The sequence below is a fragment of the Amphiura filiformis genome, chromosome 17 (genome assembly GCF_039555335.1).
Source record: "Amphiura filiformis chromosome 17, Afil_fr2py, whole genome shotgun sequence".
In the NCBI taxonomy this organism is placed as follows: domain Eukaryota; kingdom Metazoa; phylum Echinodermata; class Ophiuroidea; order Amphilepidida; family Amphiuridae; genus Amphiura; species Amphiura filiformis.
In genome coordinates this window covers 2927797-2999885 of record NC_092644.1, presented here as the reverse complement: position 1 = coordinate 2999885, position 72089 = coordinate 2927797, and the positions used below count along the sequence as shown (strand labels likewise).

Genomic DNA, 72089 nt, shown 5'->3' with positions numbered 1-72089 from the left:
GCCTTCTCGTAATCTATAAAAGCTACGCAGAGCGGAATGTTATACTCCTGGCATTTCTCCTTTAGTTGGTTGATGGTGTAGATGTGATCTATGGTTGAAAAGCCTTTCCTGAAGCCTGCCTGTTCCCTTGGTTGATTTCCGTCTAGGATGATTTCAAGTCGGTTTGTTAGTAACCTTGTATCAAGCTTGTACAGGTTTGAGAGGAGACTGATGGGTCTATAGTTCTTTAGGTCTCGCTTGTCCCCCTTCTTGTGCAAAATAATCATAGTGGCTTCTTTCCACTGATGTGACACTCTCCCTTTTTGCATACATGTTGTATACAGCTTTGCTAGTTCTTTGGTTATGATGTCCCCTCCTTCTTTGATTGTGTCGATGAGCACATTGTCCGGTCCAGGGTAGGCCTACTTTATTCTCTTCATTTGGTTTACAGCATGCTGTACCTCCCAATTTGTAACATTGGGTATTTCTTCTTGTGGTTCTCCTGGTTCATCTGTTTCTGTGTCACTGGCATATAATTGTTCATAGAATTCTTCTATCCTTTTCAGAATTTCATCTTGGTCTGTGATTTCTCGCCCATTACTATCGAGGAGGCTTGTAATTTTCTGTTTCCCCTGCGCTAGTTTCTTATAGGTTTTCTTCAGACTTTTGTTTTCCTCAATTGTGGATTTGATCATCTTGGTGTTATACCGTAAACGTTCGCCTAATGGCGCTATGGAGTTCATGGAAATGAGAGAGCGCCATCCCTGTAAAAGCCGACTATTATCACTGATCATTAAGGGTACGTGTAGTTAAAGGGTGAAACCTATCGACACATACACTTATGAACAAGATCGAACAAACTTGTTCATGATAATGCGGTAATCATTCACCTGATACGTTGTGGCCCAGTGAGCAGAGCATTAGACTATAGTGCGAGGATAAAGAGAACTTGTAGAGAAGATTGATGGTTCGAATCTCATGCAGTAATTTCTGACAGATTATGATGTCTGTCAATGTTTTTTTCTGATTTGAGGAAATTGTATTCTCTATTTTCTTGATTTTATCTTTAACATTGTTTATATAATTTTATTATTTTATCTTGTATGTGTCTTTTTTCATGATTCTTTGTTTTTGTCGTTTCATTTTAGAGTAACTCAATCCATTCAATCAAATGTTGTAATGAACCTATTTGATTGTATAGGCATTTGTTATGTGTGTGAGACGAACTGTTGCGTGTGACAAGTCTTTCAATTCGCGCGAGTGTCCTTGCCTATGCATCAGTGGTCATAAGAGGCATATCATTTTATTCGAAAGGGGGGGGGTCCCAAATATACGGGGGTCATAAAGTCTTGGAAAGAATAATAGGGGGGTCATAAAATGTTTTATAACCAAAATGTAGAGAGTCACACGATGACCACAGAAAGTGTGTTATTTTATTCAAAAAGACTGATTTCAATACAATTTTGGGGTTTGGGATCATAAAATTTTGTTGCCGAAATAGGGGGTGCGCAATTTAATTGACGCAGACTTTTTGTAAATTTGGGACCCCCCTTCCGAAAAAAAGTAATAGCCCTCTAAGAGGATTCAAAAGATACCCTCTGCCAGGGCCTGCCCCAATAATCCCTAGCTATATTTGTTTGAAACTGTTCCACGGAGGATGTATCATAATAGGCTCAGTCTTCAAATGATATAAATAAAATTTGAATGAGTGAACGAACAAAATCATACAACGACCAACTGAATAGAGGCTGTGCATATGACGTATCATCCCGTAAATATGGCGGACTACTCAAATGCATTCAACAAAAGCATGATTGCATCTAGTTAGTCTCACATACATAACAAAATGCACTACGATCAAATAGGTTGATGACAACATTTGATTGAATGGACTGCACTGCGCCATGATTACGGGGAAGAAACCGGTTCAAATCCTTTGTTTAGAGCCAATCGATAAACGCAAGGCCTCTATAGCTATCATTGAATACTGGCTAGGATTCCACAACACAATGAGAACATGTTGTAAGGCGCTTTGGAAGGCACACAATACCCAAATGGCTTTCCATATTATGTGCACTCAACAACTATTCAGTATCGAAGCCCGGTATCGAAGTTACGTAATGAGGGTGTTTATAGTGAGCCAGATTATGCGGTATTTAGCTGGACTGCCACGCAGTCTATATTTGTTTATGTTTTACTAACCATTGCAAATCTAGACTACGCGGTAGTTTAGCTAAATAACGGAAAGATTGTCTCACTATAAACACGCTCAATGTTACTATGTCAACGGGATCACGCGCTTAAGTAATGAACCACGATCGAAACAACCAGTACACAAAAAAGGCATACCAAAATAGCGTGATCGTAATGATCGCCATACAAACAGTGCTTGGTTCCGATACCATCACGGAGTTACGTAACTACTTCGTGGTCTGATAGTTATATGATCAATGGTCTGGGTCTGATCTACTTGGGTTCGATCCTTTTAAGAAAAGAAAAAATAGCTGATCATTTATAATGCATAAATGAATAAAGTGATGTAGTTACACAATTTGAAACATTGAGGCCGTTCTATTTTTCAAAGGTCATTTAACTGTTAAATGTAGTGGAATATATCACGCATTGATAGGTAGCAGGTGGAGCAAATTTTGTCAGCGGTTTTTGTTGCCGTTTGTTCGCAGTGCCTATTTATCTAAAAAAAATAAGAAAATTAAAAAAATTCACAATATTCGTTCGTAAAATGGGGACAAAATCCAAAAACATTTCTTGACCCTTCTTCACATAAAAGTGGGGGCAGAAATCAAGATTCGAACAAGTACCATTCACCATTCAAGGCGCACCCTCTACCGACTGAGCTAACGGGTCAGACAATAGAAGGGTGTAATTTTGATTTGAAGAATATTTAAAAAAATATGAAGAAATTACAATGTTATAAAAAGATTTACCAACATGAGTTAGGTATAACGTATGAATCGATTTACAAATTAAGTCCAATGGCACTTTGAGAAAGAATACCCGAAGAAACCCCAAAACATTTGCTGCTCTAGCAACTAACCTAGTGACCTAAAGTATTGGGTCAAGTCACGATATTTTTTTCTGAGGCATTATGTCCAGGTTGCTCAATTTAACATACACGCATCCTTAATGCTGTTGAGATTTTACAAGGATGGCGCTCTCACATTTCTAAGAATCCAAAAGCGCCATTAGGCGAACGTTTACGGTAGCTCCGTATATCTTCTCGTAGCTTTTTCCTGATTGTCTTGCAGGTTTCTGTATATTCAACCCGCTGCATGTTTGTTCCCTCTGCTTTCATCGATCTTCTCTTCTCCATGAGTGTTCTGGTCGAATCTGATACCTTGGTCTCTCGAGTCTTCGGTTTCTTTCCTGCAATATCCATGGCCAGTTTTTGTGTTGTTTCCACTATCTGGTCATTCCATAATTCTAGAGTCCTCTCTCTGGACATTCATCTGCCAAAAGTTGGAACTGGTTTTGCAGCTGCAATTGGAATTCTATTCTCTTTTCCTGCAACTTCTCTAGGTTGATGCTGCTTTGCTTTGGTCTTAGTAATTTTTGTCTCTCTAGAAATGGAGAAAATTTCAAAATCAAGTTTAACGTTAGAGTACTTTAATTGGGTCATTTTCAACACACCTAAAATACATGTAAATACATAGTCAACCTAACAACGATACTTTTGGTTTAAGATACTGCTACGAAATTTGGCATGACAAAATCTAAATCCGAGCTTCTTTTGAAACAATTTCACGATATTTGACAATATCGAAGTTGGATGGGGGGAGGTCACTTTTAAACATTTTTCCTTAGGAATTTCATCAAAAAATATTTTCATGTAGCTTTTGAGAGTACTATTATTTGACCTTGGCATTTCTTATTGTATCTTACAACATGTTCGGAGTTTTTTCTGTCTCTGTATATACATATTTTTTCTTCTTTGTGACTTGTATTATCATGAAATAATGATTGTTTCATAAAGTGTATATATATATTATATTATTATTGATTGTAACTAATGGGTGCCATCAGCCTAAGGTGCGCTTCAGACTCCTTATTGTACGTGCAATATTGTATGTACAATATTTTTCGTGACGTCAAAAAGTATTGCACGTCCAATAAATATACGTGCCACGACGAGTTGAATCAGATTAAATCACGCGCTATAACCCTGACGGTTCATTGTTTGCTAAATCCAAGCGAGGTCACCCGAAAATCTATGCAAGAGAAATTTCTACTGCTGCTGATGAAAAATCCTAGAGTGCGTTTGGGTTTTTTTCTGCACTTTACCAGTAGGCCAAATAAATTCATTAACAAATAAAAATAAAATAAACATTTAGAGGGAATGTTTTTACTCACTGCTCATCTGATCCACTTTCCCAGGAAACTAAATACCGATACTCCTTAGTTTTATCCCTGACTTTCCAGACATAATTATGAGTAAACATCAAATTTAATGTTTACAAAACAATCAAATATATATACATTCGTTTGCATTTTGTACATTAATAATAATATTAATAATGTACAAACATTAAAAAAGGGGCCTAAGAGTATGTCTATTAATCATATGTGACCGTACAGCACGAATGAGCCGTAAATGTCCTCAATTGTATTCTGAGTTACAGTGTAAAATGGGCATGAAGGTCGTATTCATAGGTACCTCAATTTGGTGCTACGTGTACCTCATTTAATGAGATACACGTAGCACCAAATTGAAATACCTATGGATATGACCTTCATGCCCATTTTACACTGTAACTCAGAATACAATTGAGGACATTTACGGCTCATTCGTGCTGTACGGTCACATATACTAATTCCGCCATGCCCAAACATATTTTATATATGAAATCGTGTAAAAACAGACCACTTGTAAATCTATGGAACCCCAAATTCCAATCAAAAATAAAAACAACTTTGTTATCAAATACACTAGGCCTATACATGTGATTACAGGATTTTAATAAATAAATAGCACGGATAACGGACGAGAAATATTTGGCAATACCGCCGGATTTACCACAGAGCCAGTGGATAAAGAAATTAATTAAAATTAAAACAAATTAAATGAGAAAATGAAAGCAAGGACATTTGGTGAAATATTGTTTTAGAATGCGAAGGAGTCCTAAATGTTACCCAGGCCCAGGACACTGATTAATGTAAATTCGACCCATAGTTATTTTGTCTACTTTTGCCAGCATTCAACCTGTTCAATGTAATTTATGCCTATTTTCAATAAAATTCCGAAATCTGACGTACGGTAGGCCTATCAACGTTGTATCGTGCACAAATTATGATTCGAGACTATTTCATTTGACACGCTTGTATGGATTTCAAAAGATCGGTCCTATAATAGATATCGAATAGAGAATTACAGCAGGAGGCTTTGAGGATGCCGTAATCCTCTTGACAATCAACCAATCAGAGAGACATATTCAGAAATATGTTCGTATAGCTGAAACTCTTTCAACTCTGAAATATATATTTCAAGTAATCTCGTTTCACATTTAGCAGCACTTTGGCTTGCAATAAAGCCACGAAGGGACGGTAATGCTAATATACGATTTCAGTCAAATATTGGTACAAATATACGATTTCGGTCAACTATTTGGCTATTCTTTGCCCAAAATTATGAAATATTTATTAGTAACAACTCTTAGGAGGGTTTTCGAGTACTTTTAACGAAATAATGAGGTAAAATAAAAGAAAACCCACTTACAATTTCGGACGCTTAACTGTGGTGTTCTAGGGGAATTAAGATATCACAATTAACATGTTTAATTCAAAATCGTTGTCCTACAAGCACATGTTAAATGGCTCGATTCACATTATGTATAAGTTGGGACATTGTCAGATTGTGTGAACATTACAAATACAAACAATAAGGTAAAAAAAAAAAGCCATTTAAAAATGATTTTAAAAGATCGTCTATTTTGTAGCTTACACTATAGACCAAATATCTGCCTCTGACGAAAAAAAATGTTTTCCATGCTGATTTGTTTTTGTAACGAGTATATCATTTCAAAAAGAAAGAAATAAAGGCGGATATTACTTTTTTTAGATCTCAACGCATTACTATTAATAGGCCTATAATTAATGAAAAAGTATAGAAGGCGTTGCATCCGGGTCTGATGAGGGGGGAGGGACACAAGCCGTTTTTGGCAGTTTTCCTATGCATTTTCTAAAATTCAGATCAATTGGGAGGTGGGGGCTCCCGTGCCCCTATAAAGCTACGGTTACTGCATTAACACGTTTATGGATGTATTGTGATGATCATAGGTAGGCCTATAACATACACAATCATAACATGCCTCACCGATATCAACATGTAAAAAGGTGTTGCAAATTCATAACACAACGTGTTATAATGTAACAAATGCTATGCCAAAACTTAAAAAAAATAATAAAAATATCAATATCAATAAAATCAAAACCAGAATAAATACATAGGCCTACAAATAATACTTAAGAAACTGACTAAATCAATATATGACTAAATATAAATGAATCTCTAAATCAATTAATCAATCAGTAATCAATCAATCAATCAATAAATAAATAAATAAATAAATAAATAAATAAACAAATAGGCCTAAGTAAATAAATCTATAAATAAATAAATAAATAAATAAATAAATAAGAACTGAATGTGCCATTTATATTATCATTGCAATTTTAATATTTTTTTATATTAATATCAGTATTAATATTATTAACTTTAAAGGTGCCCACTGATTATGTAATAATTCAAGTACAGTTGAATACAAGAAGACATAAAAAGATGTTCATCATTCCGTGCACGAACACTGCACTAAATTTACCACTCTTAGAAATTTGGCAACTCCGTATCAATTAAGCAACCAATGATTGTGGCAAAATATATATTTTCCCGGTACATACTTTTTATTGTACGTGCAATACTTTCTGACGTCACGAAAAATATTGTACATACAATATTGCACGTACAATACGGAGTCTGAAGCGCACCTAACCCCTAGCGTCTTTGACGGCATCCATATCTCCCATTTATCCAATTGCGTGTATGTAATCTATTTACTCTGTGAAGTGAGATGAAACCAAAAAAGAAATTGAATTGAATTGAATTGAATTGAATTGAATCTGTGAATCTCGGGTTTCAGTGCCACAACCGTATTTCACACCAGTTTATGACAGGGATATAAAGGGATAGGCATCGTAGCTATTACGTAACACACCGAATGATGTAGTTTAACTCTAGACAATAGGCGCCATATTGCAGGAGGGTTAGAGTTCATAGAGGAAACGTTAAAGGTTAGTAGATTAGGTCACCCAGGCACATCACTAATGTGTTTCACGAGTTGTAATACCGACAGGTAAAAACATTGATTTTGTAAAATTCTCCGGATTTTTTAAAATTACTAAATAAGGTTAGTACTTTAAACCATTCTTTGATGAATCTATGCAATATGACGGTAATTTTTGAAACATCTAAGAATCAATCTTAAACATCTTCATGATATTCATTTTTTTTGCGCATGGTCAAAGCATGCTCTTGCGCTATCCACAGACTATCCGGTGGAAACTTCAAAGCAACGATCATGCGTTAATATTTACAAAATGGCGAATGATGTAGTTTAAGTCGAACAATAGCGTGACCGGCGTGACGTAGTTTTTGGCATTGTTCCTATATGCACTTTCACCCTCCTGTTTATGATAGCTTTGGGTGTTTGGTGGATTGAAAGCAACAAAGTGTCCATATCAATCAGTTCTCAATCGCATTATGTTGGGTCATGGAAAATATATATTCTTATTAATTGCTTAAGGTTAGCAGCTGTGTTTTAAACTGTTGCGATTTGGGATTTGAGTGTGTAGAAGAATTCAATTATCACAGATTATACTTTTGTAGGTCCTGTGGTTCTTTAATTTTTCAAGGTACATGCAAGCTCGCTCCTGTTTTATTCAGTTTAGAGGTTTATTTTTTTTAAATTTCATCAACAATCTAGGGGTTTGGGGATATTATAGGGTTGGTATACATTCAATATTGGGCCAACGTATTTATAGTTGATGAAACTTTCAACTAATTTCCGAGGGGGTTAATGCATGTGATTGCAAACTATTATTATTTGAAAACGATTTAAACAGCACTTAATCTAAAGTTTAAATACATTTCTCCAACCAATTGACTTTTCAGGCTTTTGTAGACAAATATTGGCAGACATTTCGTACAATTAAAAAAAAATTATTGTTTCCAAATGTATAAGAGTCCCGGGTCATTGGATCATTATCAGGTAAAATAAATGAACCATGTCCCACACTAACTTCAGTATCCACGGAAACCTTTGAAAAAAATACCACGGCTCATTGGATTGCCATGATAAATACGCGATCGTTAGGTCATGAAAAATACAACCGACAGGCGACAACATAATAATAAGTCTTTATACATACATCATCATTTTATTTCATTCAAATCAACATACAATATATATATAAAAGACACACAATTTGACAGTGGCGTAGCTGGGATTTTTACAGGGGGGGGCAAGCCTGTATGGGGCGCGCGGGGGTTTGAAAAAGTGAAGAGCAAAAAAGAAACAAAAAAAAAAAAGGATTATAGGCGCTAGTGCCCTAAAAGCAACACATTTCCCCCTCTCTATCTCCTTTATTTGCTCTTTTTCCCTTGAACTAGGGGGGCAAATAGCGCTAGGGGGCGGGCCAAAACAGTCAATTTTTGCCAGGGGGCAACTGCCCCCCCCCCCCAGCAGCTACGCCACTGCAATTTGAATGAGGAGATGCTCAAAAGGCTCAAATGCCTGAAGCGAGGACCCCCCTTACACTACTCTAAGTTACAACATACAATTACACAAACTTTACAAATAAAAGAAAAAAGAAAGAGGAGAAGAACATGCAAAGAAAGAACCAATATAAATATTTATAACATTTCAATAAATAGACATTCCACAGTTCACACAAGAAATTGATAGTTGGGGTGGAAATGGGTGGGGATATGGGGGAGGTCATTAAATAATGCCTAAATATTAGATGCAATTTTTTATTAGACTTTTCTTTATTTGTAACTTAAACTGGTTTACTGATTTTGCCATATTTATCAGTAATATTCCATTTCCTAGGACAGTATCGTCCAATATGATATCCTTTTTTACATTATTTGATATACGTGATGTTTTATGGTTATTTCCAAGTACCATATAATTGTCCTTACTTGCATTAACTGACAGCTTATTCGCCTTAAACCAATTATTGACTTCAAGTAATTCTTAATTAACTAGATCATACTTAGACAAAATGTCTGTATGTGAATAGATGATGGTGGTATCGTCGGCAAACAATACAAATTCAAGAATCGATGAGGTGTTTGTGATATCGTTTACATACAAAAGAAATAATAATGGACCCAGGATTGATCCTTGGGGTACTCCACATTGAATATTTTTATATTGAGATTTACATGAATTAAGGCTGGTTCAAAGTGAATATTCGAAGGCGAATATTCGGCTTCGAATACTTTTTGTGACGTCAAAATATATACGGCAACGAATAAAATATGATGACACGCCGAGTTGAACCGGATTAAATATCGCGCAACTGATAGTGAGATACTATTGATTTATATGAAAGGCTCGAGGTCACCTGAATATCGTTCAACGAACGATGATTTCAAAAATCCCCAATGAAAATTAAGGCATCTGGAATGAGCGTTTTGAGCGTTTCGACAGTATTTTTGTGGGACATGAGAGCACATCAGACATATCGAATTACATTATGAATACGAAGAATGTCTTTCTGATATCAAATAATTTTCATTTTTTGAAATTCACGATATAATACAAATTTCATGACAAATTATTAAAATTTGATATTTTTCACATATTGATATATAACAGTCCTCGAAGTAAATATTATAAATCTAATGATATTTTCTTAAAGTGTATGTAGCTGGGAGGAAAAGCCGACGATCAATTGAACATTTTGCCCTTTCATATTGAAGATATGGATTTTTTTTCCCAAAAGACGTAATTTTTTTGGTGTTTTGACATGCTCTCAAGACTGCAAACCCGATTCTGCCATTTTTTTAATTCGCGGACCTATTTTCTCAATAATGATAAAAATGCGACTTTTTTGGTGACTCAAATTTATGTATAGGCTTTCCACTTTTATTTAAGCTATAATTCGCCACTCTTTCTGATTAATAAGTCTAAAGCCTCAAATAGTTTCTGTATTTTACCGGAACTCATTAGGGTTACACAAATGGCGCATTGATTTAGTGGTGTGCCCCTTATTAGTGCAGTACAAGCATACCCATTTTTATATGATATGAAAATAAAGGAAAATGCCTGGCAGGCAATAGCATTCCAATGCTGTAGTGATGGTAAGTAATGTTTTATGCAAATAATATGATATTTAGGCTTACAAACATAACCTAAATGTACAAGTGAATGTTTCCATACTAACGTAGCTCCATTTAAATCGACTGATGCAGAAAAAAAAGTCTAACTCCAAATTCAGATTTATGCCTCCACCCCGGTTTTACATAAATAATGTTTGGCCCCAGTTCTAGGTCCCCATATGCATCTGTCCCTGGCAGAGGATGTGTGAGGGTGGGGGGGGGGGGGTGGTAAATCATTGGTTATTGATATAAAATGCATTTGCCATGGAGGTTCACCCATTTTTGTCATCTTTTCCGCACTAGCGGAATTCTTGACGTTAATAAACGATGTTATTTTGGGCGGAATAAAGATGTAATGCGTTGTTATCAGTCAAATTCATAATTATAATTAATAATTAAGAGGGCAAAATAAGTAATATGTAGGAATGGATATATAGCGCTTTGCAATGAATATCTTCATAAACTATGCAGAACAACCAAAACCACGAGCGTTGGTACCATATCATTGCGTGTTCTTTTAAAATAAATTCTTGTTTATTTCTATAATTTGTGAATCAGGCATTAAAACACATTTAGGCCCTAGCAATGTAGGCCTACACAAGTTCGGAACGAGACCTTTTATCTTTTGACGCGTATTTCGGTCAAATGCCAAAATTGATTGCTCAATGAATCATGAAATGAGAGCAATACTACTTTGATGATACCGATCTCAAGTGGATATCAGCCAATGAAAAAAGTATTCACCTGAAATATATTTGTAGGAGTTGAATTTTGTTGAACTCGACAGATATATATTTGGTTGGTCACCGTGGGTGGTCTCATATATAACACTTGTGAGGGCTGTCATATTTGTCGTCGCTTCAATCATATCTTATGATATTGATATATTTATTTATTTATTTATATTTATTTATTTATTTATTTATTTATTTATTTATTTATTTATTTATTTATTTATTTATTTATTTATTTATTTATTTAATTATTTATGTATTTATTGACTTATTTATTTATTTTTTATTTATTTATATCTATTGACTCATTAATTTCTTGATTTGCTTTGCAGTTGAAACATACAAGAAGGTATGGGTCAACCTCCGCGCCTGTTACAGGCAGGTCGTAGATGCCCCGAAAAGCGTTAAACGGGTGGAGTCGGTGGGGTCTACTACGGGGGTCCAGGGGCAAAGCCCAGGCGGGGGTCAAGGGGGCTGAGCGCCATGAAGCTCCTGGTTTTTGGCATATTAGAAAATATCAGTGTTTCAGAGTACAAATTTCACAATGAAAGTAGTAGGCCTATAGATCTTCTTCTCTCTTTCTTTCCCTTTTCTCTTCTCCCTTGAGTCCCTTCCCTTTTCTCTTCTCCCTTCCCCTTTTCTTCCCTCTTTTTCTTTTCTTCTTTCCCTTTCTCTTCCCTCTTTCTTTCCCATTTTCTCTTCTCCCTTCCCTTTTTCTCTTCTTTCCCTTTCTCTTCCCTTCCCTCTTTTTCTCTCTTTCCCCCTTTTCCCCTTCCCACTTTTTGCCTCTTCCAGGGTTTTTTTTCCGGGGGGCAGCTTGCATCCCCCGGCCCCCACTGGTTACGCCACTGCTCCTATTTAGACCCATTTATATAGACATTAAATCATGACAATAGTTCAATGGAGTTTACCTATTATGATTTTATTTACTTCGTTAAGGAAATTCTCTAAATTTTGCTTACCTTGGTCAACGGGCAATACTTGTTAACAGTAGAGCAACGCTGTGAATTGTAGAAATATATCTTTCTCCGGTTCATAGTTTTATATTCGAAGCCGCATATATTTTGACGCCCAAAACGTATTCGAAGCCGAATATTCGCCTTCGAATATTCACTATGAACCGACCCTTATAATATACATACTGTTTTCTATTTGATAAATAATCTCCAAACCATTTCAAGACATTACCTCTAAATCCATAGTATTCCAATTTATATAATAATACCGTATACTATGATCAATAAGGTTGTTTCTTTTTTTTCTTCAACTGGATTACTGACTTTGTCAATAAATTCTAAAATTGCCATATATGTAGAATGTTTTGGTCTAAATCCAAATTGTTTATCATTTAATAATTATGTTATATTTGTCAATATAATTCATGCATCTGTTAAACACAAGTCTTTCAAGTATTTTGGAAAAATACTTGAAAGTATTTTGGAAAAACACGTCTATCAACGTTCAAGCGACACGATCTTTTGATGGTCGAAGCAACAAAAAAAATCGATTTTCATTGTCTAAATCAATATATTATTGAAAAATAACACTTTGATGTTCATTTTACAAATCATATACTTTGAAAACTTACTTGATTCATTGTTGTGAATGAGTTATGCATGTTTTACAAAAAAGTTGTTGTTTCAGCCCTCTTTACAACATAACTCAAGAACCACATGACCTACAAAAGTATAGCTGTGATAACTGAATTCTTCTACACACTCAAATCCCAACGCAACGCAAATAGCTGCTAACCTTAAACAATTAATAAGAATATATATTTTCCATGACCAACAAAATGCGATTGAGAACTGATTGATCTGGACACTTTGTTGATTTCAATCCACCAGCACCCAAAGCTATCATAAAATGGTGTGAAATACGGTTGTGGCACTGAAACCCGAGATTCACAGATTCAATTCAATTCAATTCAATTCAATTCAATTCAATTCAATTCAATTCAATTCAATTCAATTCAATTTCTTGTTTGGTTTCATCTCACTTCACAGAGTACATGAAAATAGATTACATACACGCAATTGGATGAATGGGAGATATGGATGCCGTCAAAGACGCTAGGCGTGAGGCTGATGGCACCAATTAGTTACAATCAATAATAATATATATATATATATATAAACTTTATGAAACAATTGGGGGAAAATGGTAAATCATACATATTTAGCAACATTTCTCCTCATTTTTCACAATTTTGCAGAATTCAGCAGCCTGTTTTAACAGATTTTGTCGTTATTTTAGGAAATGTGGCTGTTTTTGTGTGATCTCCCATTTCCCCCATGCGACATGGGGGTGGGGCCTATTAGCATTGTAGCAAAAAACACAAAAATAGGCAAACTATTGGCGATTTGGTCTTTATTTTAGGCTTACCTTCTGCTCTTGGGGAAAACATTTCTCGCCGTCGCGACGGTGCTTGACCAGATTCAACATTTACTATAAAGTAGTAAAAATGAATGAGTTATTGTATAAAAGTTAGGATGATGAATCAGCTCCCCAGCAAACACATAATTTCGGGTTTTGGTTTAGGTAAAAATATTTTAATAACATTAAATGTCGGGTTATATAAAGGTCATGAAAACGTTTTAAAACGTTTTGTATGGAAACACACTACAACAACGTCGGTTCGTCCGTCAAAAATAGGTATGTCTGGTTGACCAGATTTAAATTAAATCTTAATTTCAACATACCCAGATGAATGAGAGTCTACACAGTTTGACACTACAACAAGATTTTTAAAATGTTGCCGAAAAGTTATTTTAAACAATTTTTGCCAAACATTTTGTCAACACTTAGTAAGTAACCCAGCAAACACAAAAACGTTTTAAAAACGTTTTAAATAAATTATATTTTGGCTTTTGGTTTAGGTAAAAATGTTTTAATAACATTAAAATGTCGGGTTATATAAAGGTCAGGATAACGTTTTAAAACGTTTTGTATGAAAACACACTACAACAATATTTTTAAATGTTTTCAAAAAATGTTATTGTAAACTATTTTTACAAACATATTTGCCAAATATTGTGTCAATACTTCAATAACATTATGTTAAAATGTTTGAACCCAGCAAACACAGAAATGTTCTTAAAATGTTGTTTTCAAAACCTTTTAATAACATTTAAATGTCGGGTTATATAAAGGTCATGAAAACGTTTTTAAAACGTTATTGAAAATATTTTGGGCAAACGTTTTTCACAAAATATTTTTTCAACCCCAAAATAACATTCTGTTTATCATGTTTTGTATCAAGTTTTCAAGAATGTTTTTGGAATGTTATTAAAACGTTATTATACCCTTTATATAACCCGAGATTTAAACGTTTTCTGTAAAACAATTTTGTTTGCTGAGCTTTAGATTATCAAAAAATATTTTTTAAGGTTATGAAAATGTTTTATACTCTTAATACACCCTTTATATAACCCGACATTTAAACGTTTTCTGACAACCTTTTATAACCTTTTGCGAATGATGTCGAAAACGTTTTGTGTTTGCTGGGAAGTTAATAAAACGTGCTTTTTAACATTAAAAAGGTTTTTAACATAAGTCTCCACATACAAAAATGTTTTTTAATGTTATAAAAACGTGTTTCATCCTTTATATACCTTTATATAACCCGACATTCTGACAACCTTATACGGGACCTTTTATAACCTTTTGCGAATGATGTCGAAAACGTTTTGTGTTTGCTGGGTCACTAAATTGCTATTTTTAGCAGTCATCGAGACAGTTAACTTATCGTGTGTAATAATACAAAATGCATTATGAACTCCTGTCGTAAAAAAACCTATCCAAAATGTGATATGCATTATGTTAAAGAAATTAAGGCAACCGTGTCAGTCTACAGGGTTCGAAGATTATTCAGAAAACAGGCAACGTAATACAAGGATCACTAAGTCTCCCCTATGTCAGATTGGTATAATCCAAAAACTTGTTTTAACGTTTGAAACAGAAACTGATTGGTAATGCATCAAGTTAGAGAGTATTTCTTGCTATTTTTATCATCTTTACGACATTTTTTCTACATGGGCTTTGAGACCTTTTTTTCACTTAAAGTAAATTAATCAAAAAGAAATGTTTCTGCTCTTTAGTTAAAATAACTTAAAATTCATATGTTCATGATTTGAGGTTTCACACATTTTATGGTTCAGTGACAAATATAGCCATTTATAAAAATTACATGCATAAACAAAAATTGCACTTTTCTACATTGGCTTTTTCTATGCGTTAACATGCGTAAATTTAACACCTTTTTCATTCGATTTATGATTAAAGGGCATATCTATTGCAAAACAAGTTTAACTCCATTCGAAGAGAATAATTGTTACATTACAAGTTGATACTCGTTGCAATTTTTTTATTCGTATTTCTCCTGAAAGCAATTTTTGGCAGCCCGAGAGGGGGAGGGGCAAGAAATTTTTGGCACGCCATTAACCCCGGGGAGCCCCTATGTCGAACTTATAATTGTGACACAGAGGCGTAGCGTCATAGGGGTGGGGGCAATCGATCTGATTTTGTAGAAAGTCCCATAGAAATTGTGATGCCAATCAGACCCGGTGCCAACCAATCATGGTCGGTGCCCCCCCCTTCCACCCACCGTCACCCCCACCCCACCCACCCCAATATGATCACCACGCTAAGCCATTGATGCGACCGCGTCAAGCAGAAAAGGACAATATCGCTCATATTGTTTCGGGCATTCAGTTTATTTACTATTCAAATCCTTATGTTCTTTATTGTTTTAATACCAAATACCTTCAACTATTCTAGAATACAGTAAGCCAAAAAATTAAGGTACCAGTTACGTTCACCCCTGTATATCCTAAACAATGGCAGATATGTAATAATTAGAACCAACAGCCAATAGCTGCATCTTTTAGCTCGAATTTAAGACCTCATTCGTTGACATTGTTTAAGAAATAAAGACACGACGATCCAAAAACCCAAGGAAGATGCAAATCTAAAAGTTGCAGTTTGCCACATTACATGCCCTATTGATTTGTACACAAAGCGTTCGCGAACAAGATAACTAGCGCTGTGCTTTCATTGATTAGCACGAGCTTTCGTTGATTAGAACACAAATGTGCAACCTTTTATTTCGTATCTTCATCAGGTTTTGGACTACCGTTTCTTTAATTCTCAACTAATTTCAACAAATAAGGTCTTAAATCAGAGAAGAGTACAGGCATCGGCTGCTTGTTTTAATTTTGACACAATTGTCTTTATTTAGGATATGCAGGGGTGAACACAACTGGTACCTTAATTTGTTGGCTTACTGTATATGCGCCTTGCCTCCTTATGTAGTTATGTCACACGGTGAAGGTATTTACATCATGATATTCAAGCTGAGTAAACGTTCTTCACGGGTCACATAATATTCAGTCATTATGTCCAAATTGAACAAAGAATTCCGTTCTGCCACACGAGTAACTTTTGACTACACATTGCAAACGATTCCTGCACTGATCACTATACCAGTACTTACAAAATATACAAACTTTAACAAAATTTTAACTTATGAACCAATTAAGAACCTTTAACCAACAAGTGATCACCCGATCAAAGTCAATAACCTATAGAAAAGGTTATTCTGAGGCTATTGGAAAAGGCTATTCTAAGGTTATGGAAAAGGCTATTCTGAACATGTATCGTTTTTTGTGTGTGCAAAAGACACACTACCCAGTAAAACTGAACTATCTGTAAGCATTAGATGTTGATTGAATATTGAATATTTTGAACAGAGATAAAGCAATTCAATCATTTTGCGAAATCTGTAATGATTTCAGTTTAGATGTGGACAAACTTTTAATCAAAATAAGCCTTTCTTTTCAGACCGTTTCCAAACATGTATTCGCTTTAACCAACGAACCTTAACAACCAAAAATCACATTTTAATCAAATAACGATTATTATATAGCCAAGATTTCAGAGAATAATCATAGGTAATTTCAATATACTGGCACTTAAGACAACAAAGATATGATAATGGAGGTTGAACTTTTTGAATGACCCTCGTATTGTAAAAAAGCAACTTTAATATCAAAAAATAACTGATATAATTTGCATGTACTTTCATGTAAATATACATCATCGGTATTGATATGAAGAGCTTTGTTTCAAAACCCCTTACATCCACTTGCCCAATTTTGAGAACACATCAAAAAATCATCAAAATAATCACTGATATAAGGTGTTTTTCAACAAAAGCAGTTTTGGCGGGATGCTCATCCTACCCAAGCATCCGCCAAAACTGCTTTGTTACAAACCCCATATATCAGTGATTTTTTTGATGATTTTGATGTGTTCTCAAAATGGGCAGGTGAATGTAAGGGGTTTTGAAACTAAGCTCTTCATATATGGGTCTTAAAACAATATAACCATAATATATTTATAAGAGTTGACATTTTTGGAATGAATGCATAAAATGCATTGTTTAGCATATCTGTCCATTAAATATCACATTATGCCACACACGAGCTCATCCCGTCGAAAATTGGGTTTTCTTATTTCTAAAGATTGGTAGCGCATTCAAGAGATGCTAATTTCTTACGTCTTACGTCTATCCTTGTCGGTAGGAATCTTCATCAGAAGTAACATCACCAACTTTGATAAGCGTGCTTGGGTGGACGCGCTGCATTACTAATTCATTTCTTTAATTTAGTCCCCTTGCTGCCTTGAAGCCTTCTACGGTGGCGGCCTCAACAGTTGATCGTGGAAGATTATTCCACAACGGAATGGTGGAGGGAAAAATGTGTCCCCATATCTATCTTTGTTATAGCTGATCTGGATGAACTTCTGTTTGTGGCCTCTGGTTCCTTTATCAGACTGGTGCACCAGGTGATTCTCCGGTGATATTTCCACCAACCCATTTTTAATCTTGTACATCATGATGACTTTCTTTGTTTTTCTCCTGGCTTCTAGTGTCTCCCATCCCAATTCTTTCAGTATCCTGGTGACGGTGCCTTTTTCTCTACCGTACTCTCTTTTACAAAATCTTGCAGCTTGCCTCTGGACTCTCTCTAGCCTGCTGTTGTTTGTCTGGTGTGACGAATCCCATGCTGTGGCGGCATACTCTAACAAAGGTCTAACGAGGGTTGTATATGCAGCTGATTTAATTTTCTCCTCACAGCCCCATAGGTTTCGACGCAATAAACCGAGAACTCGCTGAGCCTTTTGGCAAACTTTTGTAATATGGTCACTCCATGTCAATGTGTTGTTGAAGCACACTCCCAGGTACGGATGAGATTCAACTGTCTCCAACTGTTGGCCGCAGAAACTGTAGACATGTTTCGGTGGATTTCTCACTCCTATTGTCATGGTGACACATTTACTGGGATTGAAGGACATTAACCAATCATCTTGCCACTTCTCCAGATTAACTAGGTCTTTCTGCAGTGTTGCGGAGATGCTATCCTGGATTGCTGTTGTGTACACAAGACAGTCATCTGCAAAAAGTCTTACACTTGATGTAATATTTTCTGCTAAGTCGTTGATGTAGAAAAGGAAGCCAATAGGTCCGAACACTGTACCTTGTGGAACACCAGACAACACCGGGGCCTTTTTGGAGAATTTTCCATCAAGCATCACCCTCTGGGATCTGCCGGTGAGAAAGTCCTGGATCCAATTAGCGATCTGACCTGACATCCCGTAGTGACACAGTTTGTGGATAAGACGTTTGTGTGGGACTTTGTCAAAGGCCTTCTGGAAATCTAATATGGCCATGTCAACCAGCTTGCCTTTTTCAAGTTTCTATTGTGTTGATTTCTGTTGTGACGAACACTTACTTACTTCCGGGGTGTAGGCCGCCAACAAGTGTCTTCCAGATCTGTCTGTCTTGAGCTTTGACTTCAATCTCACTCCAGCTGTATCCCATCTTTCTAGTATCAGTCTGTAAAGTCCCTTCACCAGCTGTTTCTTGGTCGGCCTATACTCCGCTTTCCCTGAGGGTTCCAGATGAGTGCATGTCTTGATGTATTACTTCTTGGTTTCCTAAGCGTATGCCCTATCCAACTCCATCTCCTTCTACCTATTGTTTCTTTCACTGGGTCTTGATGGGATTTCTTCCACAAGTGAGAATTACTGATCTTGTCTTAGCAATGTATCTTAAGAATTCGTCTTAAGCAGCTATTTATAAATGTCTGTACTTTGTTCGTATTGCTCGTCGCCATTCTTCATGTCTCAGCACCATACAACAGTACTGATTTGACTATTGCATTCAAAAGCCTGAGTTTTGTGTGTTGTGACAGTAGTTTTGAGTTCCAGATATTTTAAGCTGCATGAATGATGTTCTGGCCTTTCCCATCCTAGCCTTAACATCGGCATCTGAGTCTCCTTTCTTATCAATGATGCTGCCAAGCTAAGTAAATGACTCTACCTCTTCCAGAGCAGTACCCTCCAATGTAACTGGTTCAGTACTACTTGCATTTACTTTCATTACTTTTGTTTTTCCTTTGTGTATATTGAGTCCTGTTGAATGTGAGATAGCTGCAAGTGTAGTGGTCTTATCTTGCATCTGATGTCTAGTATGCAAAGATCTTTCAGTAAAGCTAGATAAGAATTAGTGTACATGTTCACGTAACCTCCTTCAACTCATTTGCATAGAATTGGATACCAGGATCGTATTCTGATTCGTTGAACCAGGTTGAACTTCTAATTAGCATACTTTTGGATACCTCCATATTTGGGTTTACCTAATTAATTATTAATGACGATTACGTTGTTTACATCATGACGTCATTAGAGCTTGTCACTCGTCCGATTCGAAACACGAAAAACATTTGCACTTTTCTTTCCATTAAGGGCTGGGGTATGAACGTTTGGACAGTATTTATTTTGGGACATTAGAGCACATCAGACATATCGAATTGCATTCTGAATATAAAGAATGTCATTCCGATATCAAATAATTTTGATTTTTGAAATTCGCAATTTAATACACATTTTATGGCAAATCATTAAAATTGATATTTTTGATATTTAACAGTACTTGAAGTAAACTTTATCAATCTTATGATTTATACTTAAAGTGTATGTAGGTGGGATGAAAAGCCGACGATCAATTGAAAATTTTGACCTTTCGTATTAAAGATATGGATTTTTTTACAAAAAAAAAAAAAAAAATTAGGACTTTTAAAAAAAAAAATCCATATCTTCAATATGAAAGGTCAAAATTTTCAATTGACCGTCGGTTTTTCCTGCCTGCTACATACACTTTAAGAATATATCATTAGATTTATATAATTTACTTCGAGGACTATTATATATCAAAATTTGAAAAATATCAAATTTTTATAATTTGTCATAAAATTTGTATTATATTGTGATTTTTTTAAATGAAAATTATTTGATATCAGAAAGACATGCTTCGTATTCAGAATGCAATTCGATAGGTCTGAGGTGCTCTCATGTCCTACAAAAAATACTGTCGAAACGCAATAAACGCTCATTTTGGATCCCTTAACGTTATATCGTGAAATACTTTAGTACCACATAGCGGAGGAGGTAGTTTTTTATTTAAGGAAAATATTCTTGGCGATGATCCCATGTTGACAATGGCTAAATATGCTGCATTAGTTCTGGAAAGGGTCCGGCGACGGTCCGCCATTTTTTTCAGATTTTGAGGTAATTTAGTAGACTTGCTTACCAGTCGTTTTCACTATCCTAACTACAGTTTGCACATTGAAAAGTGAACTTCGACGTACGTGATGCGAAAAATTCTTTCTTGCCGTACTTTTTTTGATTCATTTTTCAGCCGGGACGGTTACGTTTGCGGCCATGCATCGGTATAGGGATGACCGGTTCTTGTGTATATTAGAATTCTGTGCTAGTATGCGACAGTATTTTTTATAAATGCCAGGTCGTCACCGAAACCCAAGTCATCTAGTTGTTCCCACAATGTCCACTGAACTCCATTTCTTTTCTGTCCTGTAGTTATCGTCATTATCTAGTCGATGACCAGAAGAAACAGGAAAGGAGAGAGCAGACATCCTTGCCTGACACCAGTTTTCACTTCAAATTGTCTGGTGAACTGCCCTTTGTGTATGACCCTGCAGCGAATACCATCATAGCTATATTTTATTAGATTGACTAGTTTGGTGGGTATGCCATAGTGTCGTAGAAGTTGCCAAAGAGTCTCTCAGTTCACACTGTTGACAAAGTTTACCTAAAATTATACTGATGAATTTCATTCTAAGGATTGCTCTATAGTTGCAATCTGGTATACACAAGATCGGTTCTTGTAAAACCCTGCTGGTTGATCTTAAAGATGTGGATTTGCATCTTTAATTCTTTCGAAGACGACTCTGTTGAAAACTTTTCCAGGCACTGACAGGAGGGTAATCCTCATTTCTTTGGGAGTTTGATGAGGTAGCCTTCCTTCCAGTCTGATGGAACTTTGTCTTCATCCCAGATTTTTCCAAACATTGTGTACAATATCTCAGTTGTGGTGACAATATCTGCACTGTGTGCTTCAGCAGGGATATCATCAGGTCCTGTTTTCAGATGGAGGATTGCCTTTCTGATTTCAAATTACTTGATCTTTAAGATGGCCCTTCTCCATACACCCTGGATTTAACATCACCCCATAGCCAGAAGTAACAAGTCTGGAGATGCATAATGTTTAGACAACTTTTAGCCCTTTATCATCCCAATTACACAGAGTTACATGGAGATTTAGGGTCCTTTCATTAAAAATACCATAACTACCTTATTATTTAGCCCCTTTTCTTGCATGTTTCACCACTCATGCTTAATATTAGGTCTATGCTTTAGTAATATGCAAATTATACGTATTTTTCCTCAGCAAAGCTGATGATGAGGTTGAAATACCAAGTGGGAATCATATTCATTCTGGGATATACCAGACTATTGCTGGCAGATCACTTTTCACCCCATAGCCAGAAGTAACAAGTCTGGAGATGCATAATGTTTAGACAACTTTTAGCCCTTTATCATCCCAATTACACAGAGTTACATGGAGATTTAGGGTCCTTTCATTAAAAATACCATAACTACCTTATTATTTAGCCCCTTTTCTTGCATGTTTCACCACTCATGCTTAATATTAGGTCTATGCTTTAGTAATATGCAAATTATACGTATTTTTCCTCAGCAAAGCTGATGATGAGGTTGAAATACCAAGTGGGAATCATATTCATTCTGGGATATACCAGACTATTGCTGGCAGATCACTTTTATGGAGGAACATTTTCATGGGCGCCGACTGCAAATGCGAATGAAGTAAGCATTTCTTTTTAGAAGAAAATCTGTATTTGACGTTCTTTCTTTCTTTCTTTCTTTCTTTCTTTCTTTCTTTCTTTCTTTCTTTCTTTCTTTCTTTCTTTCTTTCTTTCTTTCTTTCTTTCTTTCTTTCTTTTTCTTTCTTTCTTTCTTTCTTTCTTTCTTTCTTTCTTTCTTTCTTTCTTTCTTTCTTTCTTTCTTTCTTTCTTTCTTTCTTTCTTTCTTTCTTTCTTTCTTTCTTTCTCATTTTGATTTGCTTTCGTCTTTTGTTCTTTCAACGTTAAGATACTTCTCAAATGGCGATTGAGTTACGATATTACCCAAGAACCTTGTAATCAAGCTAACATTGATGCTGGTGATTCCATTGGAGGAGACGTACTCCAACCAGATGGCCAAATTAACCTTCAAGTACAATGTAACGCTTTCAATACGGACCAAGGCTGGTCATCAGGCACAAACGAAGCAACGTTGACTCTCACAGGGGCTACAAAAACAGTCAGGTATTATTATTACTCATTATTATCCTATTATTATATTTATAATTATTTGAGTTATTACCTGTAATAAGCGACTTATAACCGGTAATAATGACTTATTACCGGTAGTAAGTGACTTAGTCCGACCGTGTGAACACGACTTTTGACAGCATTCGTCATCGGGCCAAGTGTTTTTAAAATGCGTAAAAAACAACTTGATTTTAATGCTAATTATTGCACATTCTGAGGAAGTCTGTTATCATTTTTGAAATACCGTAGACGAGTGGGAGGGTTTTCGATGAAATATTTTGTGTGTAGCTCTGTAAATCCGTTGCCTATCTGAGTTTTCTTGCTTTTATAATATTAAACTCAACTGGTTCAAATCTAATCTCATAAAGTAGAATGCAGTCGGTAAAAGTTGGTAGTTCCTTATCAGATTAAAAACCAATTAACATTGGACTTCCACAAGGGTCTATATTAGGTCCTTTATTATTTATTATATCTGCCTGATAGAGTTTTATGTAAAATAATAATGTATGCTGATAATACTTCATTGCTTGTCAGCTCATCATATCCTGTGTGTCTTCAAAAGAGTCTCAATTTTAACAAAAGAACCACCTCATTTTGAATATTAGCAAAACTAAATTGATGCTTTTTGGTACTCCTCAAAATCTTAGTAAGTACCGAAATATTTCTTTATTTTATGAAGGTAAGACTATTGAGAGAGTTGACAACTTCCAAATTATATTCTCAAAAAACTTGCTGATTCTCTTGTCACATTTTGATTACTATTGCAGTCATATTTGGTCCAACTGTTCACTTTTTTTTTTCAAGCAAGTTACAAATTCTCTTGAACAACCTTGCCAAAATTATTCTTTCTGCTGATATCAGAACTAATATTGATTCAATGATGTCTTCTCTCAAGTGGCCCAAACTAGATAAAAGGTGGAATAATCATATTCTTATTATGTTATTTAAATGCCTTACTGGCAGAGCTTCTGATTATCTTTGTTCCAAATTTTCATTTACCAAGTCCACACATGATCATGACACAAGAGGTACTTCCTCCAATTCACTTGTTGTTCATCTATTTAACAATAACTCTGGTAAGAGATTGTTTCAGGCGAGAGCAGCAAATCTTTGGAATAGTTCTGTTGATGTTCACACTCGCACTAATTATATTTCCTTGAGCCTAAGTGAATTTAAACCAAGAGCTCTCGCTCTCACAAGCCACACTGTTCATTGATTTTCACTTTTATATAATTTTTCATGATTCATGTAATTTCTTTGTAATGGTATTGTATATTTTTCTTGTAATATTTTGTGCAATATATGTATTTAAACAAATTACACCCTTTATCAGGGCTTCCCAAGAATAACAGTGCTTTGACATTGAAGGAGCTACCCTGTATAAAGAAAGTTGAATAAAAAAATAAAAAATAAATAAATTGCAATTAGTGGTGGGTAATTTTTTTTTATTTGACTAGCCTATTGTGGTCAATTCATGTAGAGAAAGTGCTTGTCGCAAGTTTACGGATTAAATGACTGTATCGAGTGTCCATTATTGTCTCTCTTTTTCAGGTATATTGACAGTGGTCACGATTGGCCAACTAATATCTATACTCTTAGTTCCAACGTTGGCTTTGATCTGGAAACCAGTATAGATCTTACTCAAAGACCAGACGGGACGACTAACTCATCACCAGTTACCAATATTATCCCAGTGATTCAAGTACAGAGTACCTGCCCTACGACAGTAACAATTCCAGGTAATTATCATTAATTCTTCTCGTCCTCCCAGGAGGGTGAAAGTGCATAGGAACAATGCCGGGAACTACGTCACGCTATTGTTCGACTAAGGCTACATCATATTTAACGCATGCGTGTTCGTCAATACAGCTTTAGTCTCCTCCACCTTCGCAACACGCTACGTGGAGTGACTGGAATCACACTGACGGCGGAGGAGAATACTAGCTGGTCAGACAATTTAATTCTATCAAGCATAAAATTATAATACCTGAACAATCACCGTCATTTGATCGATTTGCGATTTGCTACAGAATTATATTGTATACACAAAATAAAATTTTAAAATTGTAAACCTGTGAACTTATATATTTGTGTACTAAAGTATAAGGATACGTGAATAAAATCATGTAGAAGACAAAATGGCCGCTAATCCGCCTATTGTCTAGACTTACACTACATCTTCCGGTTTGGTTATGTAACCTAGGATGCTTATCCCTTCGTATCGATCCCTGGTCCTCCTCCTCGTTATCATCATTCGATAACCGTTTTATTGACCCCCAGATCTGAATTCGACACTTTCCTTTTTACAGCATAATCAGGAGGATGGGCAATATCAGGTGATTGATTACAAACAGTAGGCCTAAAAAATTGTTTGATTGGGCTTACATAAATAAATTCAAAATAGGGTAGGTCGGTCGGGATGTTTTTTTTTCACTTTTAAAGCTGAAAATTGCTGAATGAAAGCTGAAAAGCCCTTGGATTTTTTTTCTTCCTTTTTAAAAATTAAATTTGATTTTTTTAAATGTTTTTTGTTTGATTGTTTGTTTTTTTGCAACAAAAAAGTCAGTGTCGAGCCTAATTTTAGGGTCGGTCGGGTTACGCCAATCAAACATTATTTTTTAGGCCCAATGCTGGACTAAAAGGCAGGTCCATCCCAGAAAAAAACTAACACTTTTCCCTACCAGAACCATACTTGGCACAATATATGTTGCTTGGGTTAATATGATCAAAAATGCCCACGGGCCACCACGATTTTCCCCAAATCCAAAATGGCGCCCATAATCTCCATGTTAACAAAAATCATTACAAATAACATGTTTTTGACATTTTCATGTGAATCAATTGCCACCATTTGGTCTAAAATGTATCCAGATATAAGCAAATATACAAACTGATTAATTTCAGTCAATATCTCATCATTTGACCTTGAAATATTCAAAAATGGCTACCATTTTCACTGTACAGGTTAAACATCATTGAAAAATAATGTTTTGACATCTTTATGTGAAGGAAATGCACATATACAATTTAAGTTAATGTCTCATCATTTGACCTTGAAATATTCAAAATGGCTTCCATTTCACTATATATTTATTACATTTGGCAAAAAACACAGGCAATACCCAATAGTGCTCAAAGAGCACTAAATTAAAGGGAAGCCCTACATACAAAGCGAACAAAAATAAACTGAGAAGCAAAAACAAGATAAAAAAGACACCTATTGGAGGGCTTTAACTGCGGCCTTGAAAGCGGACAAGGTGGGTCAACAGACAACATTTTCTGGTAGCTCATTCCATAACATAGGACCAAGGTGGACGAAACTTCATTGACAAAGTGTGAGGCGGTTGAAAGGTGGGTAGAGAGCTCGGGAATGGTTACATCTTGAGTTGAAATGTGAATGAGGTGTGAATACATTAGGAGCAGATGAAAGGCCGGCAAGTATTTTGAACATATGGCGCACCGTAAAGGAGCCGCGACGGGCCTCAAGAGAGGGGAGGTTAATTTGGGAAAGGAGGCTGTCATGATCCAGGTCCCAAGATTGTAATATGACCAGGCAAGCAAACCTCTGAACAGATTCCAGGCGGTTAGTTTGGGTTTTGGTGAGTGGGTGCCAGGTTGAGCTGCTGTACTCAAGAGCTGGACGGACCAGAGAAGTGTACAAGGTGCGACGAAGATGTTTATATCATGCCAATCATCCGACGAGCCCTTACAAAGGACATCAATGTGAATGTTTCAATTTAATTTACTAGAAATGTTTACAATGATTGAAAATATAATGCTTTGACATCTTTATGTGAAGTAAATGCCACAATTTTCGCCTTAAATGTATCCAAATATAAGCGAAATAATTTATACATTTATTCAGTCAATGTTTTATCACTTGTCTTAACATTTTCGAAATGGCTTCCGTTTGCACTGTGCAGGTTAAACTTTATCAAAAACACATGCCTTGTCATATTTGTATGAAACAAATGCCACCATTTTGCCAAAAATGTGTTTAGAAAATATATATAATAAGCTTTAAAATGGTATATCATTTGACTTCAAACGATATCCAGAAGCGGGGTGTTGGTTTGTTGAACTTTGCCCCTTCAACAAAATGGTATTCCTTTTTCGGTTCTACATGTGTCTCTTTTCCAACTATGCTGGTTATAAATATCAAACAGTCATAATTGGTGGTCATTTCAAATCATCCCCAAGTCAACTAGGTTCAGGATTCATGAATGCCCTCTCATTGTTAATTGTTGGTAAAGAAGTAATTCATTGGTAGAGCACCAGCGCAGTCACCTTCGGAGCCTTATTTCACCCTTATACAGATGAGCACTCCTTAATGCCTCTTTGAAGGTGTCTTGGGAAGTATTTGGAGGTGTCTTGGGAAGTATTTCTTGAACTGCATATCTCCTTGTCTTGGGTTGGCGTCAATCAATTCTCTGAGGTCTCTGGACTTAGGACCAGACTCTGGTGGGATAACACGGTTTTAGGGGGCCCCAAACGTCCCGCTTCCCTCAGAGATAGATTAAATTAAATCATCATCAGAGATTGGGCACTCCATCCTACTTTCAGGCTAGGAACAGCTGGTATGAGTGGCGTAAACCAGCGTGCTAAGTCAATGCCCCCATATTACCCATCAGACCCTTGAGCTAGAGTCAGCTGAGCAGGATTTTAGGCCCTAACGCCCTAAAAGGAACATTTTTAAAAAATTTTTTAGGCTTTTAAAATTTTTTGCGCCCTTTTTTCTTTGCTAATTCATTTTGCCGCCCTTCGTTTTTGACGCCACTGTTTTGGCCGCCCCTACTGTGACCCCGGGGGAGGGCGCCCCCAAAGCCCCCCCCCCCCCAAATACGCGCATGGGTGTAGTTCTCTCTGGAAGATGACAAAATTGGAAAAATCACCTTGTTGCAGTTTAACTAAGAAACGAACAAAATCAGCTTGTTACTCTAGCAAGTGCCAAACCGTTGCAACAGTCCACCCGGGGTGATGTAAGGCAGCAGGCAGGACTAGTGAATAGCTACCTATGAAAAGTGTCGTTGAGGAATATTTGTAAGTGTCACTTTGCATATTTAGGTCTGAGTGTCTTGTGCTGGTTCGTCTTCTTTATCTTCACATGAATACGGTTTCCAGCTTTGAATCTGGTCTATCTGTTGGAATGCTTTGCTTTGATGGCATAACCATATCACATCTGGCTCTGAGTGCGGTTTTAGAAGCCACATCCATGATGTTACGTCTCTTTCCACTTGGTATTCCGAGAGCAGCAATGCATTTTGTCAGCGATGTGTTGTAAATACCTATGCTTCAAATTTCAATTGGGAAGTAGTGCGTACACCATCCCCTATTTTCGCAGTCGGCTACAAGATCTTGGTATTTGCTTTTCTTTCTTGCATTGGCATTTGACAGGTTTTCTTCCATTAGGACTGTAAGCTCAATGATGATAACTGTTTTGGTTGTTTCAGAATATATTGTAATATATGGACCAAATTAAGTGGATTCTAACAAACATTAGTAGTGAAAATAATCAGCAAAAAAGGAAAGAAATCAATGTCCTTATAGCTGGCAGACCATTTTAGACAAATTGGCGGCCATTTTGGATTTGGCAGCCATCTTGGATTCTAGAAAATGATCCTAATTATGTTCTTAGTGGATTTGACAATCAAAAGTATAAATAATCAGTAAGAAAAATATGACTTTGTGCACTTTCGGGACAAATATGGCTTAAAAAAGGCTAAATATAGTGGCCATTTTGAATTTCAAAATGGCCGCCGAAGACACATTCGAAAAAAATGAAACCAACTCAGGTTTTGTTCGTAGGGGTATTTAGAAGCTAAAAAGCATTGGTTCCACTAATGTAGTAAATTTTGCACTGGGTTACGTAACACCATGTACTACCGTAAACCCCCGTCTACAAGCATATAGAGTGCTTCTGAAGAAAGCTACATTAATCCAGGCGCCATTATGGAGTTTGAGCAAATAAATTACGGATTCAAGCATATACAAACAAGTATTATTTTAAGACCAATCTATTGTATTGATATATTTACGCTTGCTTCGAATTAATTTAGCTTTCATAAAAAACACCATATATGCTTGTAGACAGGGTTTTACGGTATTGTCATAATGTACTCATTACTAACAGTCAATCGTGTGTTCCGTTGTTTAAATGTCAAATATACACGCTGTTAATCCGGCAATTAGTATAGTTTCTTTCTGCATTTTTTTTTTTAGTTTCTGATCCAGATGGGGATGACATACGGTGTAAATGGGGTCAGGGACCTGGTGGAGATGTAGTACAACCACCTGGTGCTGTTCTTGATGTGGTAAGAAACAACAAGATTTAAACATATTTTGCGTGGAAAGAGGTGACAAAAGTTAAAACTACCCGAAACTCTGGTCTGCTGTAGTTTCAACTTTGCATATTCCAAATTTGTGCTGGGCGTTTGTATTCCGGTTTTCAACGAAGAGTGAAGTGGTTTTTATTTCTGTATTATTGTAACTAGTTTACATTAATCATTATCACAAGTCTACAATAACAGAGGGAAAACCCAAGAGGAAATATAAAGGAGAAAAAAAGATCGACACGGACGCACACCGACATCGCCTGGCTAATAATTATTTGGTACAGCAGATATACTAAAATAAATACCCGGGATTGATACACGTGAATGTGCTATGCACGATTTTGATATTCAGATGAAAATCTTTGGATACCGGGGTAGAAAGTGATGAATATCTCCCGTAAATGATTTCGTATAAAAAGGCCAGATGTGGTTCCTTGCACTTGAATATACGTGTTGAACAGATATGATAGTCGTTAGTCTTGAGAAAGAAGCTTGCGTCTTGAACTCAAAAACTGACAATAATTCTGATTTTATATGTGCCGAACTATATAGCGCAGTGTATAGGCCATTCGTGGTGGTAGTCTAAAAGCAGTGACCTATGGCGTACCATGCGCACTCACACACAGCGAGGTCAGTCACCGGCTATTGTCAGTAGCCTTAGTCAGATGTCCTTCGGCCCATTATGCGTCTCAGAACTATTAAACAGGTCGGAACAAAATGGCCATGCGTGGCGATGGATTCAACCTACCATGGCGATTTCTGCCATGAAGACATCGGGCGATGACACTGTGCGACGACAACAATGACTTTATTATCATGATTTTCCAACAAAAAAAAAAAAATTGTAAATGAGCTTTGTATTAAGTTCTATATATGGATTACCAATACAGATGAACTTAACCGGGGAACTTTCATACTAATAGTGTTAATTATGTTATTGTTACTATTTCAGAACAATTGCAAGTTGACAATAACAGAGCCAAGTACGGGCTTTATAGTTGTTGCCCTTGAAATAGAGGACTTTATTTCTACTTCGTCCACCACGGCCCTCAGCTCAATTCCGCTGCAGTTCCTTATTAACGTCGAGGCAATGGCCTGTTCTTGTGACAACCTTATGCCATTTTTCGTGTCGCCGACTCCAGCTGACGGTAGTATTGTGGCAGCTGAAATTAATCAAGCTTTTACACAGGAAATTAGAGGAAGTGCAGATGGCGCAAACCCTGCGTAAGATTTTTTTAAAACTACTAACCATTGCAAAAAAATACAGTATTCATTTTTTGTGACTAAGTTCTGCAAAGTGAAACATAGCTCACTCCTAACCATTCATCTAGTACTAACTGAAGTTAAAAGAAAAAGTTCACTATTTTACTAATTTTTTGAAAAATGAGCTAAAACATTTTTAGCATGTTTTCTGACAATCGAATCAAAATCTTGATTATAATTATGTCGGAAAAATAAATTAGTGCTGTATTTTCTGGAATGGGTAGTAGGGCCTACACCCTGAGTCAAAGAGTTGAGATTTGCTTCTGAGAAACCCATAACCAACCAACCAACCAACCAACCTAACCAACCAACCAACAAACCAACCAACCAACCAACAAACCAACCAACCAACCAACAAACCAACCAACAACCAACCAACCAACCAACCAACCAACAAACAAACAAACAAACAAACAAACAAACAAACAAACAAACAAACAAACAAACAAACAAACAAACAAACCAGAAAGCACCTGCTGCCTGACGTAGGAGAAACTTCCATATGGCCCGTTCCTTGGTAGCAACTTCAGCTTCTTCCACACCTGGTGCCAAGTTTCTCCAAGTCCCTTTGAATAACATTTTTCCATGTTATACTAGGGCGTCCAGGTCTTCTCTTCTCGTAGTCTACTGCTGTGTAGACCCTTTTTATTTAATAATCACTGTTATTTGACCTTCCCCCCTGATCATGGAAGCGCCATCTATGCTGTTCTGAGCCAACAGCTAAATCTTTAAGTTGAGGGCTCACTCCGAACCGCCGAGAACCACACCATCCCGGTTCCCCGGGAGGAGCGGTTCTCGAGTGAGCCACCAACGTTAAAGATTAATAGCTATGCTGTTGGATCAGAATAGGAAAGATGGCGTTTCCCATGCATAAACAGAGAGGGGACGACAGAAAACAGTGATGATATTAAAATGAAAGGAGTCTACTACAGTAGACTACTCTTCTCGTGGGTGGGATTCCAGAAGTAGAGTTTTATTGGAATGCGACTCTCATCTATCCTGAGCAGATGACCAAACCACTGCAAGCGGTGCTTTCTAATGATGGTGGTGAGCTTTTGTTGCTTTGTCAGAAGTCGTTGGTGATGTGCTAAGTCCACCATTTGATGCAAAGAACCTTCCTTCGGTATCTCATATCAAATGCATCTAATCTGGACTCACCTCACTCAGTGAGAGTCCAGCATTCAGAAGCATATAGAAGGGTAGAAAGAACGCAGGCTTTGTAGAATTTCATCTTGGTGTCCAAGTTGATATACCGTGGCGGTCCTTCCACACCTCCTCAAGTTCTTTAAAAACACCTGATGCATTGTCAATCCTATGATTGAGCTCCTTGGCATTTGATCCATCACAGCATGCTCCCAGATACTTGAAGTGATCCACAACCCCAATGAGGCACACCGTCATCATCCCTATATATTCGTGTCAAAAATTGCCGTGATAGTACGGCGAATCCTCTCGTTTTTCAATAGCTACGCATGGCGATTTTGTTCGAGATAGGCCGAGCGACTCAGGCTAAGCATAGTATGACTATCATATGAGATACTATCAAGTTCTATTCTACACGTTATTACGATTTGCGCATGCTCTAGTATCCCATATGGTGTTGCTATTACAAGGAAATTCGATTTGTTTTGAAGTAAAACCAATATTTTGTTTTAAATACACTAAGTTGAAATTAAATACACTAATTAGCGGCCATCACTGTTTGCTCTGGATACATTTTTACTGCATTTTTGGCGTAACGATTTTTAAATCGGAAGTTAAAATTGTGATATATTTAATTTTGAGAATTACAATTATATAAAAGAACACATTTATGATCCTGTGCGTGTATAATAGAAAATTCGATCACACGTGTATATCACAATGCATATGTATGTATCTTTATCTGTGTCAACAATAGAATATTGATCACCAACGGAGTATGAAGCTTTATGAAAAAAAAATTATAATATACTGTTGACACTGTGTGAGGCCCCCATCTCCCATTGGAACAGATGGTGCCGAGCCCAAACGACCAAGTGACATGACCCCGCTTTCTTGAAGCTCATTTTAAGTCCCAACTTCCCGGCTTCAGTTGTTCAGATAATGCAATTGTAAGATTTTACCCCCTTTGACCATTGACCACAATTCTGTGTTCAAGTTATAGGCTGGGTTAAGCCGATGTATATGTGCAGGTGACGTCATTGTGCTATGTAATAATGGTAGAAGAAGTATTTTGAAGGTATTTGGTTAAATACCAGAAATGCCCCTTAAATGACCTTTGACCCCAATTCTGTTTGCAAGTTATGGGCACTGCGTATAGCCGATGCATATGTGCAAGTGACGTCATTGTGCTATGTAATTTGTGGTAGAAGAAGCTTTTTGAAGGTATTTGGTTATATACCGGTATTCTCAATTCTGTTTTTACCCTATGGGAATTGGATATAGTCGGTACATATGTGCAAGTAACTGTAGGGTGTAACATGTAGGAGGAGAAGCATTTTGAAGTTTATTGCCAGAAAGAAAGAACGGATAGCATTAGAGTACCTTACTGGGGGTGTAAACCCCCCAGCTAGGTAAATAAAGAAAAAACAAGCGGGAATTGCGCATCTACAAGTCATTTACCAGTCCATACAAGGGAAACCCATACAAGGACAATTGGAATTTAATCATCGCTGTACAAAATACATCAGGCATTATAGCAATTTTTACGAAATACAAGAATTATATTCATATTTATCTATACAACATGATGCAGTCATGTCTACAGTAGAATTCACCACGACCTTTGCAGGACTTAAACCCCATTAAAAGCTATTAAACCAAGATAACACTCATTGAAAACAGCTCAACTGATTAAATCAGATCTTCTCTGGTTGTGCACATGTGTCTGTTTTACATGTGCGGTATCGCAATGAGCTGGTATTATAGTTTCAGTTGGGTAACCGATTATAAAGGAAACGTAAGGTAACAATGGTATGTGGACCTTTGTTCACGAAATGAGACAATGGTCTGCTTATTGTTAACCAGCATTCTTGAAAATGAGCAACATAATGATTGTTGACTTAACACGGTTTGGAAATAATTTCTTCATATTTTTTGGTGTTATCTGTCGTTTACATATCCTTCCTAAAACACAAAAGTGCGAATACTTCCAAACACCTAAATTAGCTAAAAATTTAGGACATGTTACAAAACTATATTTTCTACAATTTCATAGAATACTTTAAATGTAGCTTGTACCGTTTTTTGTGGCATCCTTCAGAACTGAGCGGTCCGTTACCAATATTTTCGGTCAAATCTCCATTCAATTAAGGGAAGGGGTATGAACGTTTGGACAGTATTTATTTTGGGACATTAGAGCACATCAGACATATCGAATTGCATTCTGAATACGAAGAATGTCATTCTGATATCAAATAATTTTGATTTTTGAAATTCGCAATTTAATACACATTTTATGGCAAATCATTAAAATTGATATTTTTGATATTTAACAGTACTTGAAGTAAACTTTATAAATCTGATGATTTATACTTAAAGTGTATGTAGGTGGGATGAAAAGCCGACGATCAATTGAAAATTTTGACCTTTCGTATTGAAGATATGGATTTTTCCCAAAACACCAAAAAAATCCATATCTTCAATATGAAAGGTCAAAATTTTCAATTGACCGTCGGCTTTTCCTCCCTGCTACATACACTTTAAGAATATATCATTAGATTTATATAATTTACTTCGAGGACTGTTATATATCAAAAATTTGGAAAATATCAAATTTTATAATTTGTCATAAAATTTGTATTATATTGTGATTTTCAAAAATGAAAATTATTTGATATCAGAAAGACATGCTTCGTATTCAGAATGCAATTCGATAGGTATGAGGTGCTCTCATGTCCCACAAAAAATACTAACGAAACGCAATAAACGCTCATTTTAGATCCCTTAACACGGGGAGTTGGCTAGCTATGAGCTAGCTATGCCTTGCCCTCACTCATATTTTACCAAAGTGCGACTATTTCTGAACATCTAACCTAGCTGTAATTTTAGGTCATGTTAGAGAAATATATTTGCTAGACGTTTGGAGAATACTTTAAATATTGGCCGGTTATTTTTTCACACAGTGGTGTTAACTAGGCAAATGCATATACTTCTAACATACACTATTTGTAAAGGTCGCGCGTCAATGGTGAGAGCACTGTGTATTGTGTATAGGAAAACGGACAGTAACTGCAGTATGAAATACCGGCATTATAGTTGGCTATGCGAAATACAGGCAGTATAGTTTACGAAATACATGCATATTTATCTATAAGAAATACAGGCAATTTTAGTTATCTATACGAAATACAGGCATCATAGTTACCTATTCGTCCAGTAAAAGTCTTTACTTGATTGGTCATACGTTTTGTACTGCACTTATTTAATTATGCAACATGGTACTGCACTTATTTATTGTTAAAAGTTACAGCGATTTAAAAGTTACTGCAATTCAAAAGTTACAGCGTCATTTACAAGGATACGTTTTAACGGGTATCGACCTCACACAATGCTCTCTTTTGAAAAGACCGCGGTCAGAATGGTCAGATAACGATCTATAACAAACGCTGGCCACCACTGACTTCAGGTGAGTGGAAGATGTTAAGTCTGATTCAGGCCCCACATCGCAACATCACGCGATGCTGCCACAATTTTTATTTTGCACCGCAGCATCGGGCTTAGTTTAAGATCATTCTGCCGACCTTGAGCGTGCAACGGCAGCGATATCGCAAAAATGTGGAGTCTGCAATTTATCAAATCGCAGCAAACGTCATCTAAACATTAATCTTCTAATTTCTCGATAATTCGAGTTTGTTTTTATACCATTTTGGTATGAAATCCCAGCTATTAACGACATTCTCATCGAGTTCATAATGCGTTGTGTTTTTTTTTTAAAAGAGTTATGACCACCCAATCAAGTGGAGACTTTCTATTTTTTTGATGTGTTTATGATAATGAACCGTCGCACCCATTCTTTTCAGAATCATGTCTTTCACAACGACACTGCCTTCAGGTTTTACAGCATCAGCAATCCAAGACGACGGCACTCCAAACGAGATGTACATAACTATTACCGGGACCCCAACTGCTGTTGGTGATTATCTTGTATGTTCTTCGGTAGAAGACCAATGGTAAGTTTTATTTATACGAATAAGGTCGTCACAACTTGGCGGGGGCCTACAATTCAGTTATTAAGAACATTCCAAAGAAGTTTGGCTCTAAATCTACGACCTTTGGCAACACCATCTCGCCACTGGTCAGTGACCAATTGCCGACAGACCAACAGGCGTCCTGAAGATGCACCTAGGATAAAGTGTGAACCGTTGCCTCTCAAAACCGTGAGTCCAGTTGAATAGTTTTAACGAATCTAATTTTATATTTGATTATACCTGGAAGAATGACAACCTTCACAAACGTGTCGTCATATACAATAACATAGGTCATGCCTTCTTAAATACGGAACGAAATATCCAATATCTGAATACCGTAATTGTTTTCATAGAAAAGCACATCAAACATGCCGAATAGGGTGCAACTCTACTTGTCTTATTACAAGACTGCCCTACCCCAACCCTAAACCCTAAACTCTGTAAACGAGGACTGGACTCAAGTCTAGCAAGTTGCACCCTATTCGGTAATTGTACCAATAATGTTGTTTTAATTTTGACTTCCAGCCAATCAAGTGACAATAAGTGTTTCACCATAAGAGTATGTGCCAGTGGTGGTAAGATTCCAATAGTAAACATCAGGATATTTTAAAAACATTTAATATTAATCGAAATCGGGGTCCCAATTAACGAAGGAAGGTGTACTAACGTGGATGTTGCAACCATCCAGTGTACTAACGTGGTTGCTGCAATCATCCAGTGAACTAACGTAGATGATGCAATCATCCAGTGTACTAACGTGGATGTAGCAATCATCCAGTGAACTAACGTGGATGTTGCAATCATCCAGTGTACTAACGTAGATGTTGCAATCATCCAGTGTACTAACGTGGATGTAGCAATCATCCAGTGAACTAACGTGGATGTTACAATCATCCAGTGAACTAACGTGGATGTAGCAATCATCCAGTGAACTAACGTGGATGTTGCAATCATCCAGTGTACTAACGTAGATGTAGCAATCATCCAGTGTACTAAGGTGGATGTTACAATCATCCAGTGAACTAACGTAGATGATGCAATCATCCAGTGTACTAACGTGGATGTAGCAATCATCCAGTGTACTAACGTGGATGTTACAATCATCCAGTGAACTAACGTGGATGTTACAATCATCCAGTGAACTAACGTGGATGTTACAATCATCCAGTGAACTAACGTGGATGTAGCAATCATCCAGTGAACTAACGTGGATGTTGCAATCATCCAGTGTACTAACGTAGATGTAGCAATCATCCAGTGTACTAAGGTGGATGCTGCAATCATCCAGTGAACTAACGTGGATGTAGCAATCATCCAGTGTACTAACGTGGATGCTGCAATCATCCAGTGAACTAACGTAGATGTTGCAATCATCCAGTGAACTAACGTGGATGTTACAATCATCCAGTGAACTAACGTGGATGTAGCAATCATCCAGTGAACTAACGTGGATGTTGCAATCATCCAGTGTACTAACGTAGATGTAGCAATCATCCAGTGTACTAAGGTGGATGCTGCAATCATCCAGTGAACTAACGTGGATGTAGCAATCATCCAGTGTACTGACGTAGATGCTGCAATCATCCAGTGAACTAACGTGGATGTAGCAATCATCCAGTGAACTAACGTGGATGTAGCAATCATCCAGTGAACTAACGTGGATGTTACAATCATCCAGTGAACTAACGTGGATGTAGCAATCATCCAGTGTACTAACGTGGATGTTGCAATCATCCAGTGTACTAACGTGGATGTAGCAATCATCCAGTGAACTAACGTGGATGTAGCAATCATCCAGTGAACTAACGTGGATGTTACAATCATCCAGTGAACTAACGTGGATGTAGCAATCATCCAGTGTACTAACGTTGATGTTGCAATCATCCAGTGTACTGACGTAGATGCTGCAATCATCCAGTGAACTAACGTGGATGTAGCAATCATCCAGTGAACTAACGTGGATGTTACAATCATCCAGTGAACTAACGTGGATGTAGCAATCATCCAGTGAACTAACGTGGATGTTACAATCATCCAGTGTACTGACGTAGATGCTGCAATCATCCAGTGTACTAACGTGGATGTAGCAATCATCCAGTGTACTAACGTAGATGTTGCAATCATCCAGTGTACTAACGTTGATGTTGCAATCATCCAGTGAACTAACGTGGATGTAGCAATCATCCAGTGAACTAACGTGGATGTTGCAATCATCCAGTGTACTAACGTAGATGTTGCAATCATCCAGTGTACTAACGTGGATGTTACAATCATCCAGTGTACTAACGTGGATGTAGCAATCATCCAGTGTACTAACGTAGATGTTGCAATCATCCAGTGTACTAACGTTGATGTTGCAATCATCCAGTGAACTAACGTGGATGTAGCAATCATCCAGTGAACTAACGTGGATGTTGCAATCATCCAGTGTACTAACGTAGATGTTGCAATCATCCAGTGTACTAACGTGGATGTTACAATCATCCAGTGAACTAACGTGGATGTAGCAATCATCCAGTGAACTAACGTGGATGTAGCAATCATCCAGTGTACTAACGTGGATGTTGCAATCATCCAGTGAACTAACGTGGATGTTACAATCATCCAGTGAACTAACGTGGATGTTACAATCATCCAGTGAACTAACGTGGATGTTACAATCATCCAGTGAACTAACGTGGATGTTGCAATCATCCAGTGTACTAAGGTGGATGCTGCAATCATCCAGTGAACTAACGTGGATGTTGCAATCATCCAGTGTACTAACGTGGATGTTACAATCATCCAGTGAACTAACGTGGATGTAGCAATCATCCAGTGAACTAACGTGGATGTAGCAATCATCCAGTGTACTAACGTGGATGTTACAATCATCCAGTGAACTAACGTGGATGTTACAATCATCCAGTGAACTAACGTGGATGTTACAATCATCCAGTGAACTAACGTGGATGTTACAATCATCCAGTGTACTAACGTGGATGTAGCAATCATCCAGTGTACTAACGTGGATGTTGCAATCATCCAGTGTACTAACGTAGATGTAGCAATCATCCAGTGAACTAACGTGGATGTAGCAATCATCCAGTGTACTAACGTAGATGTAGCAATCATCCAGTGTACTAACGTGGATGTTGCAATCATCCAGTGTACTAACGTAGATGTTGCAATCATCCAGTGAACTAACGTGGATGTAGCAATCATCCAGTGTACTAACGTGGATGTAGCAATCATCCAGTGTACTAAGGTGGATGCTGCAATCATCCAGTGTACTAACGTGGATGTTGCAATCATCCAGTGAACTAACGTGGATGTATACAATCATCCAGTGTACTAACGTGGATGTAGCAATCATCCAGTGTACTAAGGTGGATGCTGCAATCATCCAGTGTACTAACGTGGATGTTGCAATCATCCAGTGTACTAACGTGGATGTTGCAATCATCCAGTGTACTAAGGTGGATGCTGCAATCATCCAGTGAACTAACGTGGATGTAGCAATCATCCAGTGTACTAAGGTGGATGCTGCAATCATCCAGTGTACTAACGTGGATGTTGCAATCATCCAGTGAACTAACGTGGATGTAGCAATCATCCAGTGTACTAACGTGGATGTAGCAATCATCCAGTGTACTAAGGTGGATGCTGCAATCATCCAGTGTACTAACGTGGATGTTGCAATCATCCAGTGTACTAACGTGGATGTTGCAATCATCCAGTGTACTAAGGTGGATGCTGCAATCATCCAGTGTACTAACGTGGATGTAGCAATCATCCAGTGAACTAACGTGGATGTTACAATCATCCAGTGTACTAACGTAGATGTTGCAATCATCCAGTGAACTAACGTGGATGTTGCAATCATCCAGTGTACTAACGTGGATGTTGCAATCATCCAGTGTACTAAGGTGGATGCTGCAATCATCCAGTGTACTAACGTGGATGTTGCAATCATCCAGTAGGTGGATGCTGCAATCATCCAATGTACTAATATGGATGTTGCAATCATCGAAATACAATAAAACCGTCATAATTTTGTACCAGTGTACTAATATTTATAACATCATTTTAATTTTTCTTCCATAGAAATAATATTTCTTAATATTTCTTCCTTTCGGTACCGCTTGGTACCGAAAATTTGCTAAAGTATAGGCCCACTAAACGTGTCCCGTCTTCGTTCGTTTTATTTCTTTAGAACTGGCAATGGATGCTGATGGTGATGGAGCACCCGACTGTATTGACAATTGCGTGGGAGCTAACCCAGGTCAAGCCAATTCTGATACTGACTTGCTTGGAGACACATGTGACAACTGTCCCACCGTACCGAACCAAAATCAGGAGAATATTTTGGATACCGATAATGTTGCTGATGCATGTGACAACTGTCCCAACATGGACAATGCAGGTCAAGATGATCTTGATGGTGACGGTATGGGCGATGTGTGCGATGACGATAGAGATGATGACACTGTAGGCAATGATGCCGACAACTGTCCCGATGTACCAAACCTAAATCAGGCGGATGATTTGGATAATGATAATGTGGGCGATGCATGTGACAACTGTCCCAACATGGACAATGCAGGTCAAGATGATTTTGATGATGACGGTACGGGTGATGTGTGCGATGACGATAGAGATGGTGACACTGTAGCCAATGCGGGCGACAACTGTCCCGATGTACCAAACCTAAATCAGGCGGATGATTTGGATAACGATAATGTGGGTGATGCATGTGACAACTGTCCCAACATGGACAATGCAGGTCAAGAGGATCTTGATGGTGACGGTACGGGTGATGTGTGCGATGCCGATATAGATAGTGATACTGTAGCCAATGCGGGCGACAACTGTCCCAATGTACCAAACCCAAATCAGGAGGATAATTTGGATAACGATAATGTGGGCGATGCATGTGACAACTGTCCCAACATGGACAATGCAGGTCAAGAGGATCTTGATGGTGACGGTATGGGCGATGTGTGCGATGACGATAGAGATGATGACACTGTAGCCAATGATGCCGACAACTGTCCCGATGTACCAAACCTAAATCAGGCGGATGATTTGGATAATGATAATGTGGGCGATGCATGTGACAACTGTCCCAACATGGACAATGCAGGTCAAGAGGATCTTGATAGTGACGGTATGGGTGATGTGTGCGATGCCGATAGAGATGGTGACACTGTAGCCAATGCGGGCGACAACTGTCCCGATGTAGCAAACCTAAATCAGGCGGATGATTTGGATAATGATAATGTGGGCGATGCATGTGACAACTGTCCCAACGTGGACAATGCAGGTCAAGAGGATCTTGATAGTGACGGTATGGGCGATGTGTGCGATGCCGATATAGATGGTGATACTGTAGCCAATGCGGGCGACAACTGTCCCGATGTAGCAAACCTAAGTCAGGATGATACTGATAATGATAATGTGGGCGATGCATGTGACAACTGTCCCGATGAACCAAACCTAAGTCAGGACGATAATTTGGATAACGATAATGTGGGTGATGCATGCGACAACTGTCCCAACCTGGACAATGCAGATCAAGAGGATTCGGATGGTGATGGTATAGGCGATATTTGTGATGATGATGCTGATAATGACGGTAGGTTTTCATATATAAATCGTTGTCATTACTCATAGGTAAAATGGGCAATGGCGAACATCTTTACTCCAAGGTTTGTATGTGCAGAATAAATCAGCTTTACCCAGTATTACGTGATAACACAAGTAAAAACACTTTCATACTCTTATAAAAAGGTTTTAGATAGACCTTAAAAAGGTTCTTGAGCTCTCCTGTATGTGGAATCATAAATGATTTTATTGGTTCTAGAAAGGCTCAAACGAACCTGTTTATACATGCAAATGGTTCCTGAAAGGCATAAAAGAACCAATATGAAGTTCTTTCAATTTTATTTTTAAAAAACACAACCAGAATGTGATTTTTTAAAATGGTGACTTAATATATTACATACCACCAGGGCAAGCCGTTCCTTCTCTTCAGATGGTGATGTTGAGCTCACTGAAATATATACATACACCAAAACATAAATTTTGAATCCTCAAGAGGTGAACAAGAGAGCTGCACGTTTGGTTTGAGTTTGATAACACCGAAGAGTTAGATAACACCATGCAGTGATTGCGCTCCCACCATTCGCCATTGGGCTATTCCAGATGTATTCCGCACCCCCCCCATGGAAGACACTTCCGGAATTTGGGGCTAAATTGACAGCCGGAATTCACATGTCAGGAAAACCCCATGGAAGACACTGCCGGAATTGTGGTAATATGTCTAATATGGCCAGCCGGAATTCACGTAAATGTCTTTCATAGGTTAATCGAGATGGTGATCATAAGTGAAGATTCTGCTGGAATTGGAGCATTTTTGACCATTTTCCAGCCGGAATATTAAGAAATGTGAATGTCTTCCACAGGCACATCATGGCCTTTCACAATCCCCACTCTTGTTTTTTCGTTTATTTTAGCAGCCGGAGTTTCACCTAATCTCAATGTCTTCCATACCCTCGAGCCGAAATCTTTGCTAAAAATGACTGCTGGAATTCTAGACACATCTCAATTCCAGCTGGAATTGTATTTTTTAATGTCTTCCATAGGGGGGGGGTGGAATACATCTGGAATAGCCCATTGCCACACTTTACCCTATATAATAGAACAATACTGATGTTCCAGGAACAAAATCTTTAGAACAAAGGTTTGAAAGAGTTTCTGGTATGCCTGAAGGGCACTGAACAAATTTGACTTGGGCTGCCCTCTTCAAAGTGTCAGGCATTTGGATAGGGGTCAATTAAGGTGGTACTAAACCCCTTGATAAATTTGTGACTATTTTTGCATTTGTCTCAAAAAATAATAACACACTGGTAACAAAACTTATGTATATTATAGGGGCAAGGAATCCAGTTACATTTTGTACTACACTGGAATTTCAGTGACTCAACAACAAGCGGTACGTTATTTATGATAAGAAAAGAGGTACCGCTAGAATGTACCTCATTTCTTAACATAATGAACCACTTTTCTTGAATCACTGAAATTTCAGTGTCTTTGATTTGAAATACATAGTTTCTTGTTTGTTCCTACAATCCAGGCGTACCAGATGATACACCAGATAACTGTCCATTGGATCCCAATCCTGCTCAGGACGACAATGACAATGATGGACAAGGTGACGTATGTGACCCGGACGATGACGATGACAGTAAGTAACAAGTGACTTGGTAGAAGATTATACACACACAAAGTGATGCGATGACTGTAAAAAGTGATGTGATTTGGCGATTCTGGATGATGAATGTAACAAGTGTCTTAGTAGAAGATACTGGAAAATGGGACATGTGATGTGAACGATGACAATAAGGTAGCAAGTATCAGTAGAAGATGATGTACAGCTTTAATCATTCAGTATTATTAAGTGGAAGGAAAGAAGGGTGCCAATCAGTAGAACGTCTTTAGGTAGCCATGCGTGTGACGGTTTCGTACCTATATAGTTTACGCAATCGGATCACGTGGTATGCCTGGTCTGGAAGTCACTTTGTGATATATGGTATTGTATGGTGTGGTAGCGTTATGCCAAACCCACATGTCTCTGCCAATTTGTGAGCGTACACTACGAATGAGCCGTAAAGTCGGCAAATTGTATTCTGAGATACAGTTTGAAATGTGAAGGTCGTATTCATAGGTACCTCAATTAGGCGCTACATGTTTCTCATTTGATAAACCAATCAATAATCCTATTGCTGAAGAGGATAATAATCTTCTACCTATTTCTATAGAACCATTAAATGACCACCAATTATAACTTTATTACCAGCAATGTGGAAAAAGAGACATATGTAGAACCGAAAAAGGTACCATTTTGTTGAAGGAGCAGAGTATAACAAACCATAACCCCGCTTCTGGATATCATTTGAAGTCAAATGATATACAATTTTAAATCTTATGATATATATTTTCTAAACACGAAATAAAACAAAATTGACCGGGGGCGACTTTACGGCTGATTCTTAGTGTCCGGTCACATTTAGAGATTGCCGCTTATCACTGTGGCGTCAATCGTCATGTGAAAACACTTTATTCACACACCCTCACAGCCAAAACTAGCTCTCAAGTTTCTTTAGGGCTACAGCGAGCAAACTAAAGACACTGTCGAGGCTCGTACTCTCTTGTACTATCACGCAACAGAGTCTACTAACGTCATAACGATATAGCTACCTTGACTGCATAATACATGATTTGTAAGCCATATAGTTTCTTGTTTGTTCCTACAATCCAGCCGTACTAGATGCTGCACCAGATAACTGTCCATTTGATTCCAATCTTAATCAGGACGACAATGACAATGATGGACAAGGTGACGTATGTGATCTGGACGATGACAATGATAGTAAGTAACAAGTAGAAAATGATGCACAAAGTGATGTTACCTTAACGATAACGGTAAAAAGTGTAAACAGGTGATAATAAAAGTGACATATGATGTAAAGGATGATAAAAAAACAGTAGGTAAAAAGTATCAGTAGAAGATGATGCACAATTTCAATCATTAAGTATTTTAAACTCTTTATTTTGTAACTGCCCACTTACTGATGTATAGCGCGCTATGCCAAACCCACATGTCTGTACACATTTACAGATTACCGCTAATCACTGTGACGTCAATCGCCATGTGCAATCACCCTATTCATACCACAATAAACAGTCGCAGCCAAAATTAGCTCTCCAGTTTCTTTCGGGCTACAGCGAGAAAATTAACGAAACTGCAAATTGACCCTTGACCTGTTGCGGTACATAACCTCTGAACCATAGGTCGTATCGACAAAAAAACCCAACATATTTGTAATCCTTGGGCGTAGGCGAATAATTTTATATATAAATTTTACCTTGAAGTGATAATACATTTTAAATTTGTGACCCCTACAAAATAACCCTATGGGGTAATTTTGGGTTCGTTTTGTTTTTTCTAAATGCCCAAGAGTACCATGTAGTCACCCGCCATTTTGTAAACCAGTAGGTCTCAGAGGTATAGAAAACACTAAACAACATTGTGCAGACACTACTTTTGAGTCCAGCCAAATCTTCCTATTTCAGCACCAGACAAAAACTGCCGCACCTCGAACTCATACCCTCACGTATCCTCACGCAACAGATTCGAAGCGTGTTAATGGTTATATTAGGGATAACCATCAAAATTTCATGTTGTCCCAATTGCTACAAAAGATTGTTTTCTGGATAGAACTTATCAACAGAAGTATTTTGGTGGTTAAATGGTCAAAATCGGTCAAAAACTTTTCGAATTATGAATTTTCAAAGTTTCCCATTCTGACCGGTCATTGGAACGAAATAAAATGACATGGTCCAAAAATAGCAATTGGGAGCAAAATTGGCATAAACATATATTTACCTTTATATATTTCTTTATTTTAACATATATGCAAACATGAAACAAGCATATTGTGAAAGTATCAAAGGGTTTCTTATGAAATGGCACTTTACTAGTCAATGGCATAAAGTATTTTTTCAAACCGAGGCATTGAAATCATGCATTTAGAGAACATTTGCCAAAAATCATCCAAGATGGCTGATATGGCACAAAATCAAAATTGCACTTAGTCTAGGTGAACTTTTTGTTCACAACCAAAAATTTCAATGTTATTGGGTTTAATATGACCAATTAGTAGGTGTATGCAAACAAAATCTTAAAGCGTCATTGAAGGTCATTGACTCGTTCACAACAATATAGGTATGCACTTCACTCATCATGCTCATGTGTGACCTCTAACAAAAGGTGCTGGTTCCGTAGTATTCTTCATTCAAACCAATTCAATGCATGACCTCAGAGTCACCTGCATGACTTTCGCGGGCTATTTTGAAACAGTTATGGTTGCACATTCAGGTATTTCTTTTGAAAGTTCTAAACAAGGTATAGCCAGCAGCAAGTTGTAGATGGTATAGGCCTAAATATAAGAAAACGTTTAGGGTTGAAATCAGGTGAAAAATACATCAAATGAGCACGAAACTTCACATTTATGTTCAGAAAGGTGTCTTCTTAGCATGATTCGAAAAGAGTATGGAAATTCCAAAGGGAAGCTGGTGATTTAATTTGTAACTCGAGATCTACTTGTTCATATTTTTTTCCTTTTTACAGAGGGTATGATAGAGTATCAACTCTGCCAAATTACAGCTCAGTAGGCCACATTTTTCACCTGATATTATTAATCTGAATATTTTGTGCCATTCTTGAGCAGTGCTGAACTCAGCCACTGGCAATTAAACGCACTGTGGCGATGGACCAATTTTGACTCGCACTTATAGGAAAATGAAATAAGTTGTGTTGCTGTAATTTGCAAGATAGTTACAAAATATAATTGGCATTCACTTTCCCAATTTTTACAGAAAAATATTGATAAATAAAAGAATGAGATCAATTTAGAAATGTCTGTGCAAGCAGTGCACAGTTGAGCTCCTTGCATGTCTATGGGAGCGTTCTAATCAAGTTGATGGTTCATTGGTCATCCCTAGTTATATATAACTACATTGACTGCTATAATATACATGATTTGCAAGCCATATTGTTTTTTGTTTGTTCCTACAATCCAGCCGTACTAGATGCAACACCGGATAACTGTCAATTTAATTCCAATCTTAACCAGGACGACAATGACAATGATGGACAAGGTGACGTATGTGATCCGGACGATGACAATGACGGTAAGTGACAAGTGTCTCAGTAGAACATTTAAGGGAAGGGGTATGAACGTTTGGACAGTATTTATTGTGGGACATTAGAACACATCAGACATATCGAATTGCATTCTGAATACGAAGAATGTCCTTCTGATATCAAATAATTTTGATATTTTGAAATTCGCAATGTAATACACATTTTATGGCTAATGATTAAAAATTGATATTTTTGATATTTAACAGTACTCGAAGTAAACTTTACAAATCTGATGATTTATACTTAAATTGTATGTAGGTGGGATGAAAAGCCGACGATCAATTGAAAATGTTGACCTTTCGTATTTCCCCAAAACACCCAAAAAATGGGGAAAAAATCTTCAATGTGAAAGGTCAAAATTTTCAATTGATCGTCGGCTTTTCCTCCCAGCTACATAGGCTACACTTTAAGAATATGTCATTAGATTTATCAAATTTACTTCGAGGACTATTATATATCAAAAATGTGAAAAATATCAAATTTTAATAATTTGTCATAACACTTGTATTATATCGTGAATTTCAAAAAAAAATAAAATATTTGATATCAGAAAGACATTCTTCGTATTCAGAATGCAATTCGATATTGTCGAAAAATACTGTCGAAACGCTCAAAACGCTCATTCCAGGTCCCTTAATTATACACAAAATGATGTGATCTTGACAATGACGGTAACAAGTGTCATAGTAGAAGATAGTGAAAAAGGCGACATGTGATGTGAACTATGATAATAACAGTAGTGTCAGTGTCGGTTGAATATGATGCACAACTTTAATCATAAAGCTTGTTAATTTTGGGCTCGAAATCTAAATCTCATGTACTCGCACGCTAACGTCTTAACGATATAGCTGCCTTGACTGCATATATATGATTTGCAACCCACATGTTTCTTGTTTGTTCCTACAAACCAGGCGTACCAGATACTACCGATAACTGTCCTTTAACTGGCCCTTCTGATCAGGCTAACAATGATGGTGATTCACAGGGTGATATATGCGATCTGGACGATGACAATGACAGTAAGTAACAAGTGATTGAGTAGAAGATTGCACACAAATTTAGGGGGGTGAGCGTAAAAAATGTGTCGCAACGCGAAAGACGATGTTTGGAGGTCCATAAATGTATAAAGGGAACCCCAAACAACTTTGAAACGTATGTATCCTGGGGTACCTTTTTGTGTAGAATTCAAATCTGACATCAGAAAACTTGTGACTCCTTTACTTAAAAAGATATAGGGCCCTCAAAATGCAACTTTGTCCATCCAGGACCAACTTCGGGGGGTCAGAACTCCAAAAGTAAAAATAATTTTATTGTCCATTTTATTGCCAGTCAGAGCCCTTTGGTAGGACATTACTCTTATCCAATATTGAGCCTATTAGAATACTTTTAGCTGAGATATTACCCATGCAAAACTCCAATTGTGCATTTTTTGTACATTTTGACCCCCTGAAAACCAATGTCAGACATTTTGCTCCACCATCAACTTCAGGTATGTTGAAAATATGTTCTTGGACAACATTTCTGAGAGATATTGGTTTTGGGACTCGAAGACTTTGCTTTAAAAACATCAGTTAGGTTTGCCTACTCACATATTATGTCATTCCAACCACATCACCAAAATGGGTTGGTTGGTCAGTGGTCATCCACTCAAATTTGGCTAAAAATCATTTCTAGCATACCTCTATGAGCATAATGAACACATGGGAAAAAACGAATGCTCAACTCCAAGCGGTTTTGGAGATATGGCTTGTCAAAATTTGGCCCAGGCCCCCACTTTTTGCTCTCTCAAGTTGCGTTGTTGAATTAGTAGCGTTTTGGAACACTCATATTTTGACTTTGCGAAAAAGATTTTTATCCAGTGAAGCAGAATCTTGACTCAGAAACATTTTGTTGATGTGGTTGGAATGACATAATGTGAATAGGCAAACCTAACTGATGTTTTTAAAGCAAAGTCATCGAGTCCCAAAGCCAATATCTCTCAGAAATGTTGTCCAATAACATATTTTCAACATACCTGAAGTTGATGGTGGGGCAGGGCAAATGTCTGACATTGGTTTTCAGGGGGTCAAATGTACAAAAAATGTACAATTGGAGTTTTGCATGGGTAATATCTCAGCTAAAAGTATTCTAATAGGCTCAATATGGGATAAGAGTAATGTCCTACCAAAGGGCTCTGACTGGCAAAAAAATGGACAATAAAATTATTTTTACTTTTGGAGTTCTGACCCCCCGAAGTTGGTCCTGGATGGACGAAGTTGCATTTTGAGGGCCCTATATCTTTTAAAGTAAAGGAGTCACAAGTTTTCTGATGCCAGATTTGAATTCTACACAAAAAGTACCCCAGGATACATACTTTTCAAAGTTGTTGGGGTTCCCTTTATACATTTATGGACCTCTAAACATCGTCTTTCGCGTTGCGACACATTTTTACGCTGACCCCTAAATTTCAAATTGATGCCACGGAAAACGAAATGGAGTATGAAGCTCAAATTTTCAGGATTTTACTTTCTCATCAATATCGACCACCACACAGAAAAACAAAAAAATTGAAGAGGTGCTGCGGTGCACATCCCTGGAGTTGACATGGAATGGCTCATTATAGTTTCTTGTTTGTTCCTACAATCCAGGCGTACCAGATGGTGCCGATAACTGTCCATTGAATTCCAATCTTAATCAGGCCAACAATGACAATGATGCACAGGGTGACGTGTGTGATCTGGATGATGACGATGATGGTAAGTAACAAGTGTCTTAGTAGGAGATTACATACACAAAGTGATGTGATCTTAACGAGACGGTAGCAAGGGTCTTAGTAGAAGATGGTGAAAAAGGTGACATGTGATATAATAATGCAATGATAGATAGCAAGGACCTCCCGCCTATTATTTCAGGCGCACCCCTGATGACAGGGTAACAAAGGCACTAAAGTGTGATACATTTCTACGAGCTTCTGCGATAAACACAACAATATCAACAACAAAAAAGATAACATGCAAAATGATAATAACAGAAGGTAACAAGTATCAATGACAATCACCACTGCAGTCACCCTATTCATACCCCAATGATCACTTGCAGCCAAAATTAGCTCCCGAGTTTCTTTTGGGCTACATGTACAGCGAACAAACTAACGACGCTCGAACTTGAACTCTCATGTACTCTCACGCAACAGAGTCTACTTGACTGAATAATACATGATGTGCAATATAATCTCTTCGACAATATAGTTAATTTCTTGTTTGTTTCTACAATCCAGGCGTACCAGATACTACCGATAACTGTCCTTTTAATGGACCTGCTGATCAGGCCAACAATGACAATGATGGACAAGGAGATATATGTGATCCGGATGATGACAATGACAGTAAGTAACAAGTGCTTTGGTAGAAGATTATACACAAGTGTCATAGTAGAAGAAAGGAGCGATTGGAAAGAGAGACAACGGCCTTTATCATGTTTATCTACCGGTGTTCCGTATTGATCGAAGATGTTTTTTTCTTATTTGACTGCACATCCGTATAGGACTTCTACCTTCAAAAGTAAACTACTCGAACCGTCCAAATGCGTATTTGGTAAATGGTACCCAACGTTTCGCGGATCATTTTCAAAATTGAGGTCAAGATGCTGATTTCAATATATTTGCGGTTATAATATTACCAAATATCTTCACAACAAGAAAAACTTCTTATATATTAGGTCTGAAGGTCACTAACAACTTTTCTTTCATGAATAATTTCGGCAACATCTATATATCTAAACATAATATATATAAACCGGGTGTCTAAGTTTATTGGACAGACAGTAACGACTTAACCTTGACTACATAATACATATAATTTCTTGTTTGTTCCTACAATCCAGACGTAGTAGATGGTGCCGATAACTGTCCATTGAATTCCAATACTGATCAGGCCAACAATGACAATGATGCACAGGGTGACGTATGTGATCTGGACGATGACAATGACAGTAAGTAACAAGCGTCTTAGTAGAAGATTATTCACACACAAAGTGATGTGATCTTAACGATGACGGTAAAAAGTATAAACAGGTGATTTACAAGGTGACGTCTGTGATCCAGACGATGACAGTAAGTAACAAGTGCATAGGCGTAGATCCCGGGGTATTGGGGGATAAATCCCCCCAATATTTTGTTAGGGGGGGTGGTTCATATAATCATCCCCCAATGTTGACACCTGTATGTGGGTTTATGACCAAATTAACCTCATATTTGGCCATTTCATACCCAAAAAAAGCCAATTTTTTCGCGCTTCGCGCAAATTTATTTCACTTTTGCACCATATTTTATCAGTTTAGCTTCAATATGGCAAATTTTTCGCGTGCTTGTACCATAAACGTATTCTGTCGCCAAAACGTACCAGATTCCAACCCCATCCCACTGAACAAGTGTCTTGGTAGAAGAGTATATACAAAGTGATGTAATCTTAACAATGACGGTAAACAAAATGTAAACAGACGATGAAAAAAGTGACATATGATGTAAAGGATGATAATAACAGTAGATAACAAGTATAAGTAAAAGATGATGCGCAACTTCAATCATTAGTATTTTAAATACTAATTAGTATTTTAAATACTACCCGAGGGAGGTCTAGCTTTGCACCACTGAGGTCCCGGGTTCAAGCCCCGGCGCGGCCCAAGGACTCCTGTGCACTTGGTTTACAGGGGCGGATCCAGCAATTTTTGATAGAGGGGGCGCCTTTTCGTCGATGACGAAAAAATGGTGTTAAGGGGTTACCCCCTCGAAAACTCAACGGTTTTGACCCATTGTTTGCTGTTCATGGCCGAATTTGTTCATTTTTTTTTTTAATTTCTTTCATTTTTTGTATTTTTAAGTTAGGCCGGCGCCTTTTGCTAGTCAATATAGAGGGGGGGCGCGCCGGCTGCGCCCCCCCTAAATCCGCCCCTGGTTTATCCCGATTCCATGATCGCTCTCGCAGGTTTTCTCCGGGATCTCCGGTTTCCTCCTGTATCGCAAAAATCGGTGATTAGTTGTTTGTTTATCAAAAACTTCCTTCACCCAATGGAATTTGGGGAGCTGCACAGATAATTGGTGGATGTTACAATCTAAATGCGGATAGGTGTGCGCCTTTCGGCAGCAACCTAGTTGATGCGATCTGATTGTGATGATTCACCATTGCAGCGAAATTACAGCGCTTTGAGGTCTCTAAGATCTGGAGAAAGGCGCTTTATAAATCCAAAATTTATTATTTTTTATATTTTTATTAAAAAATTTATTCATTTTGTAACTGCCCACTTACTGATGTATATCGCGCTATGCCAAACGCACAATGTCTCTGCATATTTACAGATTGAAGCTAATAAATGTGACGTCCATTACCATGTGCAATCACCCTATTTATACCACAATAAACCTTCGCAGCCATAACAAGCTTTCGAGTTTCTTTAGGGCTATAGCGAGCTAACTAACGACACTGTCGGGCCTCGATATCGTACTCTCATGTTCTTCCACGCAACAGAGTCTAACGTCTTAACGATATAGCTACCATAACTGCATATACATGATTTGCAAGCCATATAGTTTCTTGCAAAACAGCTCTCTCAACAAATATTTGACTTACTTGATATTTCATCCGACATTCATGGGATTTCATCAGAAAGTGAGGTAGAGCGGTAAACACCTAGTCATATAGTTTCTTGTTTGTTCCTACAATCCAGGTGTACCAGATGGTGTCGATAACTGTCCATTGAATCCCAATACTAATCAGGCCAACAATGATGGTGATGCACAAGGTGACGTATGTGACCCGGACGATGACAATGACGGTAAGTAACAAGATCTGGACGATATAAGACGCCACATTGGTACTAGCCATAGGCATTTTGGGTTCAACGTAAACTGAAATAGCTGAAGAAATAAATAACCCACTCATTACCGTGGATTTTCATGAGCAATTTGACGTGCCTTAAATCTAAGATTAATATGAGCTTGCCTGATTTCAGCACAGAAACAGACAGCGGATGCGCTGCACTTATTAAATCTAAAATAGCTTTAGAAACAAAATCAGCATGAGCTAGTAAAGACTTGGAATTGGTCATGAAATAAGTTTGTATCCTTGCTCAATAATACTTATTACAAATTCATTTGTACCAACTGAACGCCAAAAATCAGAAGTACCCGCTTCATACTCGTAATAATTCTTCATCATATCTTCAAAGTCCAAAAAAAAGCGAAGATCCAGTAAAATATCGATATCAGACGCGTTGAAAAACGATGGTCTTGGAAGATCTATAAACAAACGAAGGAAAAAACGAAGGCATAGACTACTTGCCGAGTCAACGACTACACCCTAACACAGGTGTATACTTTCTTTAAAGGCCAGCGCCACTATACCATACCGAACATAAAGGTCATCATGTCACATTTTATCATTATCATATAAATTCACGCCAGTGCGATATTCATGTTTTTAACTAAAATACTAACTTGTTGTCCTTTGCGGCAAAGGTGTTTGTGACAATGACAGAGTTTGGAACAAGGCCTGATCAGGTTCGCTCTCTTGGCAATGATAGAACAAGATGCCTTATCAGGTGCCCGACACCACCCGTCATCTAAATAATTATAGAAAAAGAAAAAAACCCAACCATCTCCAGTGCTTTACCAATGGTCTCAAGCATTTTGTAAACACATAGGGTACCGAGGACAATCCAAATGGAAGCACAGTGAATGTAAAAAATATGTTTATTACATTGAAAGACCACGAAAATCCTAAATATTGCTGGTGTGGGAAGAAAATGTCAATATGGTAACAACCGGACTTCAAATCAAATGAAAATAAAAAAATTACTAAGTTTGACAAATAACTACGGGCCGTTTGCCAATCAACAAATTTCACTTAATCTTTCCAAAATATGGACATTTGACGTGCCTTAAATCTAAGATTAATATGAGCTTGCCTGATTTCAGCACAGAAACAGACAGCGGATGCGCTGCACTTACTATATAAATCTAAAATAGCTTTAGAAACAAAATCCGCATAAGCTAGGAAAGACTTGGAATTGGTCATGAAATAAGTTTGTATCTTTGCTCAATAATACTTATTACAAATTCATTTGCCCCAACTGAACGCCAAAAATCTACAGACGTTTTGATCAGAAGTACCCGCTTCATACTCGTTATAATTCTTCATCATATCTTCAAAGTACAAAAAAGCGGAGATCCAGTAGATTATTGATATCAGACGCGTTGAAAACGATGGTCTTGGAAGATCTATAAACAAACGAAGGAAAAAAACGAAGGCATAGACTACTTGCCGAGTCAACGACTACACCCTAACACATGTGTATACTTTCTTTAAAGGCCAGCGCCACTATACCATACCGAACAGAAAGGTCATCATGTCATATTTTATCAATATCATATAAATTAACGCCAGTGCGATATTCATGTTTTTAACTAAAAGACTAACTTGTTGTCCTTTGCAAAGGTGTTAGTGACAACGACGACAACTGTCAATATGAAGCTAATTCAGACCAAATCGATACAGATAGCAACGGAGTTGGTGACGCATGCTCTGATGATGACGATGTAGATGGTAAGCAGAGTTTGGGTGCAAATGTACTTATTATGTCTGAGTTTATTTTCCGGAAAAGAAAACGCAGAAAACTATTAATAACTCACTCTTACTAAGGTAAGCTTCCAGTAAGGCTACGAATTTGCTAGTCACTTAAAGGAGGATTTCGTGATCCTAGCATCCGCTTTTTATGACATTTTTCAGTAGAGATCCATGAAAAAAGCTTATTCTAAAAATTTCAGTTCATTGCAATTTTGCGTTTGTGAGTTATGCATGATTATGTGTATTACACTGCCCCATAGGCCACTGTTGTAATTTCGTTCTGGTATACCAGACCGAAATTCAAATTTGACGACATTTTTGCTAAACGAATTAATCTGCAAGAAATTTTTGGTACATAAACATTATGTAGCCAGAGGTTTCCAGTGGTATAAAATCTCAACTTAAAAATAAAAGTGGGGAATGAGGTTGTGTATCACGAAATGCCCTTTTAATGTTGGGTGATACAATAGTATAACTTGTAATCGTTTGCGACTTTGCACGTCAGCTTGTGCAATCTTATTGTTTTACTCTCAGCGCCATTCGTATAATAACATTGATAAATTTATACATAGCTATGCAATTTATTTCATCAGGTATCATTGATAGCAAGGACAATTGTCCGTCTGTGGTCAATGTTGATCAGGTCGATACAGACAATGATGGCATAGGAAACGCTTGTGATGATGATGACGACAACGATGGTAGGTTACTGGGAAAATCTAATACTTGGTAAAAGTGACGATTCTTTTAATTGAACTGAGACTGTAGTTTTTAACCCACGACCTCGTTTTGTAACACAAAATGTTCCTAATGTTCTATACAAAACGTCATATTTGATACCATTGTATAGATGTGGTTCGTCTCTATTCAATGATACCAAAATAAGTACAAACATTCCCCATATAATATCGATATGACGTCATAATGCAAGCGCGCCCTCGCAAAATTGGGAAATTCTCCCTCAAAAAAAAAACTTGTAATTTTTCACAACGTCATATCTTAAAAACTATTACATAAAACGATTACAAATATTTTTGATGCAAAATAATTTATCAGAACTATTTTGCTACTTGTCAATCGCTGCAACTTTTATCTCCATATACAGGTGTGCTTGATTCTCAAGATAACTGTCCATTGAATTCCAATCCTGATCAGGCCAACAATGGAGATGGTGCACAAGGAAATGCATGTGATCCGGACGATGACGATGACGGTAAGTAACAATACACAAGTTGACATAGTTTGATCTGGACGATGACGATGACGGTAAGTAACATAACAATACACAAGTTGACATAGTGTGATCTGGACGATGACGATGACGGTAAGTAACAATACACAAGTTGACATAGTGTGATCCGGACGATGACGATGACGGTAAGTAACAATACACAAGTTGACATAGTGTGATCTGGACGATGACAATGACGGTAAGTAACAATACACAAGTTGACATAGTGTGATCTGGACGATGTCAATGACGGTAAGTAACAATACACAAGTTGACATAGTGTGATCTGGACGATGTCAATGACGATAAGTAACAATACACAAGTTGACATAGTGTGATCCGGACGGTGAAAATGACGGTAAGTAACAATACACAAGTTGACATAGTGTGATCCGGACGATGACGGTAAGTAACAATACACAAGTTGACATAGTGTGATCTGGACGATGACGGTAAGTAACAATACACAAGTTGACATAGTGTGATCTGGACGATGACAGTGACGGTAAGTAACAATACACAAGTTGACATAGTGTGATCTGGACGATGACAGTGACGGTAAGTAACAATACACAAGTTGACATAGTGTGATCTGGACGATGACAATGACGGTAAGTAACAATACACAAGTTGACATAGTGTGATCTGGACGATGTCAATGACGGTAAGTAACAATACACAAGTTGACATAGTGTGATCTGGACGATGACAATGACGGTAAGTAACAATACACAAGTTGACATAGTGTGATCCGGACGATGACAATGACGGTAAGTGATAATACACAAGTTGACATAGTGTGATCTGGACGATGACAATGACGGTAAGTAACAATACACAAGTTGACATAGTGTGATCTGGACGATGACGATGACGGTAAGTAACAATACACAAGTTGACATAGTGTGATCTGGACGATGTCAATGACGGTAAGTAACAATACACAAGTTGACATAGTGTGATCCGGACGATGACGGTAAGTAACAATACACAAGTTGACATAGTGTGATCTGGACGATGACAGTGACGGTAAGTAACAATACACAAGTTGACATAGTGTGATCCGGACGATGACAATGACGGTAAGTAACAATACACAAGTTGACATAGTGTGATCTGGACGATGACAATGACGGTAAGTAACAATACACAAGTTGACATAGTGTGATCTGGACGATGACAATGACGGTAAGTAACAATACACAAGTTGACATAGTGTGATCTGGACGATGACAATGACGGTAAGTAACAATACACAAGTTCACATAGTGTGATCTGGACGATGACAATGACGGTAAGTAACAATACACAAGTTGACATAGTGTGATCTGGACGATGTCAATGACGGTAAGTAACAATACACAAGTTGACATAGTGTGATCCGGACGGTGAAAATGACGGTAAGTAACAATACACAAGTTGACATAGTGTGATCCGGACGATGACGATGACGGTAAGTAACAATACACAAGTTGACATAGTGTGATCTGGACGATGACAATGACGGTAAGTAACAATACACAAGTTGACATAGTGTGATCTGGACGATGACAATGACGGTAAGTAACAATACACAAGTTGACATAGTGTGATCTGGACGATGACAATGACGGTAAGTAACAATACACAAGTTGACATAGTGTGATCTGGACGATGACAATGACGGTAAGTAACAATACACAAGTTGACATAGTGTGATCTGGACGATGACAATGATGGTAAGTAACAATACACAAGTTGACATAGTGTGATCTGGACGATGACAATGACGGTAAGTAACAATACACAAGTTGACATAGTGCGATCTGGACGATGACAATGACGGTAAGTAACAATACACAAGTTGACATAGTGTGATCTGGACGATGACAATGACGGTAAGTAACAATACACAAGTTGACATAGTGTGATCCGGACGATGACGATGACGGTAAGTAACAATACACAAGTTGACATAGTGTGATCTGGACGATGACGACGACGGTAAGTAACAATACACAAGTTGACATAGTGTGATCTTGTCATGAATATATTGATATTTATGGATTTACTCTGGTTTGTGATATATGATATGTTTGACATATTGTCAATGAGAAGGGATTTTTATGCTCAGTTGTGTTAGAAATGTTTATGGCGTGATCTGGCAATGCCAATTGCCATCACCTAGTATGTAAACAACATATATGTAAGGCAAAAATGAATATACTACAAGCATGTTTAAAAGCACTTTTTAGGCACAAATTTTGCAATTTGAATATCTGAAGTGTTTAATACATTTTATGTACTTCATAACTTTGCAAAAATGGAAAATATGGATAAGTTGGATGGAATTCAAGAGTATGTATCCTTAATACCCTTCTTATATCCCCTTCTTGTAATCATCCAGTGTCTGAGGATTAACACCTTTCATGTTTTCATTAAGAGGGTACTACACTCCTGCCCAATTTTGTGCCTATTTTTGCATTTTTCTCACAAATTATAGCGCATTGGTGACAAGTAAGATATGTATATTATAGGGACAATTTCTCCTACAATCAATGAAACTATTTTCAGTATAGAATTATCAGCTGTTTGATCAATGTTCTTGATGTGTGATTTCAGGAATTTCTGATGACATGGACAACTGTCCTTTGATTCCCAATGATGATCAGGCTAATAACGACGGTGATGAAGAAGGCGATGCATGCGACAACGATGATGATAATGATGGTAAGCTGGCCAACCTTTTCTTTATTGTTTAGGGACCGTTCACAAACACGTGTGGGGGGGATGATGCAAAAAGGGGGGCGCTGAAAAATGTTGACCAAGGGGGGGGGGGCTGAAAAAAATGACCACAAATTTTCCTAGAAAAATTTTCTATGGGGCCTGAAATTTTTGAGGTCTGTAAAAGGGGGGGGGGGGCGATTTTCACGATGAAATTTTTTTGCATCAGCCCCCCCCCTTACAAGTGTTTGTGAACTGTCCTTTAGGTCACAAAACATATGATAGGATCGAGATCGAGATGCATGATCGTACATATCCCTACAGTGTAGGAGGGGACGAGCATATTTTGCGCCGGTTTTACTGGAACATTTTCGCGTAAAGGGCGCCGAAAAGTTTAAAATTTCAGACTATTTTAGCTCAGTGCTCAAAATGAAGGTGAATTTTGGTATTTGATGGGCCAGTGGCCACGGAGCAGATGCACAGGGCACTTATTGCTTCCGCCGCCTAGGGTACCAATACCAAACAGTGTATTCTTTGACATATTTTGTACTTTGTATATTTTCTTCCTTGTACAGGGTGAGTAAAAAAAGGGAAATAGGGCAAAGAATCCATTTTTTATTTGAACCAGGCTAAACTTTTTAGACTTCTAAACGTGTAAAGTTTTCAATTATGTAGTCAAATCCAATGAAATTCTACTCACTTATAATGAAAGACAAAGATAAAGAGAATTTATCGCGTCTGACGTCACCTGTCAATCAAACTCGAGCACGGGTTGTTTACAAGTGTCGTGATGATGACTTGCTGAACGCGGATTTATAACCGGGCGCCTTATTGTTAATTTTGCACCTTTCGACATGCAAACCATCTCAAAAGTTAGGTCTTTATAGTAGGAAACTTTCTTTGGTGAAGGAACCATGTCCACAATGCCTACGTATTTTTCGCCATTTGCTGCTATTCCTTTTCTCCGATCAGCACCAGATAGATCGGTCTTCCTATTGACAGTGACATCAGACGCGACAAATTCTTTTTATCTCTGTCTTTAATTATAGACAGTTTCGTCTTCCTGGTCGGGAGACATCTTCAGTAATGCGATGATCCGCTGGTTTTCCCGCGAGACTTCTCATCCCTAGGGTGCACAGTTCTTAGGGCTCATATTGAAATTCCCTTACACAGGAAGGTGTGCGCCATCCTGCAGCTTTCCTGTGCTAGCCTTCTTTTTGTTAAAATCCTGGGCAGGGTGTATCACTGATGCATATAATCCATCCGTTTTATGACCGAGCTTTCCTGAAGCGCGCTTAGCGAGGGGAATCCTGCCTTCTTTCTGTGTGAAAACATGGTAGGGTATTTCAATATGAGCCCTTAGTAGCGAATCATATATGTGATTTTATAGTTCACTTAAAAAATCATCTGTGTAGTGATTACAATTTTACAAAGTAAATACGAACTGTCCGCCTTGAATATATACATGCGTCTTGAGCATGTGCGTATAGCAATATGCGTAATGCGTATACATGTCCTTGGCAACGAAGCGAAGCCACCATTGGTGGAGCCACCAAATAATTATTGGTATTTATTTATTTATTTATTTATTTATTTATATGTATTCGATGAATCGATCCGTAGTATCTTTTAGTGCAGCGTATACCTTCCTAATTTTAAAACTAAAACATGTGAGTAAATTCATAGTAAGATGCACTATCTAATTCTGCACATTATGACACCTCATTGAATGCAATGTGACCTCAAGAAGTAAAGTTACAAGCATTTGATTAAACGAAGGTTCAGTTTTAAAATTGGCAAACTGGTTAACTGACCTATAGCCGAATCCAATTTCACGCATTCCTACACCTCAGTGGCAGCAATGGCTGGGTCCCCGCTGAGTATATCTCACCTGAAATGTGAAATGATGCGGCCTTGGCGGGAATTATAAACTGCACTCCATCACCCGTGTTACACGTAGACAAAAGAATGATGAAAGTTTACAACACAATACAATATAACATCGATTTTTAAGCAGCTTTAATCCACCCAATTTGGCAGTCACAACACTAGCTTGGTGCGTCGGGGACCCAGTAATGGCCGACTAAATCCTGACCATGACTTGGCTCGTTGGATTCGTCTATACTGGCCTGATCGAAGAGCGTATATCGTATAGCAAATACCGTATACCGTATAGGCCTACAGTATACTTCTATGTGATCGCAGCCTTACAGGCACACTCCCTCTGGAATCCAAACCAGGTTCGCGCCCATTACACATCCCTTAAGTTAAGGGGTTAATTTTCGTAAAATATTATTTATGTGCTTTATGATTGCTATGTACAAAGGTGTTAATGACAACATCGACAATTGTCAATATGAAGCTAATGCAGACCAAATCGATACAGATGGCAACGGAATTGGTAATGCATGCTCTGATGATGACGATGGAGATGGTAAGCAGAGTTTGGGTGCAAATGCACATCTTACTATAAATAGGCTAATGTTGTGTGTGTGTGTGTATGTATGTGGTTTCTGTAAAAGGCTCCGTCAGTTTCGATCCACATGTCGCCAAATTTATACGGCAGATCGAGGAATATACGGGAAATTGCCTCGACTTTATTTGGTTGAAATCGGTTAAGAATTGGCTGCAAAAACAGTGAAAATATGGGTAAAAACGGGGTTTTTGTTATGAAAATCAGTTACCAGCCTGCGCGTCACTGCAGCTGGCAGGCAGCGCGTCGGCGCGCGAGCGTAATGCGCAATACGCCAATGCGCGCGTAAATTGCGCAGAGCCACGCGACTTGTGAGCCAGAGACCAGTGGACATGATAATACAGAAAGGAAAAATAAATAAAAATTAAAGGACAAAAAGGTACATGGACGGGTCACGGGATTATGATAAAGATGAACACGTCCGCATACACGCTCTGAGAGGACGTATACGGGAAAAATATGTGTGTTGTATAAACAAAATGAAGCGGTAGACCTATACTATAAAGAAAAATGAAATTAAAATGACAAAAGAGGTACGAGTAATTAGGCCAACGGATTAAATTAACTAAATGAAACGGGAACGAAACAAAGAAGGAAAGAAACTAATCAGGAAATGTAAGAAAAAAAAGAAGCTATAATAATGATAACAGAATTAAATAAAAAAAACATGGAAACGGGAAATCACAAGCAGCAAATAAAAAAAGATGCTAAAAGGGAAATGTAACAAATAACAGATTAAGAAAAAATGGGAACGGGTTTAAATAAATAAATAACATGGAAACGAAAAATCAAAATGTATCTTTTCGATGATTCTACCTGTCCAGTAATTCTTCCTGTTATAGTGAACGCTCCCATTTACTCATCTAGCGGGGACCCTGCGCGAAGCGCGGGTATCCCGCTATCTTACTATAAATAGGCTAATGTTGTGTGTGTGTATGTATGTGGTTTATGTAAAAGGCTCCGTCATACTATAAATAGGCTAATGTTGTGTGTGTGTATGTATGTGGTTTATGTAAAAGGCTCCGTCAGTTTCGATCCAAATGTCGCCAAATTCATACGGGAGATCGAGGAATATACGAGAAATTGCCTGGACTTTATTTGGTTGAAATCGGTCAAGAATTGGCTGCAAAAACAGTGAAAATATGGGTAAAAACGGGGTTTTTTGTTATGAAAAACTGCAGCTGGCAGGCAGCGCGTCAGCGCCGCGTGCGTAATGCGCACTACGCCAATGCGCGCGTAAACGGAGCAGAGCCACGCGACTTGCGAGCCAGAGACCAGTGGACATGATAATATAAAAGGAAGGAAAAATAAATAGAAAATAAAAGACAAAAAGGTACATGGACGGGTCACGGGATTATGATAACGGACGTAATAAATACGGGGAAAATGTGTGTTGTATAAACAACATGCAGCGGTACTAAAAGAAAAATGGAAATTTTAAAATGACAAAAGAGGTACGAGTAATAGGCCAACGGGTTAATGTAAGTAAATGAAAAGGGAACGAAACAAAGAAGGAAAGAAACCATTCAGGAAATGTAAGAAAAAAAGAAGCTAAAATAATGAGAACAGAATTAAATAAAACACATGGAAACGGGAAATCGCAAGCAGCAAATAAAAAAAGAGAAGCTAAAAGGGAAACTAGAAATAACACATTTATAAAATAATGGGAATGGGGTTAAAGAAATAAATAACATGGAAACGGATAGTAAGAAAAAATGTACCTTTTCAATTATTCTACCTGTTCAGTAATTCTTCCTGTCATAGTGAACGCTCCCATTTACTCACTAGCGGGGAAATGTAAGAAGAGACAGATTTATATAAATAAAATGTACCTTTTCAATTATTCTACCTGTTCAGTAATTCTTCCTGTCATAGTGAACGCTCCCATTTACTCACTAGCGGGGACCCGCGCGAAGCGCGGGTATCCCGCTAGTCTTACTATAAATAGGGTAATGTTGTGTGTATGTATGTGTGTCCACGCAAAAGCTCTGTCAGTTTCGATCCAAATGTCGCCAAATTCATACGGGAGATCGAGGAATATACGACAATGTGTTTAAAATTTATTTGGTTGAAAACGGTCAAGAATTGGCCTCAAAATCAGTAAAAAGTGGGGTTTTCGGGCAAATTTAGAGCGGTTGGTTCTTTACGGCCTATGCCAACCAACGCGTCCACATGTTCAGCATAAACCGCGCCGTTAGCGCGTCGGTGTACACGACGAGCGCCACTTGACTTACACGCACGGGTGCGGCGTGCGCATAGCCAACTTGCGCTCAGGGTTATGGTGTACGGGATATGGGATAACGGGATTAGGCCTACGAAGACATAAATATCGTAAGGGTACGGGAGGGGAAAAAGAAAAGAAAGAAGGACATTAAAAGGTAGGCCTACTTTCTACCTGTACAGTAATTCCTCCTGTTTGAGTGAACGCTTCCGTTTACTCATCTAGCGGGGACCCGCGCGAAGCGCGGGTGTCCCGCTAGTATTAATAATTATGTCATGCATGTTGTAATAAACTATAAAGAAAGCCGTAAAATCTGAGTTTATTTTCCGGAAAAGAAAACGCAGGAAAACAATTAATATCTCACTGTTACTAAGGTAAGCTTCCAGTTGGGCCTACGAATTGGTTAGGCACTCTGGTTGCAGATAAGCATACATTTTAATTTTGCCGCATAAAAAAATAGTGATAATATTGCATCACAATATTGGGTGATATAATAATATAACTTGCAAACAAATTATCTGCGACTTACACGCCATTTTTATTCGCTGTCGAAGTGATGTAATAATCGGATTAAACTACCATAGCAACAGGTACAAACAATATTTGATTATATCGACAAGCAGGTTACAATAATCGCCTGTGCATGTTTGCAATAATAGATTGAAAACAATACCGCGCTCTTTGCAAAGATACTAATCTTACAGGTGTGAGTGATCAGCATGATATGAATATTCTATAGAATTACGATCCAAGTCTTTATCCCTGCTCTTTGACATCTATGGTTTAATGCAGAGGTACCACGTAAACGTACTAGTGTAGCACGATATAATAAAAAAATTGTTTGTACCTATTGCTATGGTAGTTAATTCGATTATTACGTCACTTCGACACCGAATAGCTGCGTGCAATATTATTGTATTATCCTCAACGCCATTCATATATATAGCTATATAGCACTATATATAATAACATTGATAAATTTATAGCTATGCAATTTATTTCTTCAGGTATCATCAATAGCAAGGACAATTGTCAGTTTGTTGTCAATGATGATCAAGTCGATACAGACAATGATGGCATAGGAAACGCTTGTGATGATGATGACGACAACGATGGTAGGTTACTGGGAAAATCTAATACTTGGTGAAAGCAAGATTCTTTTAATTGAACTGAGACTGTAGTTAACCCACGGCCTCGTTTTGCAACACAAAATGTTCCTAATGTTCTATTTAAAACATCATATACCATACCAATGTATAACTATGGCTAGTATAGCTCTCTTCAATGATACCAAAATAAGTACAAACATTCTCCATATAATATCGATATGACGTCATAATGCAACCGCGCCCTCGCAAAATTGGGAAATTCTGGCTCTGTAACATACATGGGATGTATTCAGTCCACAGGACGGAATAACCAGCAGCTCATGTAAAGTCTGCACAAAAAGTAACTCAGCTGTTATAAATACGCCTATAGCTTCAGAACTAATGTTTCCACAATATTTCAACATAGAAAGAAGGACGATTTATTTACACGCATTTTGATACCCCATTTGCCCAATATCGTTCATTATTAACATCACAGCAGTGTTTTCAAAGAAAATTACCAGAATTTAAACGTTGCAGCTATTTGTATTGATTTGAAGTCAGCGCGAAGATAAATGGAGGGTGTTACGTGCCACAATGCTTGCGTAAAAACCATTGATCGCTATAAACTGCAACTTTTAAATTCGGGTATTTTTCTTTAAAAGCACTACTGTGTTGTTAATATTGAGCAATATTTACCAAATGGGGTATCAAAATGCGCGTAAATAAATCGCCCTTCTTTCTATGTTGAAATATTGTGGAAAAAATTATTAGTTCTGAAGCTATAGGTGTATTTATAACAGCTGAGTTACTTTTTGTGCAGACTTTATATTTCCATGTGATAAGATACCTCCCTATTGAGTGGTTATTGTCTATTGGCCTATATTGAACGAAGATACACTGTGTTGCTTGTAAATGTATTAAAATGAGGTTGCTTTTCTTTTGAAGGTATTGATGACGACGTTGATAACTGTCCCATTCACATCAATCTCAACCAGGAGAACAACGATGGTGACAGCGAAGGTGATGCGTGTGATGAGGATGATGACAATGACGGTACACAAATACTTTTGAACTCTTGTGATAGTTTATAAAACAATTTCTTATGTATTACATTGTTTTGTAAGGATAATCGTGATGTTTCATTTCATCACGTTGGAAAAATTAAATGTCTTATGTATTACTGGAAAAAAAAACAAGGTACACCAACTTGACATGGGGAACAAGTAAAATACAGACTAGACAGTACGTAGTGGGGGACAAAATAGGCATTAGAAGAAAAAGTACACTGTGCAAATAAACAGACATGAAAAACCAAACAACCAATGTAGGCCTAAAAACAGGCAAAGTTCGATAGCCAAAATTGCCAATTCCAGAACCCACGGAAGTGTCAGGAAAACAGTACAAAAGTACACTGGAGTGATAATAGTAGACAAACAAAACCTAACAGACAAAAAATCAACCGACGTTTCGAGCAGATAAACAGTACTGCTCTTCTTCAGGAACAGACAACGCAATACCCTATTGTCCTCTGTCAATCAGGACAATACCATAATGTCCTCTGTCAATCAGGACAATACCCTATTGTCCTCTGTTGCTTGTGTCTTTGCTTCATGTGGGGTAATTCACAAGTTCCTCTAAATTTGGTCCTTCCATCTGAATTTGGTCCTTCCATCTGGTTGGTGGACGACCTGGTGGTCTTTTCTTTCTGAAGTCATTAATGTAGGCTTGGTGGGGAAGCCTATGTTGAGGCATCCTGAAGATATGCCCAACCCATTTCAAACGTCTCCGGCAGATAACATCGTTGATGGAGCCAGTGATGTTGAGACTCTGTCTGATGGAATTGTTGCGGATTTTGTCATGTAGGGAAACTCCAAGCATTTCCTTAAGGCATCGCATTTCAAAAACATCTGTGTCGATCGGATTCACATAACGCCCAGGATTCTGACCCGTAGGTGACAACAGGGAGAATAAGCAACTGGTAGATCGTTACTTTCAGCGATCTGGTGATATCATGGTTAGACCAGATGGTATGTTTCAATCTGCCAAATGCCCAAGCTGCCAACTTTGTGCGACGTTTAATATCTTCTTTTACTGAGGGCACACTACTACCCAGAAAGACGAAGTTATTTGCTTTGTTAATGGGCATTTGGTTCAGCATGATATCTCTTGGATCGTCAGACATGATCTTGCATTTTGTTGGGTTAATTTTTATTCCCCAACTGCTGCATGCTTTTTGCAGATTTGTAGGTTCTCAAAGTCCATATCCATGAGTGTGGTGTCATCTGCATATCGGATGTTGTTAATGCACATGTCACCCATCTGCACACCTGAGCCTAGATTTTGGATGTCCTTCATGACAAACTCCATAAATAGATTGAAGAGGCATGGTGAGAGGACATCCCTGTCTAACACCAACTAGGACTTTAAACCAATCGGTGATCTTTCCATTTACCACGACTGAGCATTTGGTTTGCTCATACATTTTTGCAACGAGGCTCACCACTCCAAAGTGCCTCCCTCCAAATGGTGTCAAATGCTGCTTTGAAGTCTACAAAGTTCCAGTGTATTGGAATGCGTCTTTCTTTAGCCTTTTCAAAGATTTGGCGTACTGTAAATACCACATCTGAGGTACCTCTGGAACTCCTGAACCCACACTGTTCCTCTCTCAGATGGTTATCGTACAGTCTGTTGTATTCGGTTAAGAACCATCCTACAGAATACTTTTCCCGGGATTGACAGGAGGGTAATAGCTCTGTAGTTGGCTGGGTCCAGTTTGTCGCCCTTTTTGTACACAGGGGTTATTAGACCTTTACTCCAGTCTTCGGGGATTTTTCCTTCAGCCCAGGCGGTGTTGATGATCTTCAACAACATTTGTTTCAATATGGGTCCTCCTGCTTTCAACACTTCTGCTGAGATCTTATCCCAACCACACGCTTTGTTGTTTTTAAGCTTCTTGATGGCCTCTTCAACTTCATATATTAAAAAGGGTCTCTGGGGAATTCTGTATTCAGATGTTTACTGAAGTATTCCTCCCAGCCAGCACTTTATTACTTCCTCTGGGGCTGTTTCCAGTGAACCATGTTTGTCTTTGACTGCAGATTGAACTTTGGTTTTATCACCTGCTAGTTTTGTGACCTTCTTGAAGAGATCATGGCTTATATTCTTTGCATGGGCTTCTTCCATTTCTTGAACGTCTTTTTCAAGGAGTTTTCTTTTCCACTGCTTTCTAATTGATATTTGACCCCTTTGTTCAGCTGAGGGGTTGTTTAACATCAAGACTCTGGCTTTTCTTCTCAAGTGGCACATTTTCCGTACTTCTTCAGGCAATCCCTTCACTTGGTGAGCCCTCCTAGTACCAACTGATCCTTCAGCAAATTTGTTTGTGGTGTCTCTGAACTTAGCCCACAGGTCTTCTACATCAGTATCCTCCAGTTGAAGCAGGGGTTCAAAAGTACCACCAATCTTGGCTCTGAACTCTTCTGCAATCAGGGGCTTGGTAAGTCTACTGAAGTCATACCTTTTTGGAGTTGTTTTCAGGCGTTTTGTTCTGACTGCTGCTGACACCACTTCAGCGATCACTAGATTGTGATCTGTGCCCACATCAGCTGAGAAGTATGCTATGGTTTTCATTATGTTAAATTATTTAAGAGTACATAGAATAACCACACATTTTACCTAATTACATTATGCAGGCATCGCAGACAACCGTGACAATTGCCCATTTATCGCTGACTCGCCGCAGGTTGACAGTGATGGAGATGGCATTGTTGACGCGTGCGACAATTGTCCCAACACGGATAACTTCAATCAAGCTGATTCTAACGGAAATGGTGTCGGAGACGCATGCGATGAGTCATTTGCAGACGATACCACAGTAGGACCAAATTCAGATAGAGACGGGGACGGAGTCAATGATGCCACTGATAACTGTCCTGATTTTGACAATCAGCTTCAAACGGATACTGATAAAGATATGATCGGTGATGTATGCGATAATTGCATTCAAATCAAAAACTTTCATCAAGAAGATTCTGATGACGATGGGGTCGGTGATGCTTGTGATGATATCTTGATTCCAAGGTATAGAATTAGTAAATAGAAAATATTTCTGTTTGCTTGATTTTAATCTATTAAAATCATAACCAATAGACCATTCATATGATATGATACGATATGATATGATATGATATGATATGATATGATATGATATGATATGATATGATATGATATAATGTGATTTTATTTGCACAAAATCGCGGCCCGGAGGCCAAATTAGGGATGTTGATCGCGATAGCCAAGGTGATCCATGCTATAATTGAACAAAAAAGATTCTGATGGAGATTGGGTCGGTGATGCTTGTGGTAAATGCCCTGATATTGTCAATCCGTATCAGAGGGATATTGATCGCGATGGGCTCGGTGATGCTTGTGAAAGTGTTTTGATTCCAAGGTAAATGATGAGCAAGTAGGAAAAATTTCTGTTTGCTTGATTTTAATCCATTAAAAACATAACTAATTGACCACTTCTATAATTGGCACCTTCCTGCCGTTTATGGGGTGAACATCAATATCACATCGATATCACGTACATAAATCAACGAAATAATCACGCGGTACCCTTCTTGGCTTCGCTTTCGGTGTTTTATAGTACATTATATCGATGACTTTTACATAGGAGAGACTAAACAACCGCTCCATAAACGGATGTACCAACATCGTCGCCCCAGCTCAACGGGGTTAAACGATTCGTCTGTTTATACGCACCTCAAAGCAGCCAAGCATACTTTTGAGGATAAAGACGTTATTGTGCTCGATAAAGAACATAGGGGGTTCGAAAGAGGAGGAAGCAATATGTTCGCAGGGAGGAACCAACTTTTAATCGCGGATGGGGACTACGCCACAACTTGTCACACAGTTACGAACCAACCATCAGGAAAATTCCTCGGCGACTCCAGTGTGACGGCACTCCTACCACCGTGACGTCACATGTCAATAACACAGAGCCAATTCACATCACATACTAGGCCTGATGAAGCGTCAGAGATATGGCGTGATACTGTAGACTAGTCAACAAAAACATAAGTCCAGTTGACATGGTTGAAAAGATTTATAACCTAATCTAGCTTTATTCAACTACCTGGATGATTGAGAATATTCAGATCAATGTTACATTGATGTCTATCCCATATGTCAATGGCAGGAAGGTGTCAATCATAGGAATGGTCTATTAGTGGTGGATACAGAGGGAGTGTCCTAGTCGCAAGTAAATCAGGCACTTTTTGCATCACAATCCCCAAAGACAGTAACTTTACTCGCCAGGTCACAGGCGTGTTGATGTTGTTAAGTCATAGCTTTCGAAGTACTCGATGAAAGATGTTATCTTCGTTCATTCTCAGCTGCCCTATTGGACAGATTTATGACGGAACAAGATGCCGAGCGCCTTCCGACATTTTGCCTACAGGTGAGAAATGATCAGAAACATTACACACACGAGGAAACAATCTAGTTATACTTTATAGAAAGTTTTGATTAAAGGAAAAGAAATCCGTATTATAATAATGCAGACAAATTAATTTTAACAGAGAACACTATGCAAGCCTTTACCATGTTTACTGTCAAACCCCGGGTGTAACTGCAGAGCAAAACGGTGGTGTGGTGAAATTATTTCATAATTAAGATTGCGAGTGCAATAATCACAAAGTGAATCCGGCCAGCATCACTCGTACCGGCCCTGTGTTCGTATATTTGTCCTAATTTCAAAGTCGCATATTGCACTGCGCAAGCAGAAAGGAGTTTAAATCTTAGTCCCATTTATTCACTACACGACTAATATAATAAGTGACATACAAGCTTGTAAAAGAACCAGCGACTTTTGAGACGAATCATAACTTGATTTTTAAAAAGTATATTTATCCTGTTTGTAAATTTGAAAGGTACACCACCAAGCTCTTCAGGTCCAATAGCTTTGATTGTTGTCGGCGTCATCGTTGGTTTCCTTGTTGTAGGAGCAGTCCTGGCGGCCCTTTGTGTATTGTGTATTCGACAGTCGCAATCGCCAGGCCTTGCAACACAACCACCGAATCCGTATTTCGACAGTCGCAAGCCCCTTGCAACACGACCACCGAATCCGTATTTAGACGGGAGCGTAAGTAGTTTAAACCATCGCATTCCGCATACTGATGTATAGCAGATTATTATAAACCGTTCATTTGTGACGGGGCTGAAGTTCCTTACGGTACTCTTCGAGTACGAGTACCGACTATTGCAAAAGTGACGATACACTTAAAAAAAACCACGTTATTAATTATTGAAGACCGAATTAAAAAGACTAGTTTGTGTTAGTCTCGGTCCCAGCCGATTTGTGCTCCTTCGTCGCCTGGCGACAACCTCATAAAACGTCTTTCCTGATTGGCTGAATTAACTCCGTAAAATATTGTGTTGCCAAATAAGGCAAGTGATGGACAGCCATGCGGTGATATAAATCAACACAATGTATGTGAGTACGCGTTGCGAGTCGCTGACATGAAAGGCGATATCAGACGATTGGCGCCTCCATGGCTGCAAACTAGCGTACATTTTGCGTTTGCGGTATCTACAAAGTACGATGTTTGTGTCACTTACACAAGTCACGCCCTAATTCATCAGCTATAGCCAATTGAAAACATTTTATTTGGAAATTCATTAAACCAATCAGCGATCGTCATTTCGGGGTTGTCGCCAGACGGTTTGTTTAGTGACGGAGGAACACAAACCGACTGGGACCGAGACAAAGTTTGTGTCTGATGTCAGGGGTCAGGGGAAACGTGCGACGTTATTGATTGCTGACCTGCGCAGTACAGCATTTTGGTCTGGTTGACAGGACGTCACACGGAAACTAGTCTTTTTTATTCGGTCTTCAATTATAGTCGCCCTCTACATTCTGTAAAATACTGAACACACCACTAAGTTTTATAACTGGAAAATAATCATGAGAACTCATTCCAGGGTAAAATGCTCCTAATTCTTATGAAACAAAAGAGGGATTATTCATTGGCGCCATTTTTGATTAAAAAAGAGCAAACATGGATCAATTTTGCAATTGGATGCTGAAATCAGGGTATAGGCCTATGTAGTGCCAAAATGCAAAGGTTAATATTTAAAAAAAAATCAAAAATATGTGAAAGCTGATTCATTTTGAACCACACGAAGCTGCTTTTGTGGTTCATGTAAGTTATCATTTTTTCGAGAGTGTAGTTCTTTCAGGCTCACACTGTATATGGACGGTTTACGGCAAGTCAGGAACTATTATTCATCTTTTGGGATAGAAGAAGCAAAAAAGTATTAGGTATAAAGGTACATTTGACGTAATAAAACGTCCTTTATACATTAATAAATGATTGCATTTCGCAATAAATACATAATGACTTAAGTCACGTGACATGATTGAGCATTACTAATTAGTCAAATACCGATGGGAGCTTTGTGTAAATATTTTCTCAGTTTTCTGAACCAAAAACAGGCGATTTATAATACATTGATCTCTTACTTTTATCCTTCTCTATAGATTGACAGACCTCCGCGATATTATAGGCGCTAAATCGACTCATTTCTGCTGTCTCTACAATGTATGGGAGGAACCTCGCTTCATCCGAGACGGCTGATTAAAAGAGTGGTTACAAACTGTTTAAATTATGGAAAACAATAATTATAGTATAATTTAAGTATCTCTTCTGGTAGAACAGTTATAAAGAATTGCAGCTGATGAACATTTATACATCGCGCACAGAATATATTATTATCTCATCGCTATTTGCTATGTTTGGGACTAATTACGTAGGGTGAATTTTGGATTTTTTGGGTGGAGATGTGCGGCAGGGGTTCCCTGGTTTTGAAAAAGCCCATGATGTAACTACACTTGCTGTCAGAGAAGAGCGATCTTAGCAAGAGAGTACCGTTCTTCTCTGAAAGCCAGTGTAGCAGGGCTGTCAACTCTCACGCATTCGGTCATTTTCTCACGGTCTCACGCCAAGGTAGTGTAATCTCACGCCTATTCTCACGCAAAGAGCCGTCAATTGAGTAAAATCTCACGCATCATAAAAAATAATTTCTTGTCACTACCCCCCCACACACACACACACTTTTTAGATTCTTGAGCGCCGTGGCTGAAATAAACATGGGTCAAAATGAACATTGTAGGCCTAGTCGGCAAAAAATAATTCCGCCCGGTACGCCTCTGTTCAATTGTGGTTAATTGTGTCTCACGCCAAGCAATTCCAAAAGTTGACAGCCCTGAGTGTAGTGATACAGGGTGTCCCAGAATGATTTGTACCGAGAAAGATTGAATTTTTTAGGTATGAACGGCATTTCTATTGGTCATATTGTTTTGCATTTTAAGTTCTACATATATTTAGCT

At 38.0% G+C, this 72089-nt stretch overlaps 2 protein-coding genes across 2 annotated transcripts; both read left to right on the top strand.

Annotated features, from left to right (window-relative positions):
* The first annotated feature begins 22242 nt into the window (after positions 1–22242).
* LOC140138317 (uncharacterized) lies at positions 22243–49124 on the top strand. Its single transcript, XM_072160227.1, has 13 exons — positions 22243–22359; positions 22645–22859; positions 24417–24604; positions 29085–29176; positions 30150–30421; positions 35464–35613; positions 36157–36206; positions 39827–41248; positions 42749–42859; positions 43934–44044; positions 46258–46368; positions 47293–47400; positions 49009–49124. Exons 1-13 carry the CDS (start codon positions 22243–22245, stop codon positions 49122–49124), a joined length of 3063 nt encoding a protein of 1020 aa, XP_072016328.1.
* A 511-nt stretch (positions 49125–49635) lies between these two features.
* LOC140136801 (uncharacterized) lies at positions 49636–71793 on the top strand. The gene is made up of 14 exons (XM_072158400.1): positions 49636–49745; positions 50243–50350; positions 52082–52189; positions 53851–53958; positions 54573–54680; positions 55085–55192; positions 57812–57919; positions 60240–60347; positions 63615–63722; positions 64644–64751; positions 67391–67778; positions 69094–69158; positions 69631–69842; positions 71241–71793. The coding sequence occupies exons 7-14, from the start codon at positions 57826–57828 to the stop codon at positions 71271–71273; spliced, it is 1116 nt and encodes a 371-aa protein (XP_072014501.1). The 5' UTR covers positions 49636–49745; positions 50243–50350; positions 52082–52189; positions 53851–53958; positions 54573–54680; positions 55085–55192; positions 57812–57825; the 3' UTR covers positions 71274–71793.
* Positions 71794–72089: the final 296 nt, after the last annotated feature.

What these genes read in the sequence shown, in the direction of transcription:
- LOC140138317 (XM_072160227.1), top strand. Translation starts at nt 22,243, where the DNA reads ATGAGGTTGAAATACCAAGTGGGAATCATATTCATTCTGGGATATACC. An exon ending in GGGGCTACAAAAACAGTCAG is followed by an intron (nt 22,860 to 24,416) that starts GTATTATTATTA and finishes TCTCTTTTTCAG; the next exon opens with GTATATTGACAGTGGTCACG. An exon ending in TCTTCGGTAGAAGACCAATG is followed by an intron (nt 35,614 to 36,156) that starts GTAAGTTTTATT and finishes TTTGACTTCCAG; the next exon opens with CCAATCAAGTGACAATAAGT.
- LOC140136801 (XM_072158400.1), top strand. Translation starts at nt 57,826, where the DNA reads ATGGACAACTGTCCTTTGATTCCCAATGATGATCAGGCTAATAACGAC. An exon ending in CAACGATGATGATAATGATG is followed by an intron (nt 57,920 to 60,239) that starts GTAAGCTGGCCA and finishes CTATGTACAAAG; the next exon opens with GTGTTAATGACAACATCGAC. An exon ending in TTCCGACATTTTGCCTACAG is followed by an intron (nt 69,159 to 69,630) that starts GTGAGAAATGAT and finishes TAAATTTGAAAG; the next exon opens with GTACACCACCAAGCTCTTCA.